Here is a 72089-nt window from a genome sequence, read left to right on the forward strand (position 1 = left end):
GGGAGAAAGAATAGAAGGTGTGAGTTGTAAGGAAACGAAGGAGGTGGATTCATAGTGAAATATCCGATAGAGAAATCGAGAAGGATTATCGCATTAAATGGAAGAGGATCATAATTTCCTTAATCGCCGAAGATTCAAATCCTATATAGATTACAAAGATTTTCTTTAACCCGGAGATCAACCGTGATGACGTCAAAAGATAAGGAAAATCTCTATTTTCTCATTTCACTCTTTTACGATAGCTTCACTCATATGCTTCGAGAAATCGAATTATTTTATCCGTATTTATTAATCATATTAAAACTCTATGTATCAGCTTATATTCGTCATAATAACATTCTTACTGTTAGTCATGACGGCCTCGATCAAATTTCAGGACGAAATTTCTTTAATGGGTAGGTACTGTGACAACCCGAAAATTTCCGAACAAATTTAAACTTTATCTTTACATTATTCCGACACGATAAGCAAAGTTGTTAAGTTGAATCTCAAAAATTTTAAACTGTGTTCATACATTCATTTAACCCCGACTAAATTTCAATGATTCACGAGCCATTAAATGAACGGATATGATTATATAGTTATATGTATATATATTATAACATGAAAATATTAACAAAGTATTAAATGTATAATACTTTACATAAACGTAATTGTTTCAATATTTTTATCGGTAGAATTAAAAGATAATATCAAATGATTGAATTATCGAATACATTGAATTATGGTTACGAGTCTCCATTGAAAGGCCCACTTTGATTTAGGAAATCTGTTCCATTTATCAGTATTCGGAATATTATTAATGTGATTTATAAATAAGAACAAAAGTGTCATTAACAAGGATTAGACAAAAGTTAATGGAAGACTAAAGTTAATAATAATGATTCAGTTACAAGTGTACGAAAATGTTTTCGATATAATTGAACTTGATTATTAAAATATCCCTGTTTAAATAAAGTAAATTAGAATATTAGTTGTTGAATATATAAATGACTTGCAACGCGTAATTAGACCTTGTTCATTAAAAATATATTTTTTTCAAATTAGTTAAGTACGCAATAGTAACTCTCGCTTAGTGATGCGATTGATATTTAAAACATTAATACATAAATGAATTGTATCTATTTAAGTTTAAAAAAAAAAAACTAAATGTTATATTATTAAGTAAATATTTTAAGTACAAATTTATATTTCTAAATGAAAATATATGTATATATATATCTATATATTTTAGTCATAAAACGTCTTGATTTAAAATAATATATTTTGACAAACAACGAGCCACTGATTTATAGAAGCAAATGACCACAACGCTCAATTTTATAAGTTAAATTTATTATAAGGTAATTTATTGATGAGTAAGTCAAATTATTAATAAGGGTACACGTCGCGTAACGTAAAAGACAAGTTTTCTAAGCGTATGAAAATGCGTTCAAAAAACCGGAACCGGTACTTAAGTCGAGGGTCAACGTACTACTCATCGGTGTAAAATTTAAAAATCAACTATGCACGAGAATATAATATAATATTTAATTAATTCTATAGATTAAATAATATTTATATTATATTAATTAATATCATACGTGGTTTTGAGAAAATCGTGTGCTATTTGTTGTGCGCTCGCATGATGTCTAAAATGAGGATATGCCTATAAAACTCGTTCAGTTGTCTGACCATTTTCATATCTCAAACTCTCTCGATCTCTTTCTCACATATATATAATATATATTATTATTATTATTATTATTATTATTATTATTATTATTATTATTATTATTATTATTATTATTATTATTATTATTATTAATATTATTATCAATCTTAGGGTTAGGAGTGTTATTATTATTAGTATTATACATAAAATACTACGACGAGGTCATGACCGAATTATTTCAAAAACGGATTTTTAGAAGCGGGATAGAGCTAAGGAAATTATAGGTTATAGCTATGGAGGTGATGGGTATGGTTCATGGGTATGCTCGTGAGGTCAATCTAGTGTTTATCATCTCCGTTGCGTTTACGTACCTTTCCTACAATATCGAATCTCAATATTGATACGTAAGCACTCATAATTTAATTTTTACATATTAATAGTGTATCTCTGACTAGTGCTCGAGTATATAGGATTATGCATGCTTGTACTTTTGATATTGTCATTAGATAGGTTATGTTGAATCCTGAATTAGTTACATATGTGATTGAGATAAGGTATAAGATATGCATGTCGTTGGAAAGCTAGCGAAAAATTAAGAACTTTTCATTTAGAACTCGAATGATTTCGATGAACGGATTAGAAGTTATAGTCAATTGAATTTTTGTACTATTATTAAAAAATAATTATTATTATCGTCGTTATTATTGTCGTTAGTTTTATCTAATTATTATTATTATTATTATTATCATTATTATTATTATTATTATTATTATTATCATTTTCAATAAAAGGTATTATCATTAAAAATTGTTATTTTTATTATTACTATCGTTATTATCGTTAAAGATATAATTAGTTTTATTATTATTATCATCATTAAAATAATTATTAGTATTATCATTAATATTATCATAATATTTATATTTATTATTATTAGTATTATTATAATTAAAACTAATATTAGTAACACCTAATTATTATGATTACTATTATTATCATTAATATGAACGCAATATAAAAGATGATTAAAAGCTATTAAACGAATCGTTTGGGAAATAATGAGTATGAGTATCATGATAAAATTAAAATATTGTAAGATATTGAATTAGATAAAAATTATCTTTCTTATTATTTTTATCATTTTATTATTATTAAAAGTATTAGTAATATTAAAACTATCATTTTTATTAAAATTATCATTTTTAATAGAAATATCATTGTTATTATAAAATATAATTATTATAATCAGCTTAGTGCTGTTATTAATAAAAATTATTATTTTAATACTATTTTTAGTAAATATAAATATAGTTATTTTATTAGTAGAATAATAATAATTATTATTATTATTACAAAATAATACAACTTCTAATTATTATTTTTATTATCGATATTATTTTATCAAATAAATATGTAATACAAAGATATTTTACTACACGTAATATAATTACATTAATAATACCTAGCATTATATTTTATGATATTAAATGAACTTTATAAATTTTATTACTTAAGATATATAAAAGTATATTTTTATTATATAAATTTTAATATAAAATTTTATGTATTAATAAATGAATTATATTATTTACTCTAATAAATCTTTTAAAAATATTTAAAAAATATAAAACGACGATATTTAAACTATATAATAATCATGTATAAATTTTGGAAATCATTTTTGAGTCAAATTGACTTTGGTTGACTTTCGCATATTAGTCTCGAGCATTAGTATTGTGATACACTATGACCTGACCTAAATTGCTATATAGATATTGACCAACATATAAAAATATATAATTAATATAGGTTCGTGAATCCGAGGCCAACTTTGCACTTGTTCAATGACGTCATATGTATTTTTACTACGAAATACAGTATTGTGAGTTTCATTTGCTCCCTTTTTAAATGTTTTTGCAATATATATTTTTGGGACTGAGAATACATGCGCTGCTTTTATAAATGTTTTACGAAATAGACACAAGTACTTAAAACTACATTCTATGGCTGGATTATTAAACCGAATATGCCCCTTTTTAGTCTGGTAATCTAAGAATTAGGGAACAGACACCCTAATTGACGCGAATCCTAAAGATAGATCTATTGGGCCCAACAAGCCCCATCCAAAGTACCGGATGCTTTAGTACTTCGAATTTATCATGTCCGAAGGGAGTCCCGAAATGATGGGGATATTCTATATGCATCTTGTTAAGGTCGGTTACCAGGTATTCACCATATGAACAATTTTTATCTCTATGGAGTTTGCAAAATGCCTGATATGAGAATGATGTTTATGAAAAATGAAATCTTGTGGTCTATTAAAATTATGGAAATGATGAATTATGATAAACTAATGAACTCACCAACCTTTTTGGTTGACACTTGAAAGCATGTTTATTCTCAGGTATTAAAGAAACCTTCCGCTGTTCAATTGCTCATTCTAGAGATATTACTTGGAATCATTCATGACATATTTCAAAAGACGTTGCATTCGAGTCGTTGAGTTCATCAAGATTATTATTAAGTCAATTGTTGGATATATTATGAAATGGTATGCATGCCGTCAACTTTCGATGCAATGAAAGTTTGTCTTTTAAAAACGAATGAAATGTTTGTAAAATGTATCATATAGAGGTCAAGTACCTCGCGATGTAATCATATGTTATTGTATTCGTCCTTATGGATTAGGACGGGTCGCTTCAGTCACACCCTCTAACGAGCAGTTAGGGGAAAGAAAACCGACGATTACAATGGCTTTAAAAGTCACAAGTTCTAATTTACATCAAACTTACCTCTACTTCTAATCCAGGAAAACGAGAAATTACAAACAGAGTCAAAAAGTAATGGTTTCTTCATCTCTTCGCCAGCTATTCCCGATTCTCCATAAATACCAAACTAGAGCCGCAAAAATTGCATATACTTTAGTCTTCGATTCCTCTTTTGCTCGCCACTTATCCATCCACGCCAACACTTCAGCCCAATCATTAAAGATTGGAATAGGAATGTCGATCCAAATTCTTACTCTACGCCAAACCTCTGATGCACCATTACATTCGAATAAAACATGGTCTATCGATTCAATACCTTGGTCACACGAGACACATCCGATATTCTCTATCTCCATCCCGCTTCTTGATAAATTTTGTCGAGTCGGTAACCTATCCAAAGCTAAACGTCATAGAAATATATAAACCTTTCGAGGAAAGCATTTAACCCACATTGTGTGCACTTCGTTATACGGTAACAAACGACCGTGAATGAACATTCTTGTGTGACTAACAGAAAACATACCCTCATGTTGAATGGCACATTGCCACGAGTCTGTGCCACTTGAAACATACATCTCTCCCAAATCAGTAACTAGCTCATGTACTATGACTTCATTCCTTATACCTAACTCACGGCTCCATGCCCAACACCAACCGTCACTTAACCGTCTATCCGCGAGTAACCAATTTTTATCTACCTGCAAATGAAAAAATCTTCCATATTTGTCTTTCAATGCTCCGTCACCCCCTTTAGTTATCTTTCCAAAACCGATACGATTTCCCATCGCCTACTTCCATACAAAGAATATTATTTGGCAAAAGACCTTTACCTTTCACTTTTTCAAACGTATGAACGATATCGTACCAGGCGATATTACAACTCAAAAAATTACCATCTAAACCAGCCACAGAACCATGTAACTCTTTCAAAACCTTCACCCACATCGAGTTTGGTCAAGTCAAAAACCGCCAAATCCATTTAAAAAGGAGACCATAGTTGAAATCACGAAGACTCCCAATATTAAGACTCCTTTTTTTCGTTTGATGCTAAGACTTGATTCCAATTGATCCAATACATTCTTCTGTTTTGTTCGGTACTCCACCATAGAAAAGCGGCACGCATCATTTCCAATATGTCTAACATCTTCTCCGGGCTACCTAACACCGCTTTTATGAGAGTGAGACGAACGCCGATATATAATAAATTAGCCTTCCATTTGATAGTTTTTTGATGAACCGGTTCTCCAAGTCTTTCCTATTCAAGACATTATTCATGTTAACACCTCACGGAAGTCCCAAATATGTGAACGGGAATACACCTTTCGAGCACCCAAGCTCATGAACGAATCATCCACTTGTAAATCGCTCACATCAGGATCGAACAAGTGAGATTTTGCAACGTTTATCTTCAAACCCAAAAGCGATTACAAATTGGTGCAACCTCAATATGTCTATTTGCAACATTGCACTAATCCAACACAAACAATTGCATACAAGCCATAAAAAATGACCAAACATATATATTGTGCTAATTCAACATATTACATTAATCAAACTACACAACAGTCGAACCATTTGAACTTGCACTACACACCATCAAAAAACTAATTGAGCCACCTACACCGCCAAACACCATCATTTACAAAAAATCTGTCAATAATCAGAGCCCATTAACATGCTATAACAGGTTGAATTCAACCATCAACCTTGTAATCAAAGCTCCTAAACCTGCTATTAAGAGTTGAATCTAACTATCAGCTAAGTATCAATTTTTTCTTAATACACTCCATAACCTTTTTTTTATTCAACCCTTTTGTTTCACCTTGTAACCCATTTACATAATCATGTCAAGGGTCAGAATGGACATGTGCAAGGTGTGTATTTGCATGAAGCCCATAACTTAAAAAGGTCTATAATTTTGTGATTTGCGTGGAACACATTATATTTTTTTGTAGGCAAAACGTTTTAATTGTTATAATAATAATAATAATATAGATATGGATAGTCAATTTTGGTGTATACATATAGTCAATTTTGGTACACAAAGTATGTATTTTTATATTGAGATTTTAGGCTATAAATACTCATGAATGCAAGCATTAAACTTGCACCATTTCTCACACTTACAAAGTGTTTCTTTCTTTCTCTCCATTATCATCTTTGTTCTTACACTTCATTATTAGTATTCTAAATCAAGAATCAAATCACTAAAGGTAGTTATAAGCCTACTGAATTATAACATCAAGAATCAAACCACTAAAGGTAGTTATAAGCCTACTGAATTATAACACGTTATCAGCACGATAATCTTAATACTAAATATGGTTGGCTCTGCCACCAAAATGATATATGGTCGGTTATACCACCAAAATGATATATGGTCGGTTATACCACCAAAATGATATATGGTCGGTTATACCACCAGAATGATATAGGTCGGTTATACCACCTGAAAAAATATATGGTCGACACTGTCGCCAAATTTTCATTTATGTTTACTAATATTTATATTTTTGTTATATAACATTTATTTATGATTGCTTACACATGGTCGACACTGTCACCTACTTATCATTTATGTTATATTAAATTTATGTTTAATGTTTATATACTTATGAATATAAATTGACTCTAATTTATCATGATGTTTGTTTTAATTTTTGATAATAGAAAATGTCGAATCTGGAAAAGCTTAAATTTACTCCTTTAGAATCAACTGGAAACAACTACATGCCATGGGTTATAAAAGTAAAAATGCATCTTAAATCAATGGGCATTCTTGAAACCATAAATGAAAACAACACTTGTTCTGAAAAAGAACAAGCTACGGCATGTTGCTTTATTCATCAACATATTGATGAATGCTTACAAAATAATTATGTGACTGTAGAAGATCCCCATGTTTTATGGGAAGGTCTCAAAAGCAGATTCAATAATCAAAGAGAAATTTTACTTCCAGCTGCAATGGAACAATGGAGAACATTAAGGTTCCAAGACTTTAAGAAAGTAAATGAATACAGCTCAGCTCTGTATAATACATGTTCACAACTTAAATTCTGTGGACATGAAATTAGTGATGCAGACATGATGGAGAAAACTTTCTCCACAATGAATGCTGCAAACATCACAGTGCAAAGAAATTTGAGAATGCTAAAGTTCAAAACATATCCTGAACTTAATTCATATCTCTTAGTTGCAGAGCAAAATGATGAGCTATTAATGAAAAATCAGCAATCCCGTCCTACTGGTACACTTGCAATCCCTGAAGCAAATACTGCAAATAATTATAAACAGGGACAAGGACGCGGGCAAGGTCGTGGTTATAATAACCATCACCATCATCATGCCAAAAGCCATAACTATGGTAGAAACCATCCTTATGGTAATGGTAATGGGCGTGGACGTGGTCGTGGTCGTGGCCGTGGTGGTCAAAAAAAAAAAAAATAGTAATCCACGAAAATATAAATATCAACCACAAAACAAGCCCATTAAACAAGATGTTGAAGAAAATTCTTCTAAAAATTCTGAAGAATCTTGCTACAGATGTGGTAGAATGGGCCACTGGGCTAATACTTGCCGAACATCTAAACATCTTGTTAAGATGTATCAGGATTCGCTGAAAGGTAAAGAAAAGGAAGTAAATTTTGTGGATAATATTGATCCAACAGTCACTGAGAAACCATCTGATTTATATGAAGATTTCTTGAATGTTTAAGTTGTGTGTCTTTTGAAAAATAAACGATTTAATATCGTCTGTCTTTGTCATTATGTTTGCTAAATGTTTCAGTACTATCTATTTGCGTTTAAAATATTGTGTAATATTAATGTACTCACTATTTATTTCTTATATATGAAGTTCAATATGAATTTTGCTGGAATACAACATCAATCAAGTGGTGGAGATCTCTGTATAGCAGACAGTGGAACTACACACACTATACTTAAATCCGAGAAATATTTTATTGATCTAAAACCAACGGAAGGAACTATACATACAATATCAGGACCTGCTAACTTGATAAAAGGGATAGGAAAGGCAAATTTCATACTACCAAATGGTACAAAATTTTTAATAAATGATGCCTTATTTTCTCCCAAGTCAAGCAGAAATTTATTGAGTTTCTCCGACATATACCTTAACGGGTATGATTATCAGTCAGTGACAACAGAAAATGAGAAATATTTAAGTATCACTGACAAGAGTCATGTGGTTGAAAAACTGCCAAGACTTAGTTCTGGATTACATTATACACATATAAATGTACCAGAAATACATATGGTAGTTAACGAAAAATATATTGATCCTGGTGTATTCAGTTTATGGCATAACAGATTAGGCCATCCAGGATCAACAATGATGAAAAGGATTATTGAATGTACTCATGGACATCCACTAAAGGATAGAAAAATCCATCATGATACAATGGTTCCATGTACATCTTGCTCTCTTGGAAAATTGATAACTAGACCCTCACCACTTAAGGTTGAGAAAGAATCACCAATGTTTCTTGAAAGAATTCAAGGTGATATATGTGGACCAATTCATCCACCATGTGGACCATTTAGATATTTCATGGTTCTAATAGACGCATCTAGCAGATGGTCTCATGTTTGTCTGTTATCAAGCCGTAATGTGGCATTTGCAAAATTTCTTGCCCAAATTATTAAATTGAGAGCTCATTTTCCTGATTACACCATTAAAAGGGTGAGACTTGATAATGCTGGTGAATTTACATCTCAAGCATTTAATGACTATTGCATGTCTATAGGAATTGTTGTTGAACATTCTGTTGCTCATGTGCATACACAAAATGGTTTAGCCGAGTCATTGATTAAACGTTTACAGTTAATCGCTAGACCATTGATAATGAGAACAAAACTCCCTGTATCTATATGGGGTCATGCAATTTTACATGCTGCTGCATTGATTCGCATCAGACCAAGTGCAAGTCATAAATATTCCCCCCTACAACTTGCTTTTGGTCAAGAGCCAAATATTTCCCATCTTAGAACATTTGGTTGTGCAGTGTATGTTCCAATTGCGACACCACAACGTACAAAAATGGGTCCTCAAAGGAGGTTGGGAATATATGTTGGATATGAAACATCTTCAATATTAAGGTATATTGAACCTATGACAGGTGACGTTTTTACAGCACGTTTTGCTGATTGTCATTTTAATGAAACATTGTTCCCTAGATTAGGGGGAGAAATGAAAAATAAAGAAAATGATGTTTCATGGTGTGAACCTCAATTAAAGTATCTTGATCCTCGCACAAAAGAATGCGAGACAGAAGTTCAAAAGATAATGCATATACAAGAACTTGCAAATCAATTGCCTGATGCATTTACAGATACAAAAAAGGTGACAAAATCATATATACCAGCAGTAAATACTCCAGCTCGAATTGAAATTCCAAAAGCTGGCAATAACGTCACTCATGAATCTTTGCCACGTCAGAAACGTGGAAGACCAATCGGTTCAAAGGATAAAAATCCTCGAAAAAGAAAATCAGCTGATAATGAAGTAAAAGAAAGTGTTCAAGAAGAACCACAAATCAGTACTCCTACTGCAGAGGAGATTGATGATGTCAATACAGAAATTGCAATCAATTATGCATATTCAAAAATATTATGGAACCGAAATGAAATGAAAAATCTTGATGAGAAATTTTCATTTAATGTTGCATATGACATCATGAATAATGATGATGATCCAGAACCAACATCTATGGTTGAATGTCAAAATAGACATGATTGGGCTCAATGGAAAGAAGCAATACGAGCTGAATTAGAATCACTCAATAAAAGAAAAGTTTTCGGATCCATCATTCTCACTCCTAAAGATGTGAAACCTGTAGGATACAGATGGATTTTTGTCCGAAAAAGAAATGAGAAAAATGAAGTTACAAGGTATAAAGCTAGACTTGTAGCTCAAGGTTTTTCTCAAAGACCGGGAATTGATTATGAAGAAACTTATTCTCCTGTTATGGATGCAATTACTTTTAGGTACTTAATCAGTCTGGCAGTTTCTAAAAATTTAGAAATGCATCTCATGGATGTTGTGACTGCTTATCTATATGGATCACTTGATAGTGATATATATATGAAGATACCTGAAGGATTTAAGGTACCAGAAGCATCAAATGCAAAACCCAAAGAAATGTATTCGATTAAATTACAAAGATCTTTATATGGGTTAAAACAATCGGGACGTATGTGGTATAACCGATTAAGTGATTACTTGATAAGCAAAGGGTATACAAATAATCTTACTTGCCCTTGTGTTTTCATTAAGAAAACAACATCCGGATATGTGATCATAGCTGTTTATGTTGATGATCTTAACATCATAGGTACAAATAAAGAGATCCATGAAGCCATTCAACTTCTAAAGAAAGAATTTGAAATGAAAGATCTCGGAAAAACCAAGTATTGCCTTGGTTTACAAATTGAGCATATGCCTAATGGTTTACTTGTACATCAAACAACATATACTGAAAAGATTTTGAAACGTTTCAATATGGACAAGGCAAAACCATTAAGTACTCCTATGGTTGTTAGATCACTCAATGTTGAAGCTGATCCATTTCGTCCATGTGAAGATCAAGAAGACATTCTTGGACCAGAAGTACCATATCTTAGTGCAATTGGAGCTCTTATGTATCTTACAAATTGTACAAGACCTGACATTTCTTTTGCAGTTAATTTGTTGGCAAGGTTCAGCTCTGCTCCTACCAAAAGACACTGGAATGGGATCAAACACATATTTCGATACCTTCGAGGAACTACTGATTTAGGATTATTTTATTCTAACGAATCAAAACAAGATTTGGTTGGTTATGCAGATGCAGGTTATTTATCTGATCCACATAAAGCTAAATCTCAAACTGGATATGTATTCCTAAATGGAGGTACTGCAATATCATGGCGTTCTCAAAAACAAACACTTGTTGCTACATCGTCAAATCATGCCGAAGTGATTGCATTACATGAAGCTACTCGAGAATGTTTTTGGTTGAGATCAATGACACAACTCATTACTGATTCTTGTGGACTAGAACGCGATAAAAGTCCAACAACTATCTATGAAGATAATGCAGCTTGCATAGCACAGATGAAAGAAGGGTATATCAAAAGTGACCGAACAAAACACATACCACCTAGATTCTTCTCATACACTCAAAATCTCATTAAGGACAACCAGATTGAAATGAGATATGTGCAATCTAGCAAAAACTCTGCTGATCTTTTCACGAAAGCACTTCCAACTGCTATTTTCAGAACACACGTTCATAACATTGGCATGAGACATGTTCAAAAGATGTAACAGCTGAAGCGATGTCTACTTGAGGGGGAGTCAACTCCATGCTGCACTCTTTTTCCCTTAGCTAAAGTTTTTTCCCACTGGGTTTTCTTTAGCAAGGTTTTTAACGAGGCAGTAATTTATAGTTGATCTTCAACAAAATAAAATTGCTATCCAAGGGGGAGTGTTATAATAATAATAATAATATAGATATGGATAGTCAATTTTGGTGTATACATATAGTCAATTTTGGTACACAAAGTATGTATTTTTATATTGAGATTTTAGGCTATAAATACTCATGAATGCAAGCATTAAACTTGCACCATTTCTCACACTTACAAAGTGTTTCTTTCTTTCTCTCCATTATCATCTTTGTTCTTACACTTCATTATTAGTATTCTAAATCAAGAATCAAATCACTAAAGGTAGTTATAAGCCTACTGAATTATAACATCAAGAATCAAACCACTAAAGGTAGTTATAAGCCTACTGAATTATAACATTAATGTTTTTTATTTTTATTTTTATTTTGGGCCAATCAATTAATAACCTATAAAATAATGGTATATGAATATGAATTTCCATGGTTTCATTAAAATATCATTTTTGTAAGTAACTAAAAACCATCCGGGTTTAATTTTTGGATATGTCAAATTGTTCAAAAATGAAGTGTGACTAGAGGGTGCGCATAATGCGCAATTCACCCGGTACCAGATCTCGCGTTCAGGGAGCTTGATTACCCGAGGTTTTACCTTCTATGGGGGGAGTCAATGTGTTCGTTCATAGGAGTGTTTCCTCGCTTAGTTAAAAAAAAATAAAATAAAATAAAACTAAAAACCAAAATGACGAGCTTGATGGCCCTAAACGTTTATTGGGCCAGCACACACAGCCCATCAAAAAACCCAATAATTTGAAAACCACCACACTCTTTTCAATTCTGACCTAGGGTTTGTTTTTCCGATCGTCAATAAGGTAAAAATGGCGAAACCCGGCCGTGGTCGTCCGTCAAGGTCTGGTTCCGGTTCATCTTCCCGGTCACGGTCTCGCTCAATCTCCGGTTCATCTCGTTCAACTTCCCGGTCTAGATCGTACTCAGCTTCTTCATCACCATCTCGCAGTTCTCGTAGCCGTAGTCCACCTCCCAAAAAAAGGTTTATTTCTTACTTACACTAAACAGTAAACATTTCATTGCATATTATATCTATATGTGTGTATATATAATTGAATATTATCATTGTTAATTGGCCTTTAATTGTAACAGTTCTGGTGATGGATCAAAACGAGGTCGTTCTCCAATACCTCAATCTAAGAGAGCTTCTCCACCTCCAAGGTTACATATTTATAATATTAATATATTAATATGTACATTTATTATTTTAAATTCTTCTATGAGTTTAAAAGTTTTGCTGATAAATACGTTGTAACATATGAGGTACAGTTAATGATTTTATTTAGTAGAATGTGGATTCTACTCTTAATGCATATTAGATCTTAAATATTGTAATTGAAATTAGAAAATTTGTAAATTGTAACTATTAGGTATCATAATCATAAGAAATTAGTATAGGAAAATTTAATTTCACTTGTATGCCTTTATTTAAGACTTGTGATATGTTTAGCTGTGCAGCATTATGTATCTATTTTCTATATTTTATATTTTATATAGGTTTTAATTTCATAGCTCAAAATTGTGAGCTGCTTAGACCTTTCACTAAGAATTTCACGTTACTATGAATTCTTATGTAGTCTGCTTTGCATAATTATAGTCATACACGGAGTTTCATTGATATTGTTGCTTTTTTGCCATGGTTTTTAAGGCTAGTGTTTACATGTGTTTTCTTACAGGAAAGCATCCCCTGTACCGGAGTCACTTGTTCTTCACATTGGCCAGCTCACAAGGAACGTAAATGAGAACCATTTGAAAGAAATATTCGGTAATAAATCTGATCCGATTGAGTAGCATTTAGATGTATTCTGTTTTCACATAGCCTTGGAAGCATCATATTTTCCATCTTGTAATTATTTTAATCACATAGCACATATAGGGTGAATACAATTTTGTGTAGGGAGTGCTTAATTTTTCAGTTTTGCTAAATGTTATGTACAACAATACTTTTTTTTCTGTATTTTATGTTTCTTGTCGCTGTTACACTTCTTCCCTTTTTCCAGCCTATGAGCTTCACTAATAATATACTAACAAGGACTTTGTTTTATTACAGGACTATTTGGTGAGGTTGTACATGTACGATTGGCTATGGATCACATTGTAAGATTTTAGTTGCACTTTTTATTTAGTGAGGGCTAGGTGGATGTTTTTATTTATTTGCTTTCAAATGGTTCGTTTTTGGTTATAGTTTAGATTTGAGTGATTCAGCTTCAAGTGATTGAAAGTTGTCCAAAATGAATTAAAAAGCATGAAAACTGCTATATCATTATGATATAATCATATAAACTGCTATATTATTCAGTGTGTAAGAGTATAAGACTCTCATCATGCACTTTTTATAAGACCAACCAAACGTTAAAATATTTATATTATCGTTGGATGTTGCAATTAGTTAGCTATAGATATTTGTTCGTCTCAGGTTAATCTTCCAAAAGGATCTGGTTACGTGGAGTTCAAGGTCCGAGCTGATGCTGAAAAAGCCCAATTACACATGGATGGTGTACGTATACTGCTGATAAACAATTTGTCTTTTTCTGAACATCATCATTCATAAACTCGTATGTACTTTGGTAATGGTACAGGCCCAGATTGATGGTAAGGTTGTTCAAGCCAAATTTACATTACCTGAGAGGAAAAGGGTATCTCCACCCCCTAAACCTTTGGTCACTGGTTCAAGGAGAGATGTGGTCAGAAATGATAATGCAGGTATTGATATTGAACAAAATGTACAAAAATGTGTGTAATGTTGGTAGGCTAAATGTAGGGAGTTTTTTGTATGAAATTAAACGGTTTTTGGATTTGCCTTATATACTTATCATCTGATTATTGTGAATTTTCATTATCTTTTGTGTTGAAATCATTGCTGTAAATGTCGGATAAGCTGGTCAACGCGTAGGTTGGGGTATTAGTTCGTCCCGGTTCTCCCAAAATTGCCCAAAAAGTCGGTGAACGCTAAAAAGTCGGGTCAAAGTCGGAGAAGACTTGGTCAAAGTTGGTCAAAGTTGGTCAAAGTTAGGTCAAAGTTAGGTCAAAATTTTAATATTTTCTAAAATTAGATATGTGTAATATATGGGACTATTTATGTTAATTTATTTACTCATTACTTAAAGTTGAAATTGATTGTCGCCCGACTTGACCGACTAGTCACTCTAAGGTCTCGATTGACTCGTCCCTGATGTGCGACTTATTAAAAACCCTACTTGACATACACAGTTTTTTTATTACACCTGATTATTTGATTTCGATTATTTATTATTTATTATATCTTTTAAAAGACACATCAAACATTTAGTTAGGTCTAGTTCATTTTGCTTGTCTAAATGTGTATTGATATAACAGGGTCTCCTCGTCGTAGACCTCCCTCACCATCACGTCGCAGGTCTCCCATTGCTCGAAGAGGGTCTCCACCTAGGAGAGATCTGAATTCTCCTCCCCGCCGCCGTGCAGATTCCCCGCCTCGCCGCCGCCCAGATTCTCCTTACCGCCGCGGCGGCTCACCGCCTCCTAGAAGAAGGCCTCTATCACCTCCTCATAGAGGAGGTCGCTCACCTTCTCCTCCAGTAAAACGATATAACAGATCACCTCCTAGGTATTGTGTTACAGTAATGTTAATGAACTAGTATTAGAGATGGCATATTGGCCGGGCCAGGTAACATGCTTGGGTTGAAACGGGTTAATTTAAGTGTGGCTCATTACTACTTGGGCTGTGAAAAGTGTTTTACTATGTTTTAACGCATCTTTTGGACAATTAGTTTGGTAAGTATTACTATTACTATTACTACAAGAATGATATTTATCTACAAAATGTACTTTGTAATGCACCTCGGATGACCTGTTAGATGTGAAAGCTAACCTGATCGACTCATTGTTAACTGGCCCGGATTTGCCATCTCTAAGTTTTTGTTTAGAGATATATCCAATATTAATGATTTGAATGTTCAATAGGGGTCCGATTCGTAGACGTTCGCCACCACCAAGACGCCGGTAACTTTTAAATTTTAGCATTATAGCAGTTTTCAAATCTTTGTAATGTAATCGTGTATATACAATCATATATTTATCCATTTATAGAATCTTTACATACATTTAATTCACTTTCTCTTTCCCTAGAATTTATAATAGGCTAAAAATAGCACGGGTTGGGGTGCATTGGCCAGATGGCCTTCCTAGTTTCACTATTTCTTAAGTTTTATAATGTCTAACATGATAAGTATGAGGGTAAAAGTTGCAGTATTCATTTGACACCATGATGCTTCAAATAAAACTTTTCGATCATGGTAATTAGAATGCACCTTCAATGAGTATGAAGAGTTTAGCTTGTATAAGGTTTTTAGCCAAGCTTTCAAATATGATCCATCCTGTCAAATAAACCAAGTCCAACCATATTTGAGCAAAAAGTTCAAAATTTTCCACCCTTATTTTTGGTTTTGTTGGTTAGTTGTCTAACATGATTAATTGATAAGTTCTGGACTGTGTGTTTAAATGTTTTTGAATTATTTTTAATTAATTGCTATTTTATGAACTAGTTTTATTATGGTGCAGGTCTCCTGGACGAGCAAGGAGTCCTCCACCTAGAAGATCTTCTTTGAGTCGCAGGCGTAGCCGCTCACCACCTATTCGAAGGCCCGTCCGTTCACCCTCCAATTCAGTCTCGCCACCAAGGAGGTAATTTTTTCTATTCTTTTGGTTTTATAGTTAACGATTTTGTTTATAAATGGGTCGATTTAACTTTTTCTTTTTCCCTTAACCTGGTCAAATGGCTAAACATAAATTTTTCTCTTCTTTTCTTTTTCTATCTTATTTAGCTTAATTGAATCCTCGCATATGTGGGATTGGGTACTGTTATTATTGTTGTTGTTAGCTTAATTGAATATGATCTGGGTCAAAAGTCTTCTAATGTGTCTTCACATTGCCAGAAAACCTCATTTTTTTGTTTGAAATCTAGATCATAGTATTACAATTTAGTTTTCGAATCATATTTTTGCATTTTTGGTTATGAAATCAAGAAGAGAAGAACTTAATTCTTTGTGGATCGGCTTGCTGTATTATGTTATACTCAAATTTAAGTAACCACCTTGCCGAATCCGCCAACTGCGACTGATATATAACTTTATTTGTTTTTGGGGTTGATAAATGCAGTCTTTTTACTATGACCCCTATAGTGGGGGTATGTGTAGAGTGATGAGCAAAACATGGAACTCTGTTTTTTGGGGTTCTTGATATTATTAAATTTTTTACAAAACATAATTGTCACATTTTGCTCTTATCATTGTGCAGGGGACGACCACCTGTTGGCAGACGTGGGAGGTCGTCATCCTACTCAGACTCTCCAAGTCCACGAAAGGTTCGGCTTTTATTCAAAGTTGTATCTTTATAAATTGTAGTTCATTCACCAACACTCTTGTATTGTGATTGTAATAGGTGACAAGGAAGACATCTAAAAGTCGAAGTCCTAAAAGGTGTGAAATACTATGTTATAGTTTTTTTCATTATGCCAACATAGTTTTTTTGACCAGATCATGTCCAAAATTAATATTTATTTTCCTTCATTTCAGTTGGCTAATGAATACTTCCACTCACTATTTTGATATATCCACTCAAATCATGCAACTACTTGTACTATGTGCATAAATAGTTGTAAATATAGTGAGTTGAAATATCATTGGCTATTTCAGTTGCTAGTTGGTGTTGTTGATATGTGATTGTTTATGGTGATGTAGGCCAATAAGACGACGAAGAAGTAGCAGCAACAGCAGCAGTAGTAGATCTTTACCTTTACCACCACCGCCACCTGGCCCACCTCCAACTCGTAAGCCTTGAGACAGCGTAGATGGACCCACTTTCTGGAGTATTAACCTTCTACTTATTTCGGAAAGTAATGTGAAGTGTGGATTTATGTTGGGTTGTTTGTTGGATTGGACAAATTAAGGCCGTCAGTAACATATGCTAGGATTCGTGTATACTTCTTTAATCTCTACTCTTTGGATCGATAAAGAAAAGTATGCATGTATTGTCATGGTCACAATTTTCATTTACTTTGTATCGAAATATGATTGGACATTTAAGAAAATTATCGAACAACTAAATTATCTCGTACACAATCAAAATTCCTTCGTATACTATAAAAAATGATTTGAAGTGTTTGTACCGTACAACTTTAAAATGCATGTTTAGATGAAATTATAGGTGCACAAAAAAACCGGATTGAAGTTGAATTGTACAGACTAACAGTGTATTATGTTAATGTTGTATTAACGCTAGCATTGAAGTTAAAGTTAACATCCGTTAAACCAACTTTTCAATAACTATATAATAATATAATTTAGTAAAACAAATACACACGGGAATATTCGTAGGTATTAAAAACTATACAAATGTAGAAATTATATATGTATTTACGATAAGGAAGGCTGAATCACACAAATTTGCCAAACAAAATAAATACTTGTGGATACAGATTTTTATGGATAACGTAACTGTCCACACATATCATGCAATGCAATTTCCCCTTCCCAGTTCCCACCCACATGTAAATAACATAACAATAACAGTTTAATTGACTAAAACTTGTAACTAACAACAAATAATGGCATTATCACTCTCGGCCACTGGTGTACGGCAGCTACATGGCGGCTCGGGATTGGCATCAAGGGACTGGAGGGCAGTTAATGGTGACTTAATGGGAAAAAAGCTTGAATTCACTAAAAGGGTACACAAGAAAAACAATGTTAAGTCAAGTATATGCATGACCCTCACCACCATTGTTGCAGGTGAGGCAAAGGTTAGTTTTTTCCTCATTTTCTTTCAATTCGACAGTTAAAAGTCAAAGTCAAAGTCATTGTTGACTTGATGAATGTATTTGTGTAGTTGAGGGACTTAGAGATGGAGAAAAGGGACCCGAGGACAGTTGTGGCGGTTATACTAGGAGGTGGAGCGGGTACTCGGCTTTTTCCGCTGACAAAGCGTCGTGCGAAACCCGCAGTATGCATTTTTTTGTTTGTTAAATGTGTTTGAAACTGATTTGAAATTGAAATTGAGCAGTTTTATGAGAAATGTAGTAGATTGATGTATGGTAGTTATAGGTGCCGATTGGAGGAGCGTATAGGCTGATTGATGTGCCAATGAGCAACTGCATTAATAGTGGAATCAATAAAGTTTACATTTTGACTCAGTTTAACTCGGCTTCACTCAATAGACATTTGGCGCGTGCTTATAACTTTGGCAATGGTGTCACCTTTGGAGATGGCTTTGTTGAGGTACCGTTGATTCTCACTATTGGTGGTAAAGTGGGCGGGTTACGGATTGACTAGGCATTTCAAAAATGGTTGTAGAAGTGATTATTTAACAAATTTTTTTTTGAAATAATATTAGGAGGTCTTGTACTCATATGCAATAAAACTACACTTGAGGGGTAACATTCGATTCATTCGACCCGTTTCTCTTTAGCTATGTTCTTGGTATTTTACCCATTTGACCTCTGGAGAGTGAAGCATAACCCAAACTATTTTATTGGAGTTATTTCTCCTTAAGTTGTCTATTTATTACTAAAATACCCATTTACCCGTTTGAACCTTGACAGTAAAAAAGAACTGTCGAATCAATTCATTCGTTAATAAACGGGTTGAAATTGCCATATATAAATTGTAGCTATTATGTAATTATTTAGGCATTATCCGCAACTCAAACACCAGGGGAGGAAGGTAAAAGGTGGTTTCAGGGTACTGCAGACGCTGTTCGTCAATTTCATTGGCTCTTTGAGGTAACCCAACACTTAATATTAACGCAAAGTCGACTTCAAGTTTCATTATTTTAAAATAACAGACGATCAAGAATATGCAATATAAGGTTCCAAAAGTATAATTAACTTATGATTTTGAAGGATGCAAGAAGCAAGGATATTGAGGATGTTCTAATTTTATCTGGAGATCACTTGTACAGAATGGACTATATGGACTTTCTTCAGGTGAAAAATTAAATAAAATTGATTCACAAATTTAATGATATTACAAACAAATCATTTCTGCGTATACATAGAGATATAATAATGGGATGGGTTGGTATTTGGCCTAAACAGGTCTGAGTCAAAACGGGTCAGGTTGACTCACAGTGGTTATTTGTCTAATGCTAAATCTTTCGATAAATAATGGATATCAAATGTGATTAAGAAACAATTTGTAAGATTTTATCACTTATGCATTACCTTTAAGCAAATTTTTATTTACTTTTTTTTAGAGCAACAAACACATACACGTCCTTATAGATCACATTGATTAACATGTTAATCGTATTTATTGTAGAGCCATCGTCAAAGCGGTGCAGATATTACAATTTCATGTCTTCCCATGGATGACAGGTTATTTTTTATTTTTATTTTTTTTTATTTTTTTGGGTAAGCGAGGAAACTCTCCTATGAACGAACATATTAGCTCCCCCATAGAAGGTAAAATCTCGGGTAATCAAGCCTCCCGAGCGCGCGTAGCGCTAAATAAAGCTAAAATTAAAATCCTGCATTTTTTTATTTTTATTTTTATTTCTATCGTCGTTGCATACAAAACCGAAGAATATAATAATACGATGATGGAGATATACTCATACCGTTATATTACAGCCGTGCCTCAGATTTTGGATTAATGAAGATTGACGAAAAGGGGAGAGTTCTTTCTTTCAGTGAAAAGCCAAAAGGGAAAGACTTAAAAGCAATGGTAATTTTTTTTTTATTATTTTTTTTATTTTTAATAAGCATAAAAAGCATATGATATACACGTTTATGATGTTCAAGTTTTACTTCAGGTGGTAGATACGACCGTTTTAGGATTGTCGAAAGACGAGGCAGAAAAGAAACCATACATTGCTTCCATGGGGGTTTATATTTTCAAAAAGGAGATCCTTTTGAATCTTTTGAGGTACATAAGTTCACACATTCACCAAAAAATAAAAAAAATATATAATAAATTTTTTTTCAAGTTAATAAAGTTATAATAATGTAGATGGCGTTTCCCGACCGCAAATGACTTTGGATCAGAGATTATCCCTGCTTCAGCCTCAGAATATAACATTAAGGTTTGTTAAACATATTTCGAATGAAAAAAGCCTACTGCAGTGGCAAAATGGGTGGGTTGGGTTGGTTTGGTTAGGTAACATGTCAAAATAGGTTATTATTTGAAATGGTCAGAATAGGTTCAGCTGACTCAAAACATTTTCTGAACAATATTTGTAGTTTTTTGTTTTAGTGTATTAATTAGTTCATTAAAATTTAAAATTAAATATGATTACACGAGTCAAAACAATTCTATAATAACATAAGTTCATATACAAAACGATTAAGATATTTTCATTTGCAGGCCTTTTTATTTAATGACTACTGGGAAGACATCGGTACAATCAGATCGTTCTTCGAAGCAAATCTCGCACTTACCGAACATGTGAGTTGTATCTCTATTTATCGACTGGTCCTTTCATGCGATCTTTTATATTATATTCAACGATTTTAAAAGTGCTACCACATTTTAGGCGAAACTGAAGTACAAATGCTCAAGTAAAGATTGGATTTGTTAATTAACTACAATGCAATTTCCCATTTTTAACTTTAACGAGTCGTAATATATTAAACATACTTGGAAACGTATACATTTGCTTAACATAATTTGCGTCCGATACTGAATTGCAGCCGTCACGGTTTAGCTTCTACGATGCAACAAAACCAATGTACACCTCTAGAAGAAATCTGCCACCTTCGAACGTTGACAATTGCAAGGTTAGTCCTTTTGACCCATTTGGCATGTTTGAGATTACAAACAACCCATTCATAAGTAAATGGGTCATAATTGCCACTTTTGGCGTTTCCTCACTTGGTACTTCATATTGTAATGTAGATTGTTGACTCAATCATATCACACGGGAGTTTTTTAACTGATAGCTTCATCGAACATAGTGTTGTTGGCATCCGATCCAGAATTAATTCTAATGTTCACTTAAAGGTTTGTTATTGCATTCATCAAGCTTTTCATACGACCCAAAATGTATATGCATAAATTATCAAATGATAAAAATATATTCATAAATTGTTGCAGGACACTGTGATGCTTGGTGCTGACTACTATGAGACAGATAGTGAAGTTACATCATTGATGGCCGAAGGCCGTGTTCCTATCGGAATAGGCGAAAATACGAAAATCACGTACAAATCCTATCTTTACTTAATTAGGTGTACTAGCTTCTTTTCTAACATTTTTTTTTTCTTAATTATGATTTTTTTATGATATATTTTTCAGAACCTGCATTATTGACAAAAACGCCAGAATCGGGAAGAATGTAGTCATCGCAAATTCAGAGGTAAACTCGTCAAATATTCGATAACAACTTGATTACTCCATTATTTTGACCCGTTTGACCCATTAGACTTTGTTATTTCAGGGCATACAGGAGGCTGATAGATCTTCAAAAGGGTTTTACATTCGATCCGGCATTACAATCCTGTTAAAGAATTCAACAATCAAGGACGGATTAGTGATATAGTGCATATTGTTTTTCTTGTTTGAGGATGAAAATGAAGAATGTGAAAGATAAACACTTTGTATGCAGAGAAAGGATCAACAGGCTAATATCACTAAGCTCTGTAAATATCAATACATTTCAAAATTTTCCGCTTCTAATAAAACAAATATTTGGTTCAATTTTTTTTTAACGGCGATACCGACATCGAATGCTCTCATTTGTCACCCACACACGCTAGGAGGAAACTCTTCAAACACCATCGCCGCATTGGGTACCCGATGTGCTTTGGTTGGCCTCATAGCTTATAGTTAGGATTCTGTTGGGGTGATACGGTGCAACTTACAGTTAGGATTCTCTTAGTTGGTTGGCCTCCTAGCTTATAGTTAAGGGATTGCCGTTCTAAAAAAACATCATGTTCTCTTATTCGATTGGTAATGATTTAGACCAGTGGCGATTTCAGAAACAAAACTCAATGGAGTCCCGAAAGTTTTTTCCACTACAAATTATATTTGAATGCTATAATGGCTGTTTACCTGAAAAACTTCTAAAAATACACGAGGTTTGATAGTTAAAAATAGTAGTGTCCTATACAATTTGAAGATTGATTATAACAACACATAGTTGAGGCGTAGTTGGTGCCAGCTTAAAGCTTTCCCATGCATGTAAATCAAGGCTACTCGAAACTTTCTGTCATCATGAATGTCGTCCGCGAAGAAGAATTGGTTGTTGCGATACAAAAATTGACATCATCTCCGTTAAACCATGTGAATGTAATCTTTGTTAACCTGGTAAGAGCCCCTTGGTTACCCCCACCATCAGTATTACGTCGTAGGAAATCATTATTGATGACTTGCTATTGCGTAAGCAGTCCGTTCATGCGTTCGTTGAAATGACCTTCAATATTATTCATACGATTTTTCATAGCTAACATATTACGGTTAAGTGAGTCGATAGAATCTCTGAAAGCATCCATGACTGACTCGTTACCAGTACGTGTAATAATAACCCTCGAGCCCGCTGTTAACCGAAGTCAACAACTTCCCCACATGGGTTATACCGAAGCACGCGTAGTGTCCAATGACTTAATCAGCCCAACAGGATTAGACTTTAATTGTTTACTAGAGTTCACAAAAGAAGAATTGTAATGGCCCAATTTATAATTGCAGCCTACAATGAATTCTTGATGGACCACATAAAAATCTCAAGCTCAATAATTAAAAAACTTTTGGTGCAGCCTAAATCTATCTGGACTTAACCCAACTCGCACCCAAATTCATCTTCACGCGTCTTCATTATCAATAAAAACTAGGGTTCGGCAATTCTCTGCAATTAAATCCAACCAATTATATAATCCAAGATCAGAATCAAGGTCCTTGTACTAAGTCTTTGAGGTATAATTCATCTTATTTTTATGCTAGTTCATGATATTTATGATGATGTTGATATGTTATGGCATCATTTGGGAATGTTATGGATTATGGATGTCTTATGACATCATGTGGATGATGTTATGGATTATGAATGCATTGGCAAATGTTATCAAAATGTGGATCATGATTTCGTATGATTGTGTATGATGATTTGTGGATGATGTTATTTGTTGCTTATTTGCTTTCCCCATACTACTCACTTTGCATAATGTGCTTATCTTTTAGTTGTTATATATAATGTTGTAGGTGCTAAACTAATAGAAGAAAAAGGTGGACATAGCAGTGGAATGGTCCTCTGTAAGTGTGCCACCCTTGATTCTCTTATAAATTATTGATTTGAGACTAGCTTGAAAGTTTGCCCATATTTTGGTGTCATTTGATGGTTTTAATTAGAGAAGTCATATTTGTATGTGGTTTATGAATCTACTACATATAATTTATGGGTTTATCAATGTCATGATTAAGGTTTATGTGTGGATGAACATAAGGTTTTGATCTTTTAAAAATAAACGTTATAATTCAAGCTTTAAAATATTGATATGCTGTATTATTGTACATTGAAATAATGGAAAATAAAGAAGTAAACATGGTTGAAATAAAAGAAATACAATGCATGTTTTATGTTGATATAAAATGGGGGTTTCAATGTTAGAGTTTGTCTTTTACATCATCTTGGTGTGAAAATTTGGGGGTTTCGAACGACTGCGAGTTTTTCAGCTGAATTTTTGTTATAAATCGTTTGGTTAAAAGTTCGTATTAATTTTTTGTTTGAAGATTGGTGTTATGTGTTTATGTTCTAAGTTTTGTACAAAAACTCGTGTTTATCTGATAACTATCTTGTAATTATCACAGAGTTAAAATTTAATTAATTTTTTTTTTTCTTCTTCTTCTACTTCTTCATTAGCAAAATTGTTGTGTGGTGCTAAGATCAGAGTCGACCCCTTGTCACAAGAATGTCATCAATATTATGAAATTCTTTCAACCACAAATAATTTTGACGAAGATTTAGTAATTGGGAGAGCGCTTTTTGGAAATGTCTATAAAGGTGAATTTTTCAACGGAACATGTAATGTTCTTGCTGCCATTAAACGGTTGGATCCCTAATCTAAGCAGGGGGAAGAGGAGTTTCGGGCAGAAGTTGAGTTGCTTCCCAAGTTGCGTCACTGTAATTTAATAACTTTAATTGGTTATTGTAACTATGAAAAAGAGAGGATACTTGTATATGAATATAGTCCACGTGGCACACTTGAAGATCATCTTCATAAACTAGCTACTTCTTTTAGTTTTCGTCAACGTGTTAACATTGTTTAGGTGCGGCTCGTGGGTTAATGTACCTTCATAGTCGTAATGAAATTGGATTGGGTATTACACATCGTGATGTCAAAAGCTCTAATATTATTTTGGTAGATAACAATAACAATAGTTGGGATGCACAAATTGCAGATTTCGGGTTATCGAAAACATCATGTTTAACGAGCCAGCAATTAACTGTTGTGGAAGCGTTTGAACGTCGTAAAGGAGGAAGTTTTGGGTATATGGATCCAAATTGTATGAAAACTGGATGGCTGAATAGGAGGTCTGATGTGTATTCTTTTGGAGTGGTTATGTTGGAAGTGTTGTGCCGTTAGCGAGCAATGGTATCAACTCCTCCTGATAATGAGTATTTGGACATAGTAACTTGTGCTCAACCGTTTTTGAAGAAAAAAAACTTTGAACATATGATTGATTCAGAGTTGTTAATGGGTGGTCACATATCTTCAAAATGTTTGGAGTATGTTGGAATTGTACATGGATGTTTGCACGTCGATCCTATGCAACGCCCTACCATGGATATAGTTGTCGATAGGATCGGGAGTTTTTTGCTTACTATACCAGCAGGCAGCAGCAGCAGACGAAACAAATACTTCACTTGAGGAAAATTATTAAGTTCATATTAAATTTTATCTCAAGTATTAGAAATTAGAAATACATACATGAAGAATGTTGGTTTCATATACTAAGTTTTATATATTATTATATTATATATGTTATAATTCAGTAGGCTTATAACTACCTTTAATGGTTATAAGAACAAAGAGAGAAAAAGAGAGAAGAAGGAGAGAAGAAATATTGATATTGATATTTCAAGATAAATGGTACATCTTAAATGGTTATCATACATGTCTATTTATAGTATAAAATATTACTATGCAAGAAATATAATAATAATAAAATTAACATCCAATCTAGATATTTTATAACACAATCTAGATATTTTATAACACTCCCCCTTGGATGACAATTTTATTAGAGAATAACTAGTACTGCCTCGTTAAAAACCTTGCTAAAGAAAACTCATTGGGATAAAACTTTAGCTAAGGGAAAAAGAGTGCAGCATAAAGTTGACTCCCCCTCAAGTAGGCAACGCCTGAGTTGTTACATCTTCTGAACATGCCTCATGCCAATATTATGAACGTGTGTTCTGAAAATAGCAGTTAGCAGTGCTTTGGTATAAAGATCAGCAGAGTTGTTGATTGAACGTATCTCATTTTAATCTGGTTGTCTTTTACGATATCTTGAGTATATGAGAAAAATCTGAGGTTTTCATCTGAAACTGTATCATCTAAATCTTTTATGTACAAGTTTGGCCCTCGTGATTTGTCTACAGTCTCCTTCATGGTTTGTTCAAACCGTTGTTTCAGTTCCTATTCCCTTTCAGTCTTTTTCTGAGCCTTACCAATATACCATTCTTTTCCATCAAACTTATGACCGTTAAGACCGTTTATAGCTTTAGCGCCTCGTCAGCATTTATGTTTTGTTCTGTCATTTTTGATACTCTTCTTTCATTTGTATTATGTAAGCTGTATTATCTTCATAGATAGTTGTTACGCTTTTATAGCGTTCTAGTCCACAAGAATCAATAATGATTTGTATCATTGATCTTAACTAAAATCATTCCCGAGTAGCTTCATGTAATGCAATCACTTCGGCATGATTTGATGATGTTGCAACAAGTGTTTGTTTTGAGAATGTCATGATATTGCGGTGCCTCCATTTAGGAATACATATCCAGTTTGAGATTTAGCTTTATGTAGATCGGATAAATAATCTGCATCTGTATAACCAAACAAATCTTGTTTCGAGTTGTTAGAATAAAATAATTATAAATCAGTAGTTCCCCGAAGGTATCAAACTATTTGTTTGATCCCATTCCAATGTCTTTTGGTAGGGGCTGAGCTGAACCTTGTCAACAAATTAACTGCAAAAGAAATGTCAGATCTTGTATAATCTATAAGATACATAAGAACCTCAATTGCACTAAAATATAGAACTTCCGATCTGTTAAAATTTTCATGATCTTCGCAGGGATGAAATAGATCAGTGTCAATATTGAGTGATCTAACAACAATGAGTTTGTCTTTAAAAAAAATGTTTTAAAATCTTTTCGGTATAAGTTGTTTGATGTACAAGTAAACCATTAGGCATATGCTCAATTTGCAATCCAAGGTAATACTTGGTTTTTTCAAGATCTTTCATTTCAAAATAATTCTTTAGAAGTTGAATGATTTCATAGATCTCTTTATTTGTTCATATGATGTTAAGAACATTGACATAAACAACTACGATCTCATATCCGAACATTGTTTTTATAAAACATACGTGCAAAATAAGTTTATATTTATACCCTTTTTTTTTATCAAGTAGTCATTTAATCTGTTATACCACATACGTCCCGTTTGTATAAACCCACTTAGAAATCTTTGTGATTTAATGGAATATATTCCCTTGGGTTTTACATTAGATGCTTATGATACCTTAACCCTTTAGGTATATTCATATATATCACTATTAAGTGATCCATACAGATAAGTAGTAACAACATTCATGAGATGCATTTAAATAACTACCAGGTTGATTAAGTATCTAATAAGTAATTGTATCCATTACAGGAGGATAATTTTTCCTCCTAATTCATTTCTGGTCTTTGTGGGAAATATTGAGTTACAAGTCTAGTTTTGCCTTGTAACTTCATTTGCACATTTCTTTTCGGATAAAAATTCATTTGTATCCCATACGTTTCACATCTTTAAAAGTGATAACGATTGATCCGAAAACTTTTCTTTTATCGAGCGATTCTAATTCAGCTCTTATTGCTCCTTTCCATTGAGCTCAATCATGTCCATTTTGTATATTCAATGACAGATTTTAGTTCCAGATCATCATCTTTATTCATGATGTCATTGTAACATTATATGAAAATATCTCATAGAGATTTTAGTTTCATTTCGGTTCCATAATATTGCATAATTTATCGTAATTTTAGTATTTACATTTATCAATATCCTCTGCAGAAGGAATATTGATTTGTGGTTCTTCTTGAACACTTTCTCTTACCTCATTATCAGCTGATTTTCTTTTTCGAGGATTTTTATCTTCGGAACCAATTGATCTTCCACGTTTGATGCGTGGCAAAGACTCAACAGTGACATTATTGCCATCTTTTGAAATTTCAGTTCGAGCTGGAGCATTTATCGCTGGTATATATGATTTAGTCACTTTTTTATATCTGTAAATACATAAAGTAATTAATTTGCAAGTTCTTGCATATGCATTATTTTTGAACTTTCGTTTCACATTCTTTTGTGCGAGTTCAATATACCTTAATTGATGTTCACATCATGAAGCATCATTTTATTTTTTATTTTTATTTCTCCCCCTAATCTAGGGAACAATGTTTTATTAAAATGACAATCAGCAAAACGTGCTGTAAAAACATCACCCATCATGGGTTCAATATATCTTATGATTGAAGATGTTTTATATCCAAAATATATTATCATCTTTCTTTGAAGAACCATTTTATTGTGTTGTGGTGATACAATTGGAACATACACTGCACAACCAATGTTTTAAGGTAGAAAATATTTGGCTCTTGGCCAAAATCAAGTATTAAGTGAAAATATTTACGACTTCCACATGGTATAATGCGAATTAATGTCGCAGCATGTAAATTTACATGTCCACATATAAATATTGAGAGATTTGTACTCATTATCAATTGTCTAGTTATTAGCTGTAAGCGTTTATCTATTGATTCAGCTAAACCAATTTTGTGTATGCACATGAGCAACTGGATGTTCAACAACAATCCCTGTAGATATATAATGATCATTAAATGCTTGAGATGTTAACTCACCAGCATTATCAAGTCTCATCCTTTTAATGGTGTAATCAGAATAATGTGTTCTCAATTTAATAATTTGTGCAAGAAACTTTGCAAATGCCATATTACGGCTTGATAACATATAAATATGAGACCATCCGCTAGATGTGTCTATTAGAACCATGAAATATCAAAATGGTTCACATGATGGATGAATTGGTTCATATATTTTACCTTGAATTCTTTCAAGAAACATTTGTGATTCTTTTTCACAATATACTTTTCATTAATCACCATATGTGTTTTTTTTTTTTTTTTATAAATCACCATATGTGTTTTTTTTTTTTATCATATATCCTTTTCACCATATACGCTTTTAATCATATGCGCTGTGTTTTTCACCATATGCGCTTTTAATCATATGCGATTTTCATCATATGCGTTGTGCTTTTCATCATATTCGCTTTTTATCATATGCGCTTATCATATGCGATGCGCTTTTTATCATATGCGCTTTTTATGTGAATAGTAAATTAATTAATTTCGTTTTACTATTCATATGAATTAATTTAGATTTACTATTTTGTTAATTGAGTAATATATATATACATCATATACTTGTGACTCCGAAGGCTCAAATGAATTTGACCATATAGTTATACGTTGTACCTTGCACATTAATTTTCAGTAGAAGCTTTAGATGCATATTATTTTCAGTAGAAGCTTTAGATGCACTTTTTTTTTTAATCACCAAATACCACAAACACTTTGTTTGCGTTTGTTCATAGTCATCAATGAAAACCATTTTCTTTAATTTTATTTTATACAATAAAATTAACGCATCATTATTCTTTTCAAAAACAATAATCTATTGTTATTGTTCACTTGTGCCATGTTTAACAACAAAAGTCAACAACCTCTGTCTTGTTTGTTGTGGCAACCAAAAACAACCTTTGCTTTTGTTACCGAGAATCCAAGACCAAAAAATAATTAATTTTTAATTAATCTTTTATCAAAACCATAAATGATTTTATTGATCTACGTTGATATGGCCATAAAGAATTGACGGCTGACCTACTTTTGTAAGTGTATTTCGGCTATCATCCCGAAAACGCACAACGAACTTTTTTTTTTTTTATGAACTATTTGTTTCATATCTAGCTTAGGCAATTATTGTGAACATTTGGTCCCTATAAGAGCATTTATTTTTTAGACTTTTAGTTGATTTGTACTTGTCACAATTAGGGATAGCACCCGCGGGTCGTGGATGCGGATCCATTGGATCCATCACCCGTACCCGCAGATTTTTTTTAAGAGACATCCAATTGAACCCTTGTTCGTTGAAACAATTTGACTATATTTTTACTCCCCATTATTAAACGGGCCATTTTGATGCACACTCTTTAAAAAATAATTTGTTTTTTAAGTTTTATTATTCAACCTCCTTTTTTCAACGGTCACGTTTTTAACAAAACATTTGACAAGTTTGGAAAAAAGTTTTTTATTGATTATCATCAAAAGTTTTCTATTGTCACTCTACTGGATGGAATTATGGCATACAACCAAAATTGCAACCCAACACTACATAAGAACAAAAAGGTTGTTTTTAATTAACATATGTATATGTGTTAAACTCGGAATAATAATAACTTATTTTAGAAAATTAACATAAGACATGTTGAAACATTTTTGTCACATTTAGCTCATCAAGTCTAATACTTATCATTGATAGATTTTATCACGTCTAGGAGATGTTTACTTTTTTCTTGTATTAAGTCCTACTTTCATTTACCTTTGTTTGGAAAAAAGTTTTTTTTTTACTTTGCTTTCCCCCTTTCTGTAAAACTCATTTAAACACTTTCTTTGTTTTTTTTTAAAAAAAAACTTCCTTTTTTTTACGTTACCCGTAAATTATAAATATATAAAAAAAACTTTTATTTAAATTTTTTTTTCTAGTTTTTAAAAGGCCACTTGACCAATTTTTTAATTCTTTCACAACACCTGATATCGTGATCGTGACCTTTCACCAAAGCAAGAGATATTCTTGATAAACTAAACACGGACTCGTGTTTGAAATTGTCGGCCACAAAAAAATTCATTTGATAAAAGTATATATATTTTTTTTAGTTATAGAAGGAGACCACTTCATTTTCAATACTTCATTTTTGACAAAAAACTATTCCATTTTACCATCCCCTTTTTTTCTTACTTTAACTTTTAAGATATACTTTTAATAAAAATACAAACTACTTTTTCTTATTTTAACTTTTAAGATTTACTTTTAATAAAAATACAAACTACTTTTTGTATTTTAACTTTTAAGATTTACTTTTAATAAAAATACAAACTATTTTTTTATTTTAACTTTTAAAATTATAAATTTAAGAATAAACATTAGTATGCATGAAATAAATAATGATTAATTGCATAAGTAATCATAAATGTTAGATAACATATAAAGACCCCGTCGTATTCGTATTGATCGGAATTAATCTCGACCCATGGTACCGTGTTGTCAAATGACGTGTTGCGTACATAAAGTACCGTGTTGTCAAATGACGTGTTGCGTACAATCATGAGGTCTTATTAACATAAATATAAATGTTAGTGAAGTTAATAAGAGTTAGATTACAGAAAATATAATTCAGGTGGTATAACCGACCATATATAACTTAAATAACATAAATATAAATGTTAGTGAAGTTAGTAAAAGTTAGATTACAGAAATATAATTCAGGTGGTATAACCGACCATATATAACTTAAATAACATAAATATAAATGTTAGTGAAGTTAGTGAAGTTAGTAAAAGTTAGATTACAGAAATATAATTCAGGTGGTATAACCGACCATATATAACTTAAATAACATAAATATAAATGTTAGTAGTCCAAAATTTGATATATTCGAGTCTGAAAATTATTAATAATTTCATACCTTGATTAGTGATTCGTGATCGTTTAAGATATCTTTTAATTACACTAAGCTTTTCGTGCTGATAACGTGTTATAATTCAGTAGGCTTATAACTACCTTTAATGGTTATAAGAACAAAGAGAGAGAAAGAGAGAAGAAGGAGAGAAGAAATATTGATATTGATATTTCAAGAGAAATGGTACACCTTAAATGGTTACCATACATGTCTATTTATAGTATAAAATATTACTATGCAAGAAATATAATAATAATAAAATTAACATTCAATCTAGATATTTTATAACAATATATAATATAATACATATTAAGTTCATTAGTTCAAATTGGTGCAGGTTTAATTGTTTCCTTACCACATTTCTTTTTTCTTATTTGCTAAATATTTTTCCATATTATTCATTTATTTACTTGTATATACTATCTAATCAAAATTGGCGCAAGTTCTGTATACATGCGGTACAATAACACATAAGCAAAATGGAGAACTTAAATTAGATAAAAATTGAAACAACTCAAATAGCACTTACAAAAACAGCTGTTGGCACTGAAACATCAATTCATTTTCATATCGTTGCAGCACAAACCGTTCTTCTGATGTTATTATCGTGGTAACAACGCATTTAGTTTCTGAGAAAGGTTCTCTACCTGTTCTACCAGCTCGATGTAGATATTGCACGGCATCTTTAGGTAAGTCATAGTTATATACGTGGGTTGTATCAGGCAGGTCAACCCCTCGACCCGCTATATCAGTTGCCACCAAAAGGTATGATCCTCCTTGTCTCAGTTCCTGTTTTCAATTATTAAACTTGGTCAACTAAGTAATACTATACAATCAAAAGTCAACGATTACATGCCAAACATAAGGTGTTGAACATGTACTTATATATGGGTGACTTCAACCCATTTGACATGTTTTCTTTTCATCTAACATTTTTTAGTATTACCCATCAGAGTTAGTAATAAGTATGGCTGGCAAACAAGACCCATTCTTCAAAAAGATGGGTCACTTGGGTTGACTATGGGTTTCCTTTGGGTTCATCTAGATTGGTGATTTAAGCATGATACTAGACCCAACAGATCTTTCCATTACCGTCTTCTAAATTAAAAGAGGGTTCATTGGGTTTGCGAAACGGGTTTGAATGGGTCTGTATATTATTTTTCTGAAAGGTTGTTACCTGACTCAACAACCAAGAAATTGAGTTCCATCCATTTATTTTCATTACCTTAATGAATAGAATACAATAAAATATTCCTTTTACCAGTTAAATAAGATTGTAATAATAAGCATTTTAGTCAAGTTTCTTTTTTATAAACTTTAAAAAATTACTATAAAATATTTTATACTTAAAAATCTATTACGTCAAAATTAAACGTAAAATGTAATCATAAAATTAAATATAAAAGGTAAACGTAAAATAAAACGTTGACGTAAAATGTCAACGTAAACTATTAAATTTAATGTTTAAAGTAAAAACGTAGAAAAAAATCTTATAAAGCGAAACAAAAAAGTAAAACCAAAACTGAAACTGAAAACTGAACGTAAATGTGAAATTGAAAGTCGATATTCAAATCGAAAAGCGAAATAAAAAACTAAAACTGAAAACTAAATTGCTAAACGCGAAGCCGAATGCAAAAGATAAAATTGAAATTCGAAACTGAAATGGGTCTCGACCCAACCCAACCCAAAAACGTAAGGTGAAAAATGGGTCTCGACCCAACCCGACCCAATCCGACCAGGGTCTCGACCCAACCCGTTGGGCCCATTAAGAAACTGACCTGTTTCGACTCATGACCCGTTTCAACCCAAACCCATTTGATCCTTGATCCAACCCGAACCAACCCGACCCGTTTGCCAGATATGGGCATAATACAAACCGACTCGTTCGTAAGTAAATGGGTCAAAATTGCCACACCTAGTTGTCAACATGACAAAGAGAAAATAGTGGAATAGAACCATAACTCCCAAGATTCCATCAAATATTTAACAAGATATCAAAAAAAACAAAAATCATATACAGAATGATGAAGGGTATATTGATCATTGGGTACAGGTTTTACTTACAGAAAAAGAAGCTGCTCTAGAGTTGAAATTTAACTTTTCCTCTAAAAGCAGAATTTCATGACTCCCGACATATGAATTCTTCAACGCATCAATCACAATAGTAGTTGCCGGTGCATTTCCCGCTTTCTTCGACTTCTCAGACTGCACAATGATAAATGTATTACATATTTTTTGACTTAATTTTTAGCCTATTATAGCTATAGAATTGACCTGGGCAAAAAAAAAAAAAAAAAAAATGTAATGTTACTAATGTAGGACTAACCTGTTCATTAACAAAAATAATGGCAGACTTAGGTGCATCAGATTGCAACAACAACACCAACGCTGAATGTCTTTTACTTCTATTACATATCTGACCACCATCATAAATGTTTGGCAATCATGTTTTTTCATAATTTAAGGGAAATGAAACAGTTCATGTAATAAACTATTAATTTTGAATAATAAACGATAATGCTTATGATTATAACAATTGCATTTCAGACCTTTCAGTTATTATGAGAATCAGATGATCACAACCGACTCACCAAAAATCGGTGCTGTATACGTGCAGGCATTGGTTGAACAGGATTTGCATGTACATGGACAACATCAGCCTGTTGTGGCAAACGAAATACATATGAATATTTAGAAATCAGTAACAAAATATTTAATATATCTATAAAAATGATGACCTATTTCAGCAAACCTTGGTCCACTTCTGCTGTATACAGTCATATTGAAACCGCCTATGCTGAGGAATTGATGCACTAGCAAATATTGTTTGACGATTCTTGATCGATGAGTAAGATATAAGTAGCTTTCGAAGAAGGCTAACTTGTTGTGAAGAATTAAACATGAAATCAACCTAAAAGTAATCAAATCAGATGCTAAATTACATTTGTCAAAAAAACAATAACAAAATGTGACATTCAAATAAAACAATGTAACACATAAAGATTCATAAGTACATACCTCATCAATTACTAGCACACGCATTGATTCTAGTTTGATCATATGCTTTTCAACCATTTGGCACAAGCTTCCCAAGGTTGAAACAATTATTGTAGGCGGCTCAGCCTGCATTCATATTAAAACTTTGTAAAACTTCGTAGGCGTGTCACGCGAGACGAAAACGCAATACCTAGACTCAAAACGTAAAAGCGAAACGGAAACAGAAATGCGAAATGGAAAAGCCCGAAACGGAAACGTGAAACGTAGCGCGATGAAAACATTGATTTTAATAAAAAGCTTTTACCTTTAACCAACTTTTCTGTCTTTTTAACGTGCCACCATCTAGAAGAGCCATAATAGTGCACGACTTATCTTCCGTGACAGGTTGATCAGACTTTGCAGCCAGCGTTCGAGCAACTTTTGCAACCTTTGATTATTTAATAAAATAAAAAATCCTGAGACAATGCTATATGTATCATTTATATTTATATCATATGTTTCAACACATATAATAATCATTTTTAATCTTACTTGCATTCCCAGCTCCCTAGTTGGTACGACAATCAATGCTTGTACTGCCGATCTTTGTGTGTTTATTACTGAAAAAATCAATAATAAGTACGCCAACGTTTTCCCTGAACCTGTCTGAACAACCACATAAACAATAAAATTAAATAAACAAATAAATAAATTGCCACGTTCAGAAATTTATGCAGTTAAGCTATATGCAACCTAGAAAGATGCTTGGCCACTTTAGGTTTACCAAAAATTCACAACGATGTTATATGATAATGTTCATCATTTTACTATGTTACATAAGGATAAATTAATTAAGACTGCAACAAATCTTAATAAACAATGTCCTATATATCTACACTAGCATGAATGTATGTAGTTTTTATCTAATCTAATGAACAAGGTAGAAGAAAATATATTTGATAATTTCATATTCGTTGCCCTTCATGAAAATAAGTGATATAAATACCCATTAGAACTTTGGACTACCCAATCCAGCCATTAGCCAATTAAAATATATATTTCAAAATAAATATAAAGGTGAACCGAGACAATTTACAGATTACAAACTAGTCTTAAGCACATTTTCACCTGGGCATGAAGAATACAATCGCGACCAGAAAACAAAACCGGTAAAGCTTGTCGTTGAATCTCTGTTGGTGTACGGAATCCAACTTCTTGAACCCTGTAACATTGTCAATCAGATCAAACAACATACTACATCAAGAAATATTTGGCGCCAATTTTTTTTATTGTAACAAGTCACAAAGTTTGTAACCACTTATATATAAGCTTATGAACAGTTAAAAAGTTCATCATACCATAATAATGGGACTAAACTTTAGTTGGGTAACAATTAGTGAACAAGGTTGCACATCTTGCTACTGGGAGTACTCAGTTGGGACTTTTTGGGGAGTACTCGGCCACTTGGGATTACTCAGATGTTGACCAAGTTTGACTTTGACCGAGTTTGACTGATTTTCCGAGTAATCCCAACTTTTGGCCGAGTTTTTACCAATTTTCCGAGTAGTCCTGAGTTTGACCTTAATTTCAGGGGAATACAATATCATTAAATCAGTAAACTGCAAGAAAATTTAAATGAGAATAGTTACAACCTTAATCAATTAAGACTGAAATCAATTGTTTAGTGATAATCGATACTTCAATCAGCAAAAAAAGCTAAGAGAAAGAATTAGCTAATGAAGATGATGATGATTAATTACAACATTTGGGAAGGAAAGGAGGGTTTTCATTGATATGTGAGTATGGAAACAATGGAGACGCATATCGATGATTATTCCCTATAATTAGTAGTACTAATTAAAAGTAAAGAACTAAAATAGAAAATAAGTATGCAAACTTCTTCAATTTCCTACAATGGTAACAGCATGAAACTCAAGTTTCAATTTTTAATATATCCGCATCAACTGCTGACCAGAAAGTACTAGTTTTCATTATCTCAATCTATATGCAACACTACTCACTCTATATGACAGACCATTTGGCTTCAATCTTTTTGTTGAATACCTTAAACTGTCAAATGGATTTTAGGTACCATTTTTTAATTATGAAAAAACTTATTTGCCTTAAGAAGAAAATAAAAAGAATTAAGTAACTAAAATGAAAAATTTGGTAAAAATTGTGTACAGTATCCTTGGGCAATGCACAATTATTATAAAGCTTCAAACTTTGGACAGTCATCTGTACCTTTATGATAGTTGTATTATGGGTCTCAATTGTTTGAATTATAAGTACTAGTCTTAATCAATTGTCTGAATCACAGTAACCAAACAAAATCTTAATCGTGAACAGCTAGGGTTTATCTAATCAGATTATCAGAAACAGATTACATAAAAGGTATATATCTGACCTGTTTAAGATATGATGAGGCACGTGATGTTGGCATATATCTCGAAGCGAAGCCGATTGTTGATTAGCAGCAACAAAATGTGTGGTTTCTTGATTTGTTGATAAACAATCAGAAGAAGAAGAAGAAGATGTAATTGGGGAAATTGAAGATGGGTGACTAGTGAACATGGAAGTTGGTTTACGTTGGTTAAATAATGGAGGGTTTCTTGATTTATTGTTATTAAAATCAGAATTAAAATTGAAATTACAGAAAAAAGGGAAGTTCCATTTTAGTAGCATTTTAGTCGGAAAAGAAGAGGCCATATGGTCTGGGGGATCCTAGTGTGAAAAAGATTTAAGTTTTAATTCAGGTTTCTTACTTTGTAATTTTTTTTTTTTTTAAAGAAAAAAGAAAGATGGAGGATAATTATTATGAAAATGATCAGCCCCATCACTTTATCGGTAATACTAGAGATAAAACAGCGTTTGTTGCTTGATTCACGCACACATCGCAAAGCTCCACAAACAGCGGAAATGAGGCGTTTGTGGACATTTGTCTAGCGCCGTTGGTGAATGTGAAACGCTGAAGAAGAGGGTGATGTCTGATGAGTTGACGTGATCTGATTGGCTATTTCAATATCGTCGTTTGGAAAATAGTTTTAGGCTTTTCTTCCTATATAAACACATTATATTATTTATGATTTTCACACTTCATTTTCATAATTCATTGTTACATTTCATTCTCACAACCTTTAACACAATGAATTTCTTAGAAAAGGAAATTCGCGATAAAAATGTACACGATCAACTACGCAAGGATCTAACAGATCATATTTGAGGGCTTCCAACAAACTTTCGTACTACAAACTAGTCGTTATATATGTTTAATTTTTGTTAATTTAATGTATTTTTTTTTATTTTTAGGTTTTTTATGTTATTGTAATGTTTTATTCTTATGAATTTTAAATTATAAATATACATTTTAAATAAATTTAAGTATTTTATTTAAAACTTAAAATCAAAATTAAAAGCCACGTCCCAGTCATCCTTTCTTACAAACGCCCCTCATTACAATTCCCTCAGCGTTAGTCTTCCTACCCACGCCTAGGTGGCAAGACAAACGCCCCAAAAACGCTAGAAATGGGCGTTTGTGGGCGAATTAGGGTGGGAAGTAGGTAGATCTGAAACACAAGAGTGAGGGGAAATGATGTGAGGTGGCGGCTTGTGATTGGTTCCAGTTATTTTTCTCTCTTCAATTTTTAATCATTTACACCTTAAATACTAATAAAATTTTAACACATCACCCACAAACTTTCTACAACCCTCCCAACAAACGCCCCCACTATTTATGAAGAAATATGATTTTAAACAAAGTAACTCGGATCATACACTCTTTTTTAAACGAAAGGAAAATTTATTACATGCTTAATCATTTATGTTGATGATATGATAATAACAGGAAATGATAAAGAGGAAATTTCTAACTTAAAAATGAACTTATTTAAAGAATTTGAAATGAAAGACTTGGGTAGACTTAAATATTTTTTGGGGATTGAGGTATTACGATTCCAACAGAAAATATTTATATGTCAAAAGAATTATATTCTTGATTTTCTTGCAGAAACAGGTATGATTGATTGAAAACCAGCTGATACTCCAATGATTCCAAACCAAAAGTTATATATGGAACATGAAGCTGATCTTGATGATAAAGGGCAATACCAAAGGATGGTGGAAAAACTCATCTATCTTGCTCACACTCGACCAAATATAGCTCATGCAGTTGGAGTTGTGAGTCAATTCATGCATCAACCACAGGTCACCATATGGAAGATGTAATGAGAGTCATCAGATATTTGAAGAAAACAACGGATCATGGAGTTGTTTTTAAAAGACATGGACACCTAAAGACTCAAATATATACAGATGCAAGCTGGGCTGGAAAAAAAGGGGATAGAAAATCTACGTCCAGATTCTTCACACTTGTCGGGGGTAATTTAGTTGCATTGAGAAGTATGAAACAAAAGATTGTCTCCCTTTCAAGTGCCGAATCAGAATTCAGAGGAATAGCCAAAGGAGTAGTCGAGGCCTTATGGATCAAGAAGCTACTAACGGAGATTGGTATTCCTCCAAAATAAGCCATTCAAATCTTATGCGACAACGAAGCAGCCACTGCCATATCAGAAAATCATGTTCAACATGACCGAACTAAGCATGTTGAAATTGACAGACATTTTATCAGAGAAAAGTTAGATGGTGAAATTATTTCTCTTCCATCAATCAGATCAGAGCTAGCCGACATTCTCACCAAATCAGTCAACGGGAGACTCTTTAGCGAAGTTCTTGGCAAGTTGAACATTGAAAACCCCACTATTCAACTTGAGGGGGAGTGTTAGATTACAGCTACAAAAGCAACAAAGTCAACAAAAAGTCAAATTACCATATTTGGTAATTTGACTTTAGGATCAGAAGTTGTGAACTTCATCACTTCCCAATTTAGAGATCACAAGACCGCATTTCAACGGATACAAAACTCTGCACAAAACAACAACTTTTCCATAAATGTAAAAGGGGGTTCCAAAGCTTAATTGGATCCAAACCCTAAATAGAAATAGCTGTTAGAAGTTGTGGTATATAAACAACACTTGCCAATGTAAAAAATTAATTAAAATTGTATCAATTCAAGCTCAATAATATAAACTGATCAATACAAACTCATTTTAATCTGTTAATTCTTACAAATTAACATTAACAAGTGTGCAATCATTTTTATATAATAATAAATAAAATAATAATATTTGTACATGGTATCCAAGCTAGGCATGTGGAAAGATACTGTCATTTGAAAATATCAACTTAATTTTTGTATATGTTTCACAATACGCATTTTGTTATAATTCAGTAGGCTTATAACTACCTTTAGTGGTTTGATTCTTAATGTTATAATTCAGTAGGCTTATAACTACCTTTAGTGGTTTGATTCTTGATGTTATAATTCAGTAGGCTTATAACTACCTTTAGTGATTTGATTCTTGATTAAGAATACTAATAATGAAGTGTAAGAACAAAGATGATAATGGAGAGAAAGAAAGAAACACTTTGTAAGTGTGAGAAATGGTGCAAGTTTAATGCTTGCATTCATGGCTATTTATAGCAAAAATATCACAAGTTTAGGTAATACAATAATATTACTTTTGTGTATCAATAATTGACTATCCATTTATATATATATATTTATATATTATAACACTCCCCCTTGGATAGCAATTTTGTTTGTTGAAGATCAACTGTAAGTTACTGCCTCGTTAAAAACCTTGCTAAAGAAAACCCAGTGGGAAAAACTTTAGCTAAGGGAAAAAGAGTGCAGCATGGAGTTGACTCCCCCTCAAGTAGACATCGCTTCGGTTGTTACATCTTTTGAACATGTCTCATGCCAATGTTATGAACGTGTGTTCTAAAAATAGCAGTTGGAAGTGCTTTCGTGAAAAGATCAGCAGAGTTTTTGCTGGATTGAACATATCTCATTTCAATCTCGTTGTCCTTAATGAGATTTTGAGTGTATGAGAAGAATCTAGGAGGTATGTGTTTGGTTCGGTCACTTTTGATATACCCTTCTTTCATCTGTGCTATGCAAGCTGCATTATCTTCATAGATAATTGTTGGACTTTTATCGCGTTCTAGTCCACAAGAATCAGTAATGATTTGTGTCATTGATCTCAACCAAAAACATTCCCGAGTAGCTTCATGTAATGCAATCACTTCGGCATGATTTGATGATGTAGCAACAAGTGTTTGTTTTTGAGAACGCCATGATATTGCAGTACCTCCATTTAGGAATACATATCCAGTTTGAGATTTAGCTTTATGTGGATCAGATAAATAACCTGCATCAGCATAACCAACCAAATCTTGTTTTGATTCGTTAGAATAAAATAATCCTAAATCAGTAGTTCCTCGAAGGTATCGAAATATGTGTTTGATCCCATTCCAGTGTCTTTTGGTAGGAGCAGAGCTGAACCTTGCCAACAAATTAACTGCAAAAGAAATGTCAGGTCTTGTACAATTTGTAAGATACATAAGAGCTCCAATTGCACTAAGATATGGTACTTCTGGTCCAAGAATATCTTCATGATCTTCACATGGACGAAATGGATCAGTTTCAACATTGAGTGATCTAACAACCATAGGAGTACTTAATGGTTTTGCCTTGTCCATATTGAAACGTTTCAAAATCTTTTCAGTATATGTTGTTTGATGTACAAGTAAACCATTAGGCATATGCTCAATTTGTAAACCAAGGCAATACTTGGTTTTTCCGAGATCTTTCATTTCAAATTCTTTCTTTAGAAGTTGAATGGCTTCATAGATCTCTTTATTTGTACCTATGATGTTAAGATCATCAACATAAACAGCTATGATCACATATCCGGATGTTGTTTTCTTAATGAAAACACAAGGGCAAGTAAGGTTATTTGTATACCCTTTGCTTATCAAGTAATCACTTAATCGGTTATACCACATACGTCCCGATTGTTTTAACCCATATAAAGATCTTTGTAATTTAATCGAATACATTTCTTTGGGCTTTGCATTTGATGCTTCTGGTACCTTAAATCCTTCAGGTATCTTCATATATATATCACTATCAAGTGATCCATATAGGTAAGCAGTCACAACATCCATGAGATGCATTTCTAAATTTTTAGAAACTGCCAGGCTAATTAAGTACCTAAAAGTAATTGCATCCATAACAGGGGAATAAGTTTCTTCATAATCAATTCCCGGTCTTTGAGAAAAACCTTGGGCTACAAGTCTAGCTTTATACCTTGTAACTTCATTTTTCTCATTTCTTTTTCGGACAAAAATCCATCTGTATCCTACAGGTTTCACATCTTTAGGAGTGAGAATGATGGATCCGAAAACTTTTCTTTTATTGAGTGATTCTAATTCAGCTCGTATTGCTTCTTTCCATTGAGCCCAATCATGTCTATTTTGACATTCAACCATAGATGTTGGTTCTGGATCATCATTATTATTCATGATGTCATATGCAACATTAAATGAAAATTTCTCATCAAGATTTTTCATTTCATTTCGGTTCCATAATATTTTTGAATATGCATAATTGATTACAATTTCTGTATTGACATCATCAATCTCCTCTGCAGTAGGAGTACTGATTTGTGGTTCTTCTTGAACACTTTCTTTTACTTCATTATCAGCTGATTTTCTTTTTCGAGGATTTTTATCCTTTGAACCAATTGGTCTTCCACGTTTCTGACGTGGCAAAGATTCATGAGTGACATTATTGCCAGCTTTTGGAATTTCAATTCGAGCTGGAGTATTTACTGCTGGTATATATGATTTTGTCACCGTTTTTGTATCTGTAAATGCATCAGGCAATTGATTTGCAAGTTCTTGTATATGCATTATCTTTTGAACTTCTGTCTCGCATTCTTTTGTGCGAGGATCAAGATACTTTAATTGAGGTTCACACCATGAAACATCATTTTCTTTATTTTTCATTTCTCCCCCTAATCTAGGGAACAATGTTTCATTAAAATGACAATCAGCAAAACGTGCTGTAAAAACGTCACCTGTCATAGGTTCAATATACCTTAATATTGAAGATGTTTCATATCCAACATATATTCCCAACCTCCTTTGAGGACCCATTTTTGTACGTTGTGGTGTCGCAATTGGAACATACACTGCACAACCAAATGTTCTAAGATGGGAAATATTTGGCTCTTGACCAAAAGCAAGTTGTAGGGGGGAATATTTATGACTTGCACTTGGTCTGATGCTGTAACATCCCGCCTTTTTCCATTTTCTTTTCCGTTATACTAATTTAAACTCCGTTATATGTTTATAACATCTCCCGTTAATACGCGTTTTAAAATATTCCGTTTAGGTATTTTCCGCACCCGACTACAAACTCGAGGGACTAAAATTGACACGGGGCAAACTAGTTGACTAGGTCACCTAGTCTACCCCAATCACCACCATTCAACCATCTCTCACTCTCTCTCTCTTTCTCTCTAGCAAGAACACACCCAATTTCCAAATTCATTCAATCATCATCTAAATTCGATCTAGGAGGCTTACAACAAAATAAACTACATATTTGGAATCCTCTCTTCATCCTCTTCAATTTGATACCAACTTCATCTCATTTGGGTAACTTTCTAAAATCACTAATTTTATGTGTTCTTGAGATTTTTGAGTTATAAAGTTGTTAATTAGTGTCTATGGCTCATTGTGATGTCGTGTATGTAATTTGTATGCTCGATTCGTTGTTTTTGGTGTAACTAGTTCAATATGAAAATTACTTGCTAAATCCTTGATTTTGGATGATCAAATGTTGTTAGATTGTTAAAGTGCATGTTTTAAAAGTGTTACTAGTATCATTAGCTTCGTTTTGATGTATAGGTTGATTAAGGAAACTCCAAGAACATGATTAATGATTTTGTGAACTTGGATTAGGGTTTGATGAGCTTTACATGAACTTTTGATGCGTCAAATGCTATGAGATATTGTTGTTAAGTGTTTTGTTGCAATGTGTGTTTGATTACCTTCAAAACGGCATATCACATGTGTGAATTGGATTCCCGAAACTTAAAATGCATTTGATGAACTTGAAACTTTGAAAATGGATTCTTAATGATCACTTGACGGAAAATCGGTTATTGAAATTGATGTTTTTGTTTGATGAAACGTGTTTAGTTGTTTTCCTTGTCAAATTACCTTTCCGACGATATATAGTATGCATTTTGGATGTTTTCGGTTCATAAAATAGGTTAATTTGAGTTTTGGTTCGTGACTTGGTCTTTTTCTGCAAACTGCATGTTTCCCAGGTATTGCGCGCCGCGCATATACCCGCGCGCCGCGCAAAATTAGAAATCCCAGATGTTTGCCTTCGTGGTTAAGTTCTGACCAGGATTTACACTTGGGTGCGCGCCGCGCAACCCTTTGCGCGCCGCGCATATGCCCAGCTCATTTTAGTTTTTATTTTTCCTTTCACAAAATGTTTCCCGCTTAACCGTAACTCCGATTAACATGAAACTTGGCCATTCTGCTCATAAATGATTTCTCATCATGAGAAAATTGTCGGACACCCGATCCGACCCCGTTGACTTTGACTTTGACCAAGTTTGACTTTTAGTCAAACTTAACCAAACAATTATACGATCGTTCTAACATGCTTAGTTACTTGTATCGTGCATGAAACTTGACTAATTGATTCACATGCTACATAATCGAGTCGTAACGAGCCATAGGACTAATTGAACATCTTTGACCGTTTGTGTTTACCGTTATTGATACAACCTATATGATTAGGTCAAGACTAGCTTTGTCTTTGCACGCGTCTACTTGTTGAAGTACTTTATTAACTCTTGCACTCAAGGTGAGATCATAGTCCCACTTTTACTCTTTTTGAACTTACATTTGGGATGAGAAAACATAAACATTTCTTTTACTAAGTGAACACAAGTACAAGAAAACAAACAATTCTACATACGAGTTTAGAACAAAATCCTCAATTCGATTATCATTAGTTACACTTGCCGGGTGTAAGCGAGAACTTATGTTGTATGGATCCATATGGGTTTGACAAACCCTCATTCAAACGGTTCGCTACCGTTTACGAATGAAATATATTTTCGAGAAACAGTGTATGTTCCAGCACTAAGTGATGGGGTTCAATGGAAGGAAATGTTAAGCATTGATAATTGGGTGCTCGTGAAACAAACTTTTGGAATGTATTACTATTAATTCATTGATGCAAATCTTGTGGTTCACTTGTACTTACTTATTTAAACCTATGATTTCACCAACGTTTTCGTTGACAGATTTCTATGTTTTTCTCAGGTCCTTGAACGATACATGATACATGCTTCCGCTCATTATTTTGATACTTGCATTGGATGTCGAGTATATATATGCATACATGGAGCGTCTTTTGGATACTTTTAAATTGTGTCGCATAAGTTTCATTTGTACTTAAAACTTTGTATCGTAACTTGTGGTGGAACTATTCTTGTAAACTTGAACAACCTTTACATTTGAAATGAATGCGACATATCTTTTGGTCAAACGTTGTTTTAAAGACTTATGACCACGTAACGGGACCTAAGTAGACGGCGCCGTCAATGATGATTTGGTCGGGTCGCTACAGATGGTATCAGAGCGTTGGTTGTAGGGATTTAGAGTTCATTAGTGTCAACCCCGAGTCATAGGGTACATTGGTGAGTCTAGACTACAACCGGCATATAGACTTGAAGTAGGAATTACTTGACTACTTGTGCATTTATACTCGAACGCTTCTACTCATATCTACTCTTAGTTCATCTTAATCTCACGTTGTTTAATTTGATTGACGCGCCACCTTGACTATATGAAATGATGTCGAATGCACATATGAATCAGGGTAATATAATTTCCGGGATTATATTACGGTGACTCATATGAACGTTCCGACATTATGACATAAAGAATTTAAGGCGAGTCGAGGAAAAAAAAAAACTTCTCTTTATCTTTATTTTATATCACGGTTAGTATTATTGAGAATACTAATCAATGATATTCTTGTGTCTTAAAGGAACAATGGCTCCTCGTCGTGTACGCCGCAATGAAACTCCCGAACAAGCTCTCGAACGGATGATAGCCACCGCCGTAGATGCGGCCATGGCCGGTCACTCATCCAACAACAATAATAATAACAACCACAACAACAACAACAACAACAACCAAGGAGCCGGTAACTCTAGCGAAGGGTGCTCCTACAAAGCTTTCATGGGGTGCAAACCCCACACTTATGATGGAACCGGGGGACCGGTTGTGCTTACTCGTTGGTTTGAACAAACCGAGGCCGTCTTTAGCATAAGCGGTTGCCGGGATCAAGACAAGGTCAAATACTCCACTCACACTTTCTCCGGAATTGCTCTAACATGGTGGAACACCTATGTTCAATCGGTGGGTACCGATGAAGCTCATGCCCTCTCTTGGGCCGATCTAAAGGAAAAGATGATTGTTGAATATTTTCCGCGCGAAGAAACCTGAAAGCTTGAGGAAGAACTAAGAGCTTTGAAAGCGGTCGGAAACGATCTTAAAGCTTATAATCAACGCTTCGCCGAACTATCCTTGATGTGTCCTAATCTTGTTAACCCCGAATCTCAAAAGATTGAGCTCTACATGCTCGGTCTTCCAAAAAGCATCAAACAAGGGGTGATGTCATCCAAACCCACTACTCATCAAGCCGCTATGAACATGGCTCGCCAACTAATTGAAACGGTTGACGAAATCGTAGTGCCGGCTCCTAAGGCTGAGGACAAGTCGGGTGGCAACAAAAGGAAATGGGAAGCCACTCCATCAACCAACTACAACAACAACACCTTCACCAAAAAGCCCTTCAACAACGACGGCAAGAGGGGTTATGCCGGGAACCTACCTCTTTGCAACAAATGCAACAAACATCACTTTGGTGAATGTGGCAAGTTAATTTGCCACCGGTGCCAAGGAGTTGGTCATAAGGCCAACGATTGTAAAAGTGCCACTCCCGTTGCTCGAAAGTGGCCCAATGCACCAAAGACGGGCACTTGTTACGAATGTGGTCAAACGGGTCATTATAGAAATGCATGCCCAAAGAAGAAAGCCAACCCCAACAACCGAGGCCGAGCCTTTAACATCAACACCGAGGAAGCCCGAGATGATAATGAACTAGTCACGGGTACGTTTCTTCTTAACAACTCTTATGTTACTTGCTTATTCGATTCGGGTGCCGATAAATGTTTTGTGTCCAAGACTTTAGCTCCTACCCTTTGCACTCCACCACACCCTTTAGATACTACTTATTCCATCGAAGTGGCCGACGGAAAACTCTTAAGTGCCGACACATATTACCGGGGGTGTACTTTGAACATTTTGGGTAAGGAATTTGAAATTGACTTGATACCCATGGAACTAGGAAGCTTTGATGTAATAATCGGTATGAATTGGTTAGTCAAAACGAAATCTCACATTCTTTGTGACCTTAACGCAATCCGAATTCCTATCGAGAATGGTGAACCTTTGATCGTCTATGGCGATAAGAGTTGCACCTGACTCAACCTCGTTTCGTGTATTAAAGTTAGAAAACTACTCCGTAAGCGTTGTTTTGCGATCCTTGCTCACGTTAAGAAAGTCGAGTCCGATGAGAAGCACATCGATGATGTGGCAATTTTTAGTGACTATTCCGATGTATTTCCCGACGAATTGCCGGGTCTTCCGCCTCATCGACCGGTTGAATTCCAAATCGATCTTATTCCGGGAGCCGCACCCGTAGCGCGTGCACCATATAGACTCGCTCCATCTGAAATGCAAGAATTGCAAAGTCAAATCCAAGAACTACTTGATCGTGGTTTTATCCAACCTAGCCATTCACCTTGGGGCGCTCCGATTTTGTTTGTTAAAAAGAAAGACGGATCCCTACGAATGTGCATTGATTATCGTGAACTAAATAAATTGACGGTTAGGAACCGATATCCTCTTCATCGCATCGATGACCTCTTTGATCAACTACAAGGGTCTTGTGTATATTCGAAAATCGATCTCCGCTCGGGTTATCATCAATTGAGGGTTAAGGGGGAAGATGTCTCCAAAACCGCTTTCCGAACTCGTTATGGTAGTTATGAATTCCTTGTCATGCCATTTGGTCTCACTAACGCACCGGCGGTGTTCATGGATCTTATGAACCGCGTGTGCAAACCGTATCTCGATAAATTCGTTATTGTGTTCATCGATGACATATTGATCTATTCTAAAAATGAAGAAGAGCACGAACAACATCTCCGACTTGTGCTTGAACTTTTAAGACAAGAACAACTCTATGCCAAATTCTCCAAGTGTGAATTTTGGTTAAAGGAAGTTCAATTTCTTGGTCATGTTGTAAGTGACCAAGGTATTAAAGTCGATCCAACGAAAATCGAAGCCATTAGCAAATGGGAGACTCCTACTACTCCTACTCACATTCGTCAATTTTTGGGTCTCGCCGGGTACTATCGTTGATTCATCGAAAACTTCTCTTTGGTTGCACGTCCTCTAACCGCATTGACTCACAAGGGAAAGAAATTCATCTGGGCGACCGAACATGAGTCCGCATTCTAAATCTTGAAAACGAAGCTAACCACCGCTCCTATCTTGTCACTTCCCGAAGGCAATGATGACTTTGTTGTATATTGTGATGCCTCGAAACATGGTTTTGGGTGTGTATTGATGCAACGAATGAAAGTCATTGCTTATGCTTCTCGACAACTCAAAATTCATGAACGAAACTATACGACACATGATCTCGAACTCGGAGCCGTTGTCTTTGCACTTAAAATGTGGAGACACTATCTTTACGGGACCAAGAGTACTATCTTTACCGACCACAAAAGCCTCCAACACATTTTCGATCAAAAGCAACTAAACATGAGACAACGAAGGTGGATTGAAACCTTAAACGATTACGATTGCGAGCTTCGTTACTATCCCGGGAAGGCAAATGTAGTAGCCGATGCCTTAAGTCGAAAAGAAAGAGCGGTGCCTCTTCGTGTCCGAGCCTTAAACATCACCATCCACATAAACCTTAATAGCCAAATTCGGGTAGCCCAAGATGAGGCTCTCAAGGATGAAAACCTTTCACACGAGCTCTTGAACATTCTCGTCTCTCGATTCGAAATTAGGGAGACCGGACTCCGATATTACGCCGGAAGGATTTGGGTGCCTAGTTATGGGGACCTACGAAGCCTTATTTTAGATGAAGCCCATAAGTCACGATACTCGATTCACCCCGGTGCCAATAAGATGTACCACGACCTTAAACAACTATATTGGTGGCCGAACATCAAAAGGGACGTAGCTACTTATGTTTCCAAGTGTTTGACATGTTCCAAAGTCAAAGCCGAACACCAAAGACCGTCCGGACTACTTCAACAACCCGAGATCCCGCAATGGAAGTGGGAAAGGATAACGATGGATTTTATCACCAAGCTACCAAAAACAACGGGCGGTTATGATACCATTTGGGTTATTGTTGACCGTCTCACCAAATCCGCACACTTCCTTGCCATGAAAGAAACGGACAAAATGGAGAAACTTGCACAACTTTACATTAAGGAGATCGTAGCCCGACACGGTATACCTTTATCGATTATCTCCGACCGAGATGGCCGTTTCGTTTCTAGATTTTGGCGTACATTGCAAGAAGCGTTGGGAACGCGTTTAGACATGAGCACCGCATATCATCCTCAAACCGATGGACAAAGCGAACGTACAATTCAAACCTTAGAGGACATGTTACGAGCTTGCGTGGTTGATTTCGGAAAAGCTTGGGACAAGCACTTACCTCTCGCCGAGTTCTCTTATAACAATAGTTATCACGCGAGTATTAAAGCCGCACCTTTTGAAGCGCTATATGGCCGCAAATGTCGTTCACCTCTTTGTTGGGCCGAGGTAGGCGACGTGCAAATCACCGGACCCGAACTCATTCACGAAACCACCGAGAAAATCATTCAAATCCGAGATAGGCTTAGGACGGCCCGAAGTCGTCAAAAGAGCTATACCGACAAACGACGCAACGATCTTGAATTTCAAGTCGGTGACCGAGTAATGTTAAAAGTCGCACCTTGGCAGGGTGTAATCCGTTTTGGGAAACGCGGGAAGCTAAATCCGCGGTATATTGGTCCTTTCGAAATCTTGGAGCGTATTGGAACCGTTGCTTATCGTTTAGATCTTCCGCCTCAATTGAACTCCGTTCATCCTACCTTCCATGTATCTAACTTGAAAAAGTGTCTTGCTGAACCCGATATCGTCATCCCTCTCGAAGAACTTACTATGGATGACAAACTTCATTTTGTGGAGGAACCGGTTGAAATTGTGGACACCTCCGTCAAGACATTGAAACAAAGCCGAATCCCGATTGTCAAGGTTCGTTGGGATGCCAAAAGAGGACCCGAGTTTACTTGGGAAAGACAAGATCAAATGCAAAGGAAGTATCCTCATCTATTCGTGAATTCGGAAACGCAAGATCTCGAGGAAGAAACAACGACTACTACGCCTACTTAAATTTCGGGACGAAATTTCTTTTAAGGAGTAGGTAATGTAACATCCCGCCTTTTTCCATTTTCTTTTCCGTTATACTAATTTAAACTCCGTTATATGTTTATAACATCTCCCGTTAATACGCGTTTTAAAATATTCCGTTTAGGTATTTTCCGCACCCGACTACAAACTCGAGGGACTAAAATTGACACGGGGCAAACTAGTTGACTAGGTCACCTAGTCTACCCCAATCACCACCATTCAACCATCTCTCACTCTCTCTCTCTTTCTCTCTAGCAAGAACACACCCAATTTCCAAATTCATTCAATCATCATCTAAATTCGATCTAGGAGGCTTACAACAAAATAAACTACATATTTGGAATCCTCTCTTCATCCTCTTCAATTTGATACCAACTTCATCTCATTTGGGTAACTTTCTAAAATCACTAATTTTATGTGTTCTTGAGATTTTTGAGTTATAAAGTTGTTAATTAGTGTCTATGGCTCATTGTGATGTCGTGTATGTAATTTGTATGCTCGATTCGTTGTTTTTGGTGTAACTAGTTCAATATGAAAATTACTTGCTAAATCCTTGATTTTGGATGATCAAATGTTGTTAGATTGTTAAAGTGCATGTTTTAAAAGTGTTACTAGTATCATTAGCTTCGTTTTGATGTATAGGTTGATTAAGGAAACTCCAAGAACATGATTAATGATTTTGTGAACTTGGATTAGGGTTTGATGAGCTTTACATGAACTTTTGATGCGTCAAATGCTATGAGATATTGTTGTTAAGTGTTTTGTTGCAATGTGTGTTTGATTACCTTCAAAACGGCATATCACATGTGTGAATTGGATTCCCGAAACTTAAAATGCATTTGATGAACTTGAAACTTTGAAAATGGATTCTTAATGATCACTTGACGGAAAATTGGTTATTGAAATTGATGTTTTTGTTTGATAAAACGTGTTTAGTTGTTTTCCTTGTCAAATTACCTTTCCGACGATATATAGTATGCATTTTGGATGTTTTCGGTTCATAAAATAGGTTAATTTGAGTTTTGGTTCGTGACTTGGTCTTTTTCTGCAAACTGCATGTTTCCCAGGTATTGCGCGCCGCGCATATACCCGCGCGCCGTGCAAAATTAGAAATCCCAGATGTTTGCCTTCGTGGTTAAGTTCTGACCAGGATTTACACTTGGGTGCGCGCCGCGCAACCCTTTGCGCGCCGCGCATATGCCCAGCTCATTTTAGTTTTTATTTTTCCTTTCACAAAATGTTTCCCGCTTAACCGTAACTCCGATTAACATGAAACTTGGCCATTCTGCTCATAAATGATTTCTCATCATGAGAAAATTGTCGGACACCCGATCCGACCCCGTTGACTTTGACTTTGACCAAGTTTGACTTTTAGTCAAACTTAACCAAACAATTATACGATCGTTCTAACATGCTTAGTTACTTGTATCGTGCATGAAACTTGACTAATTGATTCACATGCTACATAATCGAGTCGTAACGAGCCATAGGACTAATTGAACATCTTTGACCGTTTGTGTTTACCGTTATTGATACAACCTATATGATTAGGTCAAGACTAGCTTTGTCTTTGCACGCGTCTACTTGTTGAAGTACTTTATTAACTCTTGCACTCAAGGTGAGATCATAGTCCCACTTTTACTCTTTTTGAACTTACATTTGGGATGAGAAAACATAAACATTTCTTTTACTAAGTGAACACAAGTACAGGAAAACAAACAATTCTACATACGAGTTTAGAACAAAATCCTCAATTCGATTATCATTAGTTACACTTGCCGGGTGTAAGCGAGAACTTATGTTGTATGGATCCATATGGGTTTGACAAACCCTCATTCAAACGGTTCGCTACCGTTTACGAATGAAATATATTTTCGAGAAACAGTGTATGTTCTAGCACTAAGTGATGGGGTTCAATGGAAGGAAATGTTAAGCATTGATAATTGGGTGCTCGTGAAACAAACTTTTGGAATGTATTACTATTAATTCATTGATGCAAATCTTGTGGTTCACTTGTACTTACTTATTTAAACCTATGATTTCACCAACGTTTTCGTTGACAGATTTCTATGTTTTTCTCAGGTCCTTGAACGATACATGATACATGCTTCCGCTCATTATTTTGATACTTGCATTGGATGTCGAGTATATATATGCATACATGGAGCGTCTTTTGGATACTTTTAAATTGTGTCGCATAAGTTTCATTTGTACTTAAAACTTTGTATCGTAACTTGTGGTGGAACTATTCTTGTAAACTTGAACAACCTTTACATTTGAAATGAATGCGACATATCTTTTGGTCAAACGTTGTTTTAAAGACTTATGACCACGTAACGGGACCTAAGTAGACGGCGCCGTCAATGATGATTTGGTCGGGTCGCTACAGATGGTATCAGAGCGTTGGTTGTAGGGATTTAGAGTTCATTAGTGTCAACCCCGAGTCATAGGGTACATTGGTGAGTCTAGACTACAACCGGCATATAGACTTGAAGTAGGAATTACTTGACTACTTGTGCATTTATACTCGAACGCTTCTACTCATATCTACTCTTAGTTCATCTTAATCTCACGTTGTTTAATTTGATTGACGCGCCACCTTGACTATATGAAATGATGTCGAATGCACATATGAATCAGGGTAATATAATTTCCGGGATTATATTACGGTGACTCATATGAACGTTCCGACATTATGACATAAAGAATTTAAGGCGAGTCGAGGAAAAAAAAAAAAACTTCTCTTTATCTTTATTCTATATCACGGTTAGTATTATTGAGAATACTAATCAATGATATTCTTGTGTCTTGAAGGAACAATGGCTCCTCGTCGTGTACGCCGCAATGAAACTCCCGAACAAGCTCTCGAACGGATGATAGCCACCGCCGTAGATGCGGCCATGGCCGGTCACTCATCCAACAACAATAATAATAACAACCACAACAACAACAACAACAACAACCAAGGAGCCGGTAACTCTAGCGAAGGGTGCTCCTACAAAGCTTTCATGGGGTGCAAACCCCACACTTATGATGGAACCGGGGGACCGGTTGTGCTTACTCGTTGGTTTGAACAAACCGAGGCCGTCTTTAGCATAAGCGGTTTCCGGGATCAAGACAAGGTCAAATACTCCACTCACACTTTCTCCGGAATTGCTCTAACATGGTGGAACACCTATGTTCAATCGGTGGGTACCGATGAAGCTCATGCCCTCTCTTGGGCCGATCTAAAGGAAAAGATGATTGTTGAATATTTTCCGCGCGAAGAAACCCGAAAGCTTGAGGAAGAACTAAGAGCTTTGAAAGCGGTCGGAAACGATCTTAAAGCTTATAATCAACGCTTCGCCGAACTATCCTTGATGTGTCCTAATCTTGTTAACCCCGAATCTCAAAAGATTGAGCTCTACATGCTCGGTCTTCCAAAAAGCATCAAACAAGGGGTGATGTCATCCAAACCCACTACTCATCAAGCCGCTATGAACATGGCTCGCCAACTAATTGAAACGGTTGACGAAATCGTAGTGCCGGCTCCTAAGGCTGAGGACAAGTCGGGTGGCAACAAAAGGAAATGGGAAGCCACTCCATCAACCAACTACAACAACAACACCTTCACCAAAAAGCCCTTCAACAACGACGGCAAGAGGGGTTATGCCGGGAACCTACCTCTTTGCAACAAATGCAACAAACATCACTTTGGTGAATGTGGCAAGTTAATTTGCCACCGGTGCCAAGGAGTTGGTCATAAGGCCAACGATTGTAAAAGTGCCACTCCCGTTGCTCGAAAGTGGCCCAATGCACCAAAGACGGGCACTTGTTACGAATGTGGTCAAACGGGTCATTATAGAAATGCATGCCCAAAGAAGAAAGCCAACCCCAACAACCGAGGCCGAGCCTTTAACATCAACACCGAGGAAGCCCGAGATGACAATGAACTAGTCACGGGTACGTTTCTTCTTAACAACTCTTATGTTACTTGCTTATTCGATTCGGGTGCCGATAAATGTTTTGTGTCCAAGACTTTAGCTCCTACCCTTTGCACTCCACCACACCCTTTAGATACTACTTATTCCATCGAAGTGGCCGACGGAAAACTCTTAAGTGCCGACACATATTACCGGGGGTGTACTTTGAACATTTTGGGTAAGGAATTTGAAATTGACTTGATACCCATGGAACTAGGAAGCTTTGATGTAATAATCGGTATGAATTGGTTAGTCAAAACGAAATCTCACATTCTTTGTGACCTTAACGCAATCCGAATTCCTATCGAGAATGGTGAACCTTTGATCGTCTATGGCGATAAGAGTTGCACCGGACTCAACCTCATTTCGTGTATTAAAGTTAGAAAACTACTCCGTAAGGGTTGTTTTGCGATCCTTGCTCACGTTAAGAAAGTCGAGTCCGATGAGAAGCACATCGATGATGTGGCAATTGTTAGTGACTATTCCGATGTATTTCCCGACGAATTGCCGGGTCTTCCGCCTCATCGACCGGTTGAATTCCAAATCGATCTTATTCCGGGAGCCGCACCCGTAACGCGTGCACCATATAGACTCGCTCCATCTGAAATGCAAGAATTGCAAAGTCAAATCCAAGAACTACTTGATCGTGGTTTTATCCAACCTAGCCATTCACCTTGGGGCGCTCCGATTTTGTTTGTTAAAAAGAAAGACGGATCCCTACGAATGTGCATTGATTATCGTGAACTAAATAAATTGACGGTTAGGAACCGATATCCTCTTCCTCGCATCGATGACCTCTTTGATCAACTACAAGGGTCTTGTGTATATTCGAAAATCGATCTCCGCTCGGGTTATCATCAATTGAGGGTTAAGGGGGAAGATGTCTCCAAAACCGCTTTCCGAACTCGTTATGGTAGTTATGAATTCCTTGTCATGCCATTTGGTCTCACTAACGCACCAGCGGTGTTCATGGATCTTATGAACCGCGTGTGCAAACCGTATCTCGATAAATTCGTTATTGTGTTCATCGATGACATATTGATCTATTCTAAAAATGAAGAAGAGCACGAAAAACATCTCCGACTTGTGCTTGAACTTTTAAGACAAGAACAACTCTATGCCAAATTCTCCAAGTGTGAATTTTGGTTAAAGGAAGTTCAATTTCTTGGTCATGTTGTAAGTGACCAAGGTATTAAATTCGATCCAACGAAAATCGAAGCCATTAGCAAATGGGAGACTCCTACTACTCCTACTCACATTCGTCAATTTTTGGGTCTCGCCGGGTACTATCGTAGATTCATCGAAAACTTCTCTTTGGTTGCACGTCCTCTAACCGCATTGACTCACAAGGGAAAGAAATTCATCTGGGCGACCGAACATGAGTCCGCATTCCAAATCTTGAAAACGAAGCTAACCACCGCTCCTATCTTGTCACTTCCCGAAGGCAATGATGACTTTGTTGTATATTGTGATGCCTCGAAACATGGTTTTGGGTGTGTATTGATGCAACGAATGAAAGTCATTGCTTATGCTTCTCGACAACTCAAAATTCATGAACGAAACTATACGACACATGATCTCGAACTCGGAGCCGTTGTCTTTGCACTTAAAATGTGGAGACACTATCTTTACGGGACCAAGAGTACTATCTTTACCGACCACAAAAGCCTCCAACACATTTTCGATCAAAAGCAACTAAACATGAGACAACGAAGGTGGATTGAAACCTTAAACGATTACGATTGCGAGCTTCGTTACTATCCCGGGAAGGCAAATGTAGTAGCCGATGCCTTAAGTCGAAAAGAAAGAGCGGTGCCTCTTCGTGTCCGAGCCTTAAACATCACCATCCACATAAACCTTAATAGCCAAATTCGGGTAGCCCAAGATGAGGCTCTCAAGGATGAAAACCTTTCACACGAGCTCTTGAACATTCTCGTCTCTCGATTCGAAATTAGGGAGACCGGACTCCGATATTACGCCGGAAGGATTTGGGTGCCTAGTTATGGGGACCTACGAAGCCTTATTTTAGATGAAGCCCATAAGTCACGATACTCGATTCACCCCGGTGCCAATAAGATGTACCACGACCTTAAACAACTATATTGGTGGCCGAACATCAAAAGGGACGTAGCTACTTATGTTTCCAAGTGTTTGACATGTTCCAAAGTCAAAGCCGAACACCAAAGACCGTCCGGACTACTTCAACAACCCGAGATCCCGCAATGGAAGTGGGAAAGGATAACGATGGATTTTATCACCAAGCTACCAAAAACGACGGGCGGTTATGATACCATTTGGGTTATTGTTGACCGTCTCACCAAATCCGCACACTTCCTTGCCATGAAAGAAACGGACAAAATGGAGAAACTTGCACAACTTTACATTAAGGAGATCGTAGCCCGACACGGTATACCTTTATCGATTATCTCCGACCGAGATGGCCGTTTCGTTTCTAGATTTTGGCGTACATTGCAAGAAGCGTTGGGAACGCGTTTAGACATGAGCACCGCATATCATCCTCAAACCGATGGACAAAGCGAACGTACAATTCAAACCTTAGAGGACATGTTACGAGCTTGCGTGGTTGATTTCGGAAAAGCTTGGGACAAGCACTTACCTCTCGCCGAGTTCTCTTATAACAATAGTTATCACGCGAGTATTAAAGCCGCACCTTTTGAAGCGCTATATGGCCGCAAATGTCGTTCACCTCTTTGTTGGGCCGAGGTAGGCGACGTGCAAATCACCGGACCCGAACTCATTCACGAAACCACCGAGAAAATCATTCAAATCCGAGATAGGCTTAGGACGGCCCGAAGTCGTCAAAAGAGCTATACCGACAAACGACGCAACGATCTTGAATTTCAAGTCGGTGACCGAGTAATGTTAAAAGTCGCACCTTGGCAGGGTGTAATCCGTTTTGGGAAACGCGGGAAGCTAAATCCGCGGTATATTGGTCCTTTCGAAATCTTGGAGTGTATTGGAACCGTTGCTTATCGTTTAGATCTTCCGCCTCAATTGAACTCCGTTCATCCTACCTTCCATGTATCTAACTTGAAAAAGTGTCTTGCCGAACCCGATATCGTCATCCCTCTCGAAGAACTTACTATGGATGACAAACTTCATTTTGTGGAGGAACCGGTTGAAATTGTGGACACCTCCGTCAAGACATTGAAACAAAGCCGAATCCCGATTGTCAAGGTTCGTTGGGATGCCAAAAGAGGACCCGAGTTTACTTGGGAAAGACAAGATCAAATGCAAAGGAAGTATCCTCATCTATTCGTGAATTCGGAAACGCAAGATCTCGAGGAAGAAACAACGACTACTACGCCTACTTAAATTTCGGGACGAAATTTCTTTTAAGGAGTAGGTAATGTAACATCCCGCCTTTTTCCATTTTCTTTTCCGTTATACTAATTTAAACTCCGTTATATGTTTATAACATCTCCCGTTAATACGCGTTTTAAAATATTCCGTTTAGGTATTTTCCGCACCCGACTACAAACTCGAGGGACTAAAATTGATACGGGGCAAACTAGTTGACTAGGTCACCTAGTCTACCCCAATCACCACCATTCAACCATCTCTCACTCTCTCTCTCTTTCTCTCTAGCAAGAACACACCCAATTTCCAAATTCATTCAATCATCATCTAAATTCGATCTAGGAGGCTTACAACAAAATAAACTACATATTTGGAATCCTCTCTTCATCCTCTTCAATTTGATACCAACTTCATCTCATTTGGGTAACTTTCTAAAATCACTAATTTTATGTGTTCTTGAGATTTTTGAGTTATAAAGTTGTTAATTAGTGTCTATGGCTCATTGTGATGTCGTGTATGTAATTTGTATGCTCGATTAGTTGTTTTTGGTGTAACTAGTTCAATATGAAAATTACTTGCTAAATCCTTGATTTTGGATGATCAAATGTTGTTAGATTGTTAAAGTGCATGTTTTAAAAGTGTTACTAGTATCATTAGCTTCGTTTTGATGTATAGGTTGATTAAGGAAACTCCAAGAACATGATTAATGATTTTGTGAACTTGGATTAGGGTTTGATGAGCTTTACATGAACTTTTGATGCGTCAAATGCTATGAGATATTGTTGTTAAGTGTTTTGTTGCAATGTGTGTTTGATTACCTTCAAAACGGCATATCACATGTGTGAATTGGATTCCCGAAACTTAAAATGCATTTGATGAACTTGAAACTTTGAAAATGGATTCTTAATGATCACTTGACGGAAAATCGGTTATTGAAATTGATGTTTTTGTTTGATGAAACGTGTTTAGTTGTTTTCCTTGTCAAATTACCTTTCCGACGATATATAGTATGCATTTTGGATGTTTTCGGTTCATAAAATAGGTTAATTTGAGTTTTGGTTCGTGACTTGGTCTTTTTCTGCAAACTGCATGTTTCCCAGGTATTGCGCGCCGCGCATATACCCGCGCGCCGCGCAAAATTAGAAATCCCAGATGTTTGCCTTCGTGGTTAAGTTCTGACCAGGATTTACACTTGGGTGCGCGCCGCGCAACCCTTTGCGCGCCGCGCATATGCCCAGCTCATTTTAGTTTTTATTTTTCCTTTCACAAAATGTTTCCCGCTTAACCGTAACTCCGATTAACATGAAACTTGGCCATTCTGCTCATAAATGATTTCTCATCATGAGAAAATTGTCGGACACCCGATCCGACCCCGTTGACTTTGACTTTGACCAAGTTTGACTTTTAGTCAAACTTAACCAAACAATTATACGATCGTTCTAACATGCTTAGTTACTTGTATCGTGCATGAAACTTGACTAATTGATTCACATGCTACATAATCGAGTCGTAACGAGCCATAGGACTAATTGAATATCTTTGACCGTTTGTGTTTACCGTTATTGATACAACCTATATGATTAGGTCAAGACTAGCTTTGTCTTTGCACGCGTCTACTTTTTGAAGTACTTTATTAACTCTTGCACTCAAGGTGAGATCATAGTCCCACTTTTACTCTTTTTGAACTTACATTTGGGATGAGAAAACATAAACATTTCTTTTACTAAGTGAACACAAGTACAGGAAAACAAACAATTCTACATACGAGTTTAGAACAAAATCCTCAATTCGATTATCATTAGTTACACTTGCCGGGTGTAAGCGAGAACTTATGTTGTATGGATCCATATGGGTTTGACGAACCCTCATTCAAACGGTTCGCTACCGTTTACGAATGAAATATATTTTCGAGAAACAGTGTATGTTCTAGCACTAAGTGATGGGGTTCAATGGAAGTAAATGTTAAGCATTGATAATTGGGTGCTCGTGAAACAAACTTTTGGAATGTATTACTATTAATTCATTGATGCAAATCTTGTGGTTCACTTGTACTTACTTATTTAAACCTATGATTTCACCAACGTTTTCGTTGACAGATTTCTATGTTTTTCTCAGGTCCTTGAACGATACATGATACATGCTTCCGCTCATTATTTTGATACTTGCATTGGATGTCGAGTATATATATGCATACATGGAGCGTCTTTTGGATACTTTTAAATTGTGTCGCATAAGTTTCATTTGTACTTAAAACTTTGTATCGTAACTTGTGGTGGAACTATTCTTGTAAACTTGAACAACCTTTACATTTGAAATGAATGCGACATATCTTTTGGTCAAACGTTGTTTTAAAGACTTATGACCACGTAACGGGACCTAAGTAGACGGCGCCGTCAATGATGATTTGGTCGGGTCGCTACAGATGCGAATCAATGCAGCAGCATGTAAAATTGCATGACCCCATATAGATACAGGGAGTTTTGTTCTCATTATCAATAGTCTAGCGATTAACTGTAAACGTTTAATCAATGACTCGGCTAAACCATTTTGTGTATGCACATGAGCAACAGAATGTTCAACAACAATTCCTATAGACATGCAATAGTCATTAAATGCTTGAGATGTAAATTCACCAGCATTATCAAGTCTCACCCTTTTAATGGTGTAATCAGGAAAATGAGCTCTCAATTTAATAATTTGGGCAAGAAATTTTGCAAATGCCACATTACGGCTTGATAACAGACAAATATGAGACCATCTGCTAGATGCGTCTATTAGAACCATGAAATATCTAAATGGTCCACATGGTGGATGAATTGGTCCACATATATCACCTTGAATTCTTTCAAGAAACATTGGTGATTCTTTCTCAACCTTAAGTGGTGAGGGTCTAGTTATCAATTTTCCAAGAGAGCAAGATGTACATGGAACCATTGTATCATGATGGATTTTTCTATCCTTTAGTGGATGTCCATGAGTACATTCAATAATCCTTTTCATCATTGTTGATCCTGGATGGCCTAATCTGTTATGCCATAAACTGAATACACCAGGATCAATATATTTTTCGTTAACTACCATATGTATTTCTGGTACATTTATATGTGTATAATGTAATCCAGAACTAAGTCTTGGCAGTTTTTCAACCACATGACTCTTGTCAGTGATACTTAAATATTTCTCATTTTCTGTTGTCACTGACTGATAATCATACCCGTTAAGGTATATGTCGGAGAAACTCAATAAATTTCTGCTTGACTTGGGAGAAAATAAGGCATCATTTATTAAAATTTTTGTACCATTTGGTAGTATGAAATTTGCATTTCCTATCCCTTTTATCAAGTTAGCAGGTCCTGATATTGTATGTATAGTTCCTTCCGTTGGTTTTAGATCAATAAAATATTTCTCGGATTTAAGTATAGTGTGTGTAGTTCCACTGTCTACTATACAGAGATCTCCACCACTTGATTGATGTTGTATTCCAGCAAAATTCATATTGAACTTCATATATAAGAAATAAATAGTGAGTACATTAATATTACACAATATTTTACACGCAAATAGATAGTACTGAAACATTTAGCAAACATAATGACAAAGACAGACGATATTAAATCGTTTATTTTTCGAAAGACACACAACTTAAACATTCAAGAAATCTTCATATAAATCAGATGGTTTCTCAGTGACTGTTGGATCGACGTTATCTACAAAGTTTACTTCCTTTTCTTTATCTTTCAGCGAATCCTGATACATCTTAACAAGATGTTTAGATGTTCGGCAAGTATTAGCCCAGTGGCCCATTCTACCACATCTGTAGCAAGATTCTTCAGAATTTTTAGAAGAATTTTCTTCAACATCTTGTTTAGTGGGCTTGTTTTGTGGTTGATATTTACATTTTCGTGGATTATTATTTCTTTGACCACCACGGCCACTACCACGACCACGTCCTCGCCCATTACCATTACCATAAGGATGGTTTCTACCATAGTTATGGCTTTTGGCATGATGATGGTGATGGTTATTATAACCACGACCTTGCCCGCGTCCTTGTCCCTGTTTATAATTATTTGCAGTATTTGCTTCAGGGATTGCAAGTGTACCAGTAGGACGGGATTGCTGATTTTTCATTAATAGCTCATCATTTTGCTCTGCAACTAAGAGATATGAATTAAGTTCAGGATATGTTTTGAACTTTAGCATTCTCAAATTTCTTTGCACTGTGATGTTTGCAGCATTCATTGTGGAGAAAGTTTTCTCCATCATGTCTGCATCACTTATTTCATGTCCACAGAATTTAAGTTGTGAACATGTATTATACAGAGCTGAGCTATATTCATTTACTTTCTTAAAGTCTTGGAACCTTAATGTTCTCCATTGTTCCATAGCAGCTGGAAGTAAAATTTCTCTTTGATTATTGAATCTGCTTTTGAGACCTTCCCATAAAACATGGGGATCTTCTACAGTCACATAATTATTTTGTAAGCATTCATCAATATTTTGATGAATAAAGCAACATGCCGTTGCTTGTTCTTTTTCAGAACAAGTGTTGTTTTCATTTATGGCTTCAAGAATGCTCATTGATTTAAGATGCATTTTTACTTTTATAACCCATGACATGTAGTTGTTTCCAGTTGATTCTAAAGGAGTAAATTTAAGCTTTTCCAGATTCGACATTTTCTATCAAAACAAACAACATGATAAATTATAGTCACTTTATATTCATAAGTATATAAACATTAAACATAAATTTAATATAACATAAATGATAAGTAGGTGACAGTGTCGACCATATGTAAGCAATCATTAATAAATGTTATATAACATAAATATAAATATTAGTAAACATAAATGATAATTAGGCGACAGTGTCGGCCATATAAATGTTAGATAATTGAAATATAAATGTTAGTAACATAAATGATAATTAGACGACAGTGTCGACCATATATTATTCAGGTGGTATAACCGACCATATATCATTTAGGTGGCAGAGCCAACCATAATTAGTATTAAGATTATCGTGCTGATAACGTGTTATAATTCAGTAGGCTTATAACTACCTTTAGTGGTTTGATTCTTAATGTTATAATTCAGCAGGCTTATAACTACCTTTAGTGGTTTGATTCTTGATGTTATAATTCAGTAGGCTTATAACTACCTTTAGTGATTTGATTCTTGATTAAGAATACTAATAATGAAGTGTAAGAACAAAGATGATAATGGAGAGAAAGAAAGAAACACTTTGTAAGTGTGAGAAATGGTGCAAGTTTAATGCTTGCATTCATGGCTATTTATAGCAAAAATATCACAAGTTTAAGTAATACAATAATATTACTTTTGTGTATCAATAATTTTGACTATCCATTTATATATATATATTTATATATTATAACACATTTAATATTTCTGCGTTGACACTCAAAACAATTTGTTGATCAAGTCAAAGTCATGCTGAGCTGCATCTCCAGGAAGCAGATCATCATTCTATAAAGACGATTATATTCTCTAATATCAAAAGTTTATTTTAGTTTTTTCTTCTTCTTTTCTTCTTGTTATACTTCATCATCAATTATGTTTCTTAATACTCGCAACAGTAAAGAATGTGAACCATCGACGTCCACCTCTTCCTCCTCCGTGCAATTGTCACAACAATATTGTTGTCACTTTGAATTTAATGAAATTCTTTCAGCAACAGAAAACTTTGACGAAGCTTTAGTAGTTGGGCGTGGGGGCTTTGGAAAAGTATATAAAGGTAATGTTTTCAATGGATCAGGTCATGTTGTTGCTGCCATTAAACGGTTGGATCCCATGTCAAATCAGGGGGAATCAGAGTTTCAGGCAGAAGTTGAGATGCTTTCCAAGTTGCGCCACTGTCATTTAGTAACTTTGATTGGTTATTGTAACCATGAAAAAGAGTTGATCCTTGTATATGAATATATTCCGTATGGTACACTTGAAGATCACCTCCATAAACGTGGTACCCCTCTTTCTTGGCTTCAACGACTCAAGATCTGCATAGGTGTGGGTCGTGGGTTACACTACCTTCACACTGGTGCTGGGATTGGAATTTGTGTCATACATCGTGATGTCAAAAGCTCTAATATTTTGTTAGATGAAAATTGGGAAGCAAAAATTTCAGACTTTGGGTTGTCCAAAATAGGGTCAACGAGCCACACATCCACTTATGTGAACACACTTGTTAAAGGATCTTTTGGGTATCTTGATCCAAATTATTTCACTACTGGAAGGCTGACTAGGAAGTCAGATGTGTATGCTTTTGGTGTCGTATTGTTGGAAGTGGTGTGCCGTAAGCGAGCAGTCCCAAAACCTCTTGATGAGGAGCAACGAGGCTTAGCAACATGGGGTCAAGACATGATCAAAGAAGGGAACTTTAAACGTATAATCGATTCAGAATTAAAGGGTCAAATCTCTCCAAAGTGTCTGAAGGAGTTTGCTGGAATTGTAGAAAGATGTTTGCACAACAATCCTAAGCAACGCCTTTCCATGGCTGAGGTGCTTGTCAGGCTTGAGTCTCTGCTTGCCATACAAGAAAAAACAAATAATTTGCTGCAAACCACCGGAAAAACAGCATTTGGTAGAATGTTTGATAAGTTTCACCTCCTCTCTGGTATACATTTCAAGCTCATCTTGAATTGCATTCACATGTTTGTTAAATTTACATGTATACTCCATTGAATATATATACAGGACACAACATTTTAAAATGCCGTAGCATGGTGGTGTGAATATCGAGGTAGAGATTATATAATGTATATTTTTTTTTTTCAATAATTTCAGCTAATAGTGCTTCAAAGGAACCGAATAATAATAATATCAAGAGAAACATTAAAATCACTACTGATACTGAAATGAAAGCTAGCAATACTCAAGATTTGCTCTTAGATTGTGTTGAGGAGGAGTTACTTTCCCCTTCAAGATCTGGTGATGGAATTGCTGTTGTGGCTAAAGGGTGCGGTATAATAAACTCTCAAGGATATGATCTGGTATGTATGTGTAAATGTAAAACAAGTATTTAAGATCAAGGAAGAAATACCTTTTTTTTTTTTTTTTTTCTTCTTTTCTTTTTTTTTTTTTTTTTTTTTTTTTTTTTTTTTTTTTTTTTTTTTTTTTTTTAATGATAAGAGTTGATAGAAAAATGGTCAGGTCATTTCAACAGGGGGAAAAGCTGTGCATGATGTGGCTGTAAGAAATTGAGTGAATGAATAACACATGAAAATGATGCCACTAAGGATAATTTTCACATAATTACTAGTATCCATTGCTATAGATTCATTTGATTAATGTAGCTTATGAAACTTTTAGATGATTTAATATTTCAGGGATCTGCGGAAGTAGATTTTTTCGCGGAATATGGTGAAAGAAGTAGGTATAAGATAGTGGAAGTGATAGGTAAAGGAAACTATGGTACTGTATGCTCTGCATACGATACTTATCTTGGCGAAAAAGTAGCTATTAAAAAGATAAGTGATATATTTGAACATGTTTCTGATGCAACTCGCGTTCTTCGTGAGATTAAGCTTCTAAGGCTTCTTCGTCATCCGGATATTGTGGAAATTAAGCACATTTTATTACCGCCTTCAAGACGAGAATTCAGAGATATATATGTGGTGTTTGAGCTAATGGAATCTGATTTACATCAGGTTATTAAGGCAAATGATAACTTAACACCAGAACATCATCAGTTTTTCCTTTATCAACTTCTTCGAGGATTGAAATACTTACATACAGGTTATATATAATAATACAATATTATAATGTTATAACATATGATTATATGTGATTATTTCTAGTGGTTTATAATTTTGTTTTACTTTTGCAGCGAACGTATTTCACAGAGATTTAAAACCCAAAAATATTTTGGCAAGTGCCGATTGCAAACTCAAGATCTGTGACTTTGGTCTTGCAAGAGTTTCCTTTAATGATCCACCTACTGGAGTATTCTGGTCGGTATGCCCCTAACTCATATTACTGTTATCTGGTGGCAGATTTAACCATTTTGCTCAAGGATGGGTTGATACGGGTTGTGTACATCTCCAATGGGTCAAATGGGTGAAAATGAGAAGTAGCTTGTTTAGAAATAGTATTAATGGATGAACGTGTGAAAAGCCTACTTATAAATGCATGAACCTCCTAAAATCACTCATTTTGACTCCTTATCGACCCTGCATCCGCTGCATATCTTGTGACCTTTAGTTTATTGAGGTCAGATTTATGTACTTATGATTAACATTTGATGACAGGATTATGTCGCAGCAAGATTGTACAGGGCTCCAGAATTGTGCGGATCCTTTTTCTCTAAGGTAAGACAGCCATCTTTGCACTTATTTGTGTTGGGTACTTGGCTAGAAACTTAGTTATCAACATAATGAAGAATTCAACATTTAACATGAATGTTTCTTACAGCACGTATGGGAAATATGTAAAGAGCAATTGAACAAACAACCTCGTCCAGTATTCACTTTTCAATTAAATGACATTTATAACCTCATCCAGTATTCACTTATAAAACATCTTTTAACCAATCTCAAACACTTGACACATGCAACCTCATCCACTATTCATTCACTTTTCAATTAAATGACATTTGTAATCTACCCATTAACTCATTAAAACCCTAACCACGTGTAAGAATCTGAACAAAGTGTTTTTATAAACTCAATAAACCATTTAAGAAAGAATCCCGTAAGTAATTTAGGGTTTACTCATCAGTTAAACCCCTATCCCCTCAATAAATCTTTTAGGTAAAACGTATTAAGGCCTTACAATAAATTGAAAAAGGTGAAGCTTTAGCTTCTAGAAACACAAGTGTATGAGAAATGAGCTCTAGATCCCCTTCTTTTTTCATCACAAGCTTTTTATCTCTCTAAACTTGATTTACAAACACTTGGTGAAAATTCTACTTTTCTAGACTCAAGTTTGATTCAGCAGATTTATAAGTTAGGCTCCACTATTGTTTTTCCAGACAATATGCTTTGAGTTAATATGATGCAGCGATACTTTTGGTTCGATCAAGACTACACGCACTAAAATGTGTTTTGGGTCTGATCAGTAAAAACTAAAAAACAATACCAGGTGCAACTTTTGTATTAACTAGATGCTTTTGTGCAGTATACACCGGCTATAGACATATGGAGTATTGGCTGTATATTTGCAGAGCTATTAACTGGAAAACCTCTTTTCCCTGGCAAAAATGTGGTCCATCAGTTGGATCTCATGACTGATCTTTTGGGGACGCCGGCACCTGAAACCATAGCAATGGTTTGATTTACTACCTTTATTACTTGTCGACATAGAACACGTTTGGATATGCATTTTGGTACTGATTACCTGTTTTGTTACACTTTTATACCTGGATGAAAAATCTATCTGCTTTCAAGTTCTGGAACAAATTAAAATATCTGTTATAGTTTTATTTTTTAATTTAAATTTATTTGTTTATTAATTTTGGAAGAATTTTCTCTAGTATTTGTTCAGCTTTATTCAATGGTTTTTGTAATCTTAGTTTTAATACAGTTTAGCACTAAATTGTATATTAGTCGAAAATCCATTAGTACACCCAAACCTTTTCTGTTATGCACTTTAAATATTTGAGTATCTGGTTATTACAATTTTATAATTCATAATCGCCTAAACATCATCTGGGGTTTGATAGTTGATTGCTTGATTTGGTTGTTCAACATGATATATTCACTTCTAAAACACATATACAAATCACTTATAGTTAATTTGCTTTCATCTTTATATTATATTAACATTAACATTGATATTATACAATCAGATAAGAAATGAGAAGGCCCGAAGATACTTAAGCAGCATGAGGAAGAAAAAGCCGATTCCTTTTTCACAAAAGTTTCCAAATGCAGATCCTCTCGCTCTTCGTTTATTAGAAAGAATGCTCGCGTTTGAGCCTAAAGATCGTCCTACTGCAGAGGAAGTAATAATAATACATTATGTAGTTATGTACCATGTTTTGTGGTCTCTTATTTTGAAAAACCTGATATTGTTTCATTTATAGGCTCTTTCGGATCCATATTTCAAGAATTTGGCAAATGTTGAAAGGGAACCATCTGCTCAACCCATTACCAACATGGAGTTTGAGTTTGAAAGAAGGAAAATTGCTAAAGAAGATGTACGCGAATTGATTTATAGAGAGATTCTTGAATATCATCCAAATATGCTTAAAGAGTATTTGAACGGAGCAGAACCAACAGGCTTCATGTACCCAAGGTGCGATTAACTGGATCTATCTATATACAAATGGGTCTGTTCGGATTTGTTTTAGCTTTATCTGGTTGAGGAGGTCAAACAAACCAAATGTACCAAGGCCAACACCCGACCTGTTACGAGCCTACTAACAAGTTCCTTGGTTAGCCCGGAACATTGCCCACCTCTATCAAAAAAATATTACTCCGTATACCCCAGTACGTAGCCGCACAAGAATATTATGTATATCCTCGTTGTTATATGTTTCAGAATGGGAATGGATGGGTCGGATAAAAACAAGCCATTTTTTAGGGGAGGTCAAAATAGCTTGAGTTGACTCGACTGCCTAAAGTTTTTAAGAAAGTGGTATTTTTTTACTGTCGAGTTGTTTCTCTTGAAGCCATAACATTTATGTTACCTCTTTACATGTTAGCAGTAATATACAAATACCTAATTAACACATTTTCAATTACATACATACATTATAATATAATACAGTACATTATAACATTAATTGAAATTGCCTTCTATACTCTTTGTTCTGCAATGCTATTTCTTCATTAGTGTGTCTTGAACTCTTGATATAATTTTGTTTGACATGTAAACGAAAGGTAGAGGTGGAAATCTTAATATATAGTATTTATCTACAGATGCGGTGGTTCGGATTTGTTTTAGCTTTGTCCAGTTAAACAGGTCAAACAAACTGAAAATTCCTAGGCCAACATCCAACCTGTTACGAGCCTACTAAGAAGGTTCTTGACTTCATGGTTAGACCAGAAAATAGTCCACCATCATCAAAAAACATTATACCCAGTATGTAGCTGTCACATGAATATTCTGTAAATCCTCGTCATAAGTTTCAATATGGGCGGGTCCACGGGTCAGATAATAACAAGCCCTTTTATAGGAGAGATCAAAATAGCTTTAGTTGGCTGGTCTGCCTAATGTTTTTTAAAGAGAGTGGCTTTTATACTGTCGAATTTATCTCCTGAAGCTCTAAGATCGATGCTAGGTCTTTACATGTTAGCAGTAATGATAGACATATAACTAATTGACACATTTTCACATGCATTATAACATTAATTGAAATTGAAATTGCCTTCTATACTCTTTGTTCTGCAATGCTATTTTTTCATTAGTGTGCCTTGAGTAAAATGTGAAAAATTCCCCAGGAAATCATAAATGTATTTCCGTAAGAAATGATTAGTGAAATAGAAACAACCACGACCCAAATCAGAAAAACGACCCAAATATTATTTTTCTGGTGCTTGATGCGGCGCATCACTCATTTTCTGCTTCTGGTTCGATGACTTGGGATGCGGTATCCCTCGTGTTGTCCAGTTTCATCCATTTTTTGCTATTTTGACCCGTTTTCAGCTACTCATTTCAACACCTAACACTTACCAACTCAAATCCAACTTGTTTAACTTCATATACATCATCATAACATAACAAAATACAACCACCAAATTACTAGTAGTAGGTATAAGAACCATTGCAAAAGACAAGTGCTAAACTTGATGTTGGAGGTTTTAAATCTTCGTGTAGGGTAAAATAATCGATGACCGTATAAATCAATGAATCGTGGTATCACTTTCCAAACGTATTTATTCGACACTTATTGTCTGGGTTACACGAATATCACTTTGGGATAATACAGAGATTATGTTCTTGTTTTTGGCAGAGAACAAGAACCCTTTCGCAGAAGAGTATTTATGTTTCGAATTGTATCTCTCATGAATAATTCGTCTATGTATTCATAGGCACTCGTAATTATGGAAAAAGATATATTCGAATCAATTGACCGATTGACTCTCCATAAATATCTCCCATAATATTCAAAGCGGTTAAGATAATAATTTATTCCATAAACAAGAATTATTGTTTCCACAAATATAGCATAAGTGATTACACAAATAATCCTTCCATATTTTACTAAAACTTGGACAACACGAAAAAGCTTAAAATTTGACTAAGTGTTTTCCTTGCTGCCTCTTAAAACGGAGCATGGAATCCTTAGTGCATCTTGTGCTCCCTCTTCAAAGGGAGCACAAAACAGCAAGGGAGCACCAAACTTTTGCTCTCTCTTCAGCACTTTCTAGTGCTGCCTCTTCAAAGGGAGCACCAAACACTTGGCTAAATTTTTGAAGTGTTTTGCTTACTGCCTCAACACTTAGCCAAATTTTTAGGTGACTAAGAAGACATAACACATAAAACAGTTAGTCAAATTTCAAGTAGACCAAGTTATGATAGTAAATAATGAAAAACCACTTTTGGGTCTGGGTAATCTATCACATAATGGGTGTACACTCCGTAGCTCCTAACACATTTACAAGTGTAGACTACATCCCTCAATTATACTAAATTTCCAACAATCCTTCCCAATTTAGTGCAATACATTTCACGAGAATTAAACAATTAAAACCAAACCCATGCTTAAATGGAAATATTTTGAAGATTGAATTTCCATCTTAGTACATTACACATTCCAAAATATTCAAGAATCATGGTGTTCTAAGAATTGAACCTTGTACAAGTCATGTCATACATTAAATAGCCAATAAACTCTTCAGAGGGAGCACCAAACAACAAAACACTTAGTAACTTTTAACAAGTCTATTTGATGCTGCCTCTTATGCAGTTGTGCTGCCTCTTCAGAGGGAGCACCAAACTCGTACTGCCTCTTCAGCACTTTCTTGTGCTGCCTCTTCAGAGGGAGCACCAAACACTTAGCCAAATTTCAGAAGTGTTTTCCTTGCTGCCTCTTGTGCTCCCTCTTCGGAGAGAGCACCAAACACTTAGCCAAATTTCAGCTGAATAAGAAGACATTGCACAGAAAACACTTGATCAAATTTTAGCCGACTAAGAAGACATAGCACGAAAACACTTAGTCAAATTTCAAATGATAATAAATAATGGAAAATCATTTTTGGGTCTCAGTAATCTATCACTTAATGAGTGTACACTCTGTACCTCTTAACTCATTCACAAGTGTACACTACATCCCTCAATTAAACTAAATTTCCAACACTTAACCCATTTCACCAAATTTTGACTCACTGACCAAGATATAAGAGCATTACTTCTAGCATGAATTCAAGTCTTTAAGTCACAATCATCGCCCATAAGTACTCAAGATATTGCACATCCTTACCCTTCCCTTTATCTACTTCAAAGCCTATAAAAGAGAAATATACAATGGTAAGTGAAACGCTTAGTGATTACAACATGTACATATTAATCAATAAATTCAATGGTGAGCGCACAAACCGCATACAATACCAATAAGCACATATGAGTCTTTGCTAGTCCCCGACAAGAAGCAAATCCTCTAAACGTCCAAGTTGCATCCCCGGTGCTAAATAGGATTCTTGCTCAGTACCCGACAAGAAGCAAGTTCCCTAGACATCCCCGATGTCGTAGGCATGGGCATCCCCAAACTACCGTCTAGTGCATCCCTAACGCTAAGAAACTCTTGTACATCTCCCGATGTACTATGAGCTCCATTCACTTCCATCAAACCACAATTTGCATACTAAAATCAAATATATCAACAATATGTACACATTGTACTCACCTCACTTCCAAGCAAGCAACTTAAATTCTTCCAAGCAAGAAATCAACCATTCTTCAAGCAAAATTCACCTAAAAATAAGCATATATATACACATTCATCAGAATTCATTCTTATTTGGTCTAACAATATTATCATTATCTAAATACATAATTTTTGATTTAAAGCATAGATCATTCATACCTTGGGGTTTAGGTTACAAAACCCCCAAATTGATGATGGACTATGGAGAATCTTGAGCTCTAATGGTACAAGCATCAGTGTTGTTGATTACACTCTTAGATTCAATTGCATGAAGGAAATTCTAGGGTTTCTTGTTGCTTCTCACCAAATCGCCACTCTCACCCACACCTGCTCTGTAATTTCAATTTTCAGGATTTTGGGAAAATAAAGAACTGTCTCAGATTTTAATTAGAAGTGTTTATCACATTTTACACTTTTAACCCAGCCCAGCTTATTAGTTGCACTCAAGGTCTATTTTATAACAAAAGTTAAGTAACAACAAATAATAATAAACTAGTTTTTTGGCCCGCGCTTTCGCTGCGGGTTGGTTTCGGGGGGGAAAAAGGTACTGTAGCTACAGTAGCGGGTATTCGGATCGGGTTGGTGGAGCGGGTCAGGGGATCCGGATGGTATTGGGTTGGTG

At 35.0% G+C, this 72089-nt stretch overlaps 4 protein-coding genes and 2 long non-coding RNA genes across 6 annotated transcripts in view; 4 read left to right on the plus strand and 2 right to left on the minus strand.

Annotated features, from left to right (window-relative positions):
* The first annotated feature begins 12678 nt into the window (after window positions 1–12678).
* Window positions 12679–17922, plus strand: LOC139901770 (uncharacterized). The gene is made up of 12 exons (XM_071884448.1): window positions 12679–12882; window positions 12993–13061; window positions 13577–13665; window positions 13951–13997; window positions 14317–14397; window positions 14480–14603; window positions 15237–15504; window positions 15843–15881; window positions 16440–16562; window positions 17175–17241; window positions 17319–17356; window positions 17618–17922. The coding sequence occupies exons 1-12, from the start codon at window positions 12710–12712 to the stop codon at window positions 17715–17717; spliced, it is 1218 nt and encodes a 405-aa protein (XP_071740549.1). The 5' UTR covers window positions 12679–12709; the 3' UTR covers window positions 17718–17922.
* Window positions 17923–18360: 438 nt separating this feature from the next.
* LOC139902880 (glucose-1-phosphate adenylyltransferase large subunit 3, chloroplastic/amyloplastic) lies at window positions 18361–22570 on the plus strand. The gene is made up of 15 exons (XM_071885548.1): window positions 18361–18678; window positions 18765–18878; window positions 18980–19153; window positions 19564–19656; window positions 19777–19860; window positions 20195–20250; window positions 20506–20599; window positions 20688–20800; window positions 20885–20957; window positions 21239–21319; window positions 21565–21651; window positions 21770–21874; window positions 21968–22074; window positions 22169–22229; window positions 22311–22570. The coding sequence occupies exons 1-15, from the start codon at window positions 18484–18486 to the stop codon at window positions 22410–22412; spliced, it is 1539 nt and encodes a 512-aa protein (XP_071741649.1). The 5' UTR covers window positions 18361–18483; the 3' UTR covers window positions 22413–22570.
* A 1076-nt stretch (window positions 22571–23646) lies between these two features.
* On the plus strand, window positions 23647–25688 carry LOC139898212 (uncharacterized). Its single transcript, XR_011776915.1, has 3 exons — window positions 23647–23782; window positions 24068–24118; window positions 24726–25688. It is a non-coding gene; the product is annotated as an uncharacterized lncRNA (long non-coding RNA).
* A 6618-nt stretch (window positions 25689–32306) lies between these two features.
* LOC139898213 (DEAD-box ATP-dependent RNA helicase 58, chloroplastic) lies at window positions 32307–37538 on the minus strand. Its single transcript, XM_071880938.1, has 10 exons — window positions 37278–37538; window positions 35999–36092; window positions 35423–35536; window positions 35196–35318; window positions 34913–35017; window positions 34647–34805; window positions 34486–34554; window positions 34221–34310; window positions 33959–34099; window positions 32307–32683 (listed from the first exon to the last, which is right to left on the minus strand). Exons 1-10 carry the CDS (start codon window positions 37442–37444, stop codon window positions 32420–32422), a joined length of 1326 nt encoding a protein of 441 aa, XP_071737039.1. The 5' UTR covers window positions 37445–37538; the 3' UTR covers window positions 32307–32419.
* Window positions 37539–63194: 25656 nt separating this feature from the next.
* LOC139902881 (mitogen-activated protein kinase 9-like) overlaps window positions 63195–72089 on the plus strand; it is a 10046-nt gene continuing 1151 nt past the window's right edge. The window contains exons 1-8 of the mRNA XM_071885549.1: window positions 63195–64273; window positions 64444–64649; window positions 64986–65394; window positions 65486–65613; window positions 65907–65966; window positions 66775–66924; window positions 67445–67600; window positions 67682–67893. Of these exons, the coding sequence (XP_071741650.1) occupies window positions 63217–64273; window positions 64444–64649; window positions 64986–65394; window positions 65486–65613; window positions 65907–65966; window positions 66775–66924; window positions 67445–67600; window positions 67682–67893 (2378 nt within the window). The 5' untranslated portion in view covers window positions 63195–63216. The remainder of the gene's footprint in view (window positions 64274–64443; window positions 64650–64985; window positions 65395–65485; window positions 65614–65906; window positions 65967–66774; window positions 66925–67444; window positions 67601–67681; window positions 67894–72089) is intronic.
* On the minus strand, window positions 70722–71807 carry LOC139898214 (uncharacterized). Its single transcript, XR_011776916.1, has 3 exons — window positions 71627–71807; window positions 71152–71514; window positions 70722–71047 (listed from the first exon to the last, which is right to left on the minus strand). It is a non-coding gene; the product is annotated as an uncharacterized lncRNA (long non-coding RNA).

The sequence above is a fragment of the Rutidosis leptorrhynchoides genome, chromosome 3 (genome assembly GCF_046630445.1).
Source record: "Rutidosis leptorrhynchoides isolate AG116_Rl617_1_P2 chromosome 3, CSIRO_AGI_Rlap_v1, whole genome shotgun sequence".
In the NCBI taxonomy this organism is placed as follows: Eukaryota; Viridiplantae; Streptophyta; class Magnoliopsida; order Asterales; family Asteraceae; genus Rutidosis; species Rutidosis leptorrhynchoides.

Excerpts from the sequence above, each read along its gene's own strand:
- LOC139901770 (XM_071884448.1), top strand. The coding sequence starts at position 12,710 with ATGGCGAAACCCGGCCGTGGTCGTCCGTCAAGGTCTGGTTCCGGTTCA. Across the intron at positions 13,666-13,950 it reads CCATTTGAAAGAAATATTCG|GACTATTTGGTGAGGTTGTA; the intron begins GTAATAAATCTG and ends GTTTTATTACAG. Across the intron at positions 17,242-17,318 it reads ACTCTCCAAGTCCACGAAAG|GTGACAAGGAAGACATCTAA; the intron begins GTTCGGCTTTTA and ends TGATTGTAATAG.
- LOC139898213 (XM_071880938.1), bottom strand. The coding sequence starts at position 37,444 with ATGTTCACTAGTCACCCATCTTCAATTTCCCCAATTACATCTTCTTCT. Across the intron at positions 36,093-37,277 it reads CCTCATCATATCTTAAACAG|GGTTCAAGAAGTTGGATTCC; the intron begins GTCAGATATATA and ends ACAATGTTACAG. Across the intron at positions 34,555-34,646 it reads TACAGCAGAAGTGGACCAAG|GCTGATGTTGTCCATGTACA; the intron begins GTTTGCTGAAAT and ends TTGCCACAACAG.
- LOC139902880 (XM_071885548.1), top strand. The coding sequence starts at position 18,484 with ATGGCATTATCACTCTCGGCCACTGGTGTACGGCAGCTACATGGCGGC. Across the intron at positions 20,251-20,505 it reads TGTCTTCCCATGGATGACAG|CCGTGCCTCAGATTTTGGAT; the intron begins GTTATTTTTTAT and ends GTTATATTACAG. Across the intron at positions 20,801-20,884 it reads ATCCTTTTGAATCTTTTGAG|ATGGCGTTTCCCGACCGCAA; the intron begins GTACATAAGTTC and ends ATAATAATGTAG.